We start from the raw sequence: 71,278 nt of genomic DNA, 5'->3' as shown, positions 1-71,278 counted from the left end.
TCTTATAATTATTCACGGCTGGGAAACTTATTTATTGCTAGCATAGGAGCGAGGAAGGAGGCGGGGATGGGGTCATGGCTCCCTGGTGATGGGACTCCTGTTTTTTGTTTGTTGTTGTTATTGTTGTTGTTGTTGTTGTTTTGCTTTTGATTTTGGAATAAATGTATTTAGCCATACTGCTCAGCCTGTTATGTTCCCATTTCCCTGACTGGGTCCTGTAGTTTGTCCCACTGAACGAGGAGCCCCAGAGTGTCTCAGCATGTCCAGCTGGGCTGTGGGGAATCTTCCAGGCCTGTTACCTGTATGCTGCCTGGTGACACCTGGTGGATTTCATGGGGACTGCCATGGTGCCTATGGAGTACAGTCCAGCCCTGACAGCCAACAGGTTGAGAAGCCTGATCTAGCTGTGGCCAGGAAGACAGATACCAGCACCCAAGGGCACTGACTTCCCTCCACCCCAGGTGTCTTCCGTTCTGTCCCCCTGCCTCCCGTTCCTGTCTGCACCAGGTGGCCTGTCTGTCCCTCCAGAGTGCTGGCTGCCCCGCAGGCTCCCTCCAGGCTGAGTTCAGGGCCCTGTGCCCTAGTGGCCAGAGCCGGCTTCACAGGATAAGAGCCAGCTAAGCTGCGGGGACTTTCCAGGAAAAGTGTCCCTTGAAAAGGGTGTGACCTTTTCACTGCTCCCAACAACACCCTAAAAATGGCTTGGCCTTTTCCATCCCCTGAGCTCCATAGAGAACACAGCCAGCAGAGGACACATTCTCTGTAATCCAGAAATGGGTTTCTCAGCCGAGGGACAGCAGGACTGGTAGACACTGTCAGGCCACACAGCTGCCTGCACAGTGCAGCCATGCTTGGCTAGAAGGGCGGGAGGGATGGCAGGGGCTGGCTGTCCACAGGCTGCGCATGTCCTGGAAGCTCACTGGAGGTGGTGTACTTTGGAGGGGCGATGTCAGGAGACAGCTTTCTCTTGCTGGTCTACAAGACTCCACAAGCACAGCACGGGGACTGATTCCCAGTTCTAGAGGCGAGGCAGTTGGCCACGTATATATATGTATATATGTGTGTGTGTGTGTGTGTGTGTGTGTGTGAGAGAGAGAGAGAATTTATAGCTATTTATAGAACTGGGCAGGGGCATACCACAGAGGGGGCACAAGTTTTCAGCAATGGTCACACCTGGATGTGTCAGCTCACCACTACAACAGACTAAGTCACAGATGAAGGGGGCTGGCTTTGGGGCTGGGGGAGCCACTGTCAAGTCACAGGACACCCACCCAGGCAGGCTTGGAAAGGGAGGTCTCTGAGAAGAGGAGGAATCTGTTTAGAGGTCGAAGTGGGGCCTGGAGCTCTCAGGATGGGATGGACTTGCCTGACCTGATCAGCTGGCAGTTGGAGAGAAAGCAGAGAGAAAACGGGTTAGAGAAAAGTCAGAGCTGGTGAGGCGAGTGCAGAGTATGGGTGCGCTGCAGAAGCTGTGGGAGGGCCGGGGAGGGGAGGGCGTAGCTGTGGGCATGGCAAGGTTCCTGGAAAAGAGGGGCTGGAAGGGAAAGGGGAGGAAGATGGAGGGAGAAGCCAAAGCTTCATAGGTAGTGCCTGGGGACTGCGGCGGCCCTCCGCACCCCACACACGCTAGCCTCTCTCATGGCACCCAGGCAATCCACCCTTCCACCCACAGTTCAGACCAATGCCAGCTCCCTCAGGCTTCCCTCTTCTCTGGTGACCATGTCTTCCAACCCACTGGCCCAGGGCCACCTCTTGCTTGGAGAGCCCTATCCAACAGCCACCAGACCTGATAGAGAAGGAACACTGCCTGAACCAAAATGGTGGAGCTATAAGGGATGGCTGGCTGGAGTGGTCGCCAGAGGCCCCTCTGGGCCATCAGAAAACCCAGGGTCCTCTGAGGGACCCTGGGGAAGGCATGGAGGGCAGGTAGCCAGATGGCACTGGCCATAGACATATAAGTCTAAAAGGGGAGCCTCAACTGGTTGACGGGGGGCTGCAGGTTGCATAGGTGAGGCTGGGCCTTTCCTGCTGGGAAAAGCAGAAGAGGGAGGCTAACTTTTGTGTTGTTTAGTAGAGAGTGGGTTTCACCAGGTTGGCCAAGCTGGTCTCAAACTCCTGACCTCAAATGACCCATCTCTGCCTCCCAAAGTTCTGGGATTACAGGCCTGAGCCACCGCGCCCGGATCCGAGGCCCTTAAGCTTAAACACCTCGTTCTTCAGTCAGGTTTTCCTTGTTCCCGCGTGTTCAGCCAATCCTGTTTAAGGAGAAACTAACAATGAAAATGGACTCGTTGGTGGAGGAGAAGTTGGAATGCAGCCTCTGGTGCTGTTTGAGCGATCCCTCTTCCCTGGTCGCTGCTGTGTTCTGGAAAGGCGCATTGTACCCTGGATGCGGCAGGTAAGAGTCCTGTCCAGGTGCTCTGCCCGCTTTCCTTTCAGGCTTCTGTATCAGCTTTTGTGGGCTCTGGGTTAGCTACGTGGTTGTTGTAAAATGATTAGCAGGGAAAACCGTGTGTGTGTGTGTGTGTGTGTGTGTGTGTGTGTGTGTGTGTATTTTAAGTTTCTTTTCTTGTCAGAGGACTTCGAATTTTATTTTATATGGTAATTCTTTCAATTTACTTTATTCTCCACCCCACATTTATTGAACAGCAAAGTATGAAAGTAATGTGTCCCATAAGCAGCCTTCAGAAGAATTACAACTGCTGTATATCTGAAATTCTTTTTTATTTTTTTATTTTGAGATGGAGTCTCACTATATCACCCAGGCCAGAGTACAGTGGTGTGATCTTGCCTCACTGGAACCTCTGCTGCCCAGGTTCAAGCAATTCTCCTGCCTCAGCCCCCTGAGTAGCTGGGATTACAGGCACCTGCCACTGCACCTGGCTAATTTTTGCAGTTTTAGTAGAGACAGGTTTCACCATGTTGGCCAGGCTGGTCTTGAATTCCTGACCTCGTGATCTGCCTGCATCGGCCTCCCAAAGTGCTGGGATTACAGGCATGAGCTACTGTGCCCGGCTGAACTTTCCAGAAGTTTGTGTGTCAGTTTTCAAAAAATTATGATATCAAAAGATAGCTGTGCCCTACATTTGGAAAGATACAAAAACTGAACATACTGGCAGGCAGTTTTGCTTGCTGGTGCTTGAGATAGAGGCACACATTGGTCTCAGTGGATTTATGGAGAAAAATAGATACAGAAAGTTATTTCTAAATAAGACCAAAAAATCCTTTTCTTAAGCAGTGACAGGTAAAGAGGTTGTCTTGGCTAACCTTGAATTGTGTTGCCCTTGATTGAGACAGTTTTATGGTGGGGATGGTAGTGGTGATAAACTTGTTGGAAACTTGTCTGCTAATGGTAACCTTTGTGGTAGCGGTCACAGACAACTTCATCCTCACAGGCCTTGAAATTAGTATAAAACTAACAGAATGGAGGAGAAACAAAGGACCTGAATAATCAGATGCTTAGATAATTGTTCTGTGTTTTCATAACTGATGAAAAAGAACAGTGTTAGGAACACTTAAACATTCCATGGAAGGAACACTGCCTGAATTTATATTGTGATTTTTGAGCATCATTCACTGTTTAAAAACAGGCATATTGTAGGTAATATTTTAAAGACAAATAGAAAAGTTATCTTTTCAAGATGGATCTAAAACTTAACCTTATCAAAATTACAAAATGTAAAGCATACAATTGAAAAATATTAATGCATAGGTTTAAATATTGGTCATCATTTTAGATGTCTTTCAAAATACATTGTCTCTTAAATATTAAACTGAAAACATTGAACATGTTGTAGAGTTTGTGCTCAAGGTTAAGTTTCCTGGGGTGATGGATATTTTATAATATGGATAACAAAAACTTCTTATTTTAAGAAATTTAGAAAATTTTTAGGCAAAACTAGAACATAATACCAGTAATTCTACCACTCAGAATGTACCACTGTCAGAATTTTGTATCTTTCCCATCATCTGCTCATCTCTTTTCTCCTTTGCTTGTATGTGTTCCCTCTCCCTTAAAAAATCAGATTTTTTTTTGTAATCTGCTTTTTCACTCAACAATATTGTAGACCCATGTCATAAGTTACTCCTCTACAGTGCCTTCAGTTATTGTGTGCTTTGTGTTGGATGACTATACCATCTAGTCATTCGCGTTTTCTGATACTGAATACATAGGGGTGAGTGAGTGAGTGTTTATGTTTCTGTGTGTGTGTGTGTGTGTGCACGTGTGTTTTCTACCTTAACTAATGCTTTAGACATCAATAGCTAGAGCTAAATACTTGAAACCTTCCATGTGGTGGCTTTCAGTTCTCATTGCTGAATTGGTTTCTAGAGATGGAACCAATTATATTGTATGGAAAAAAAATTTTTTTGAGACGAAGTCTCACTCTTGTCACCCAGGCTGGAGTGCAATGGCATGATCTTGGCTCACTAAAACCTCCGCCTCCCAGGTTCAAGTGATTCTCCTGCCTCAGCCTCCTGAGTAGTTGGGATTACAGGTGGCTGCCACCATGCCTGGCTAATTGTTCTATTTTTAGTAGAGATGGGGTTTCACCATGTTGGCCAGGCTGGTCTGGAACTCCTGACCTTGGGTGATCCACTCACCTTGGCCTCCCAAAGTGCTGGGATTACAGGCATAAGCCACCACACCCAGCCTTTTTTTCTTCTAGGTACTAGTTTTATTTATCAGATTGGTAAAAATGTCAGAAAGTGTGCAATGAAATGGGCATTCTCACAGTCGTGGCAGAAAGTATAATTATCTTTGACTTTCTAGAAAGCAGTCTGACATTCTAGAAACTTGCCTAACCTCTTCCCATTTAGGCAAGATGAATTCTGACTATCCCTAGGTGGCCAATCTTGTCCCTGTGATTCCATATCTCCCAGAAAGAGAGGTCTAGTCTCAGGGAAAACCCAGATTTTCTTGGCTTAGCCCACCTGAGAGCTAATCACTGGAAATGGGGTGGGCCGGTAGAGTCCTTTGGTCAGGTTTTGTGTCAAGAGCAGGATGTGGAAAGATAGGAGAGAGGTAGCAAAATTGGCCTCAATGGAACTATGTAAGTTAACATAGAATGGCAAAGGAATGTTTCTTCCAAGGAAGAAATTCTAGGGAAGGAAGAAAGTGGAGGGTAAGGCAGCAGTTCTCAAAGTTTTGGGGTCAGGATTCCTTTACACTCTTAAAAGTATATTGAGGGCCCAAGGAGCTTTTCTGTATATAGGTTATATCTATTGGTATTTATCATTAGAAATTAAATCAGAAATATTTAGAATATTCTTTAAAAGCTCACCAAATTTTGTTATAAATGCTTTTATGAAAAGAAAATTTCTAAACCCAAAATAGTACAATGTTACACCTTTTGCAAATTTCGTTGATGTTTGATACGTCATTTGCATTTCCATTCAATTTATTGTGTGATATTTGCTTGAAAAAATGTGAACAAAGGCCAATCTGATACAGACAGCCATTTTAGATCATTATGGATATTTCTTTTTTTTTTTTTTTGTGAGATTGGGTCTTTCTCTGTCTCCCAGGCTGGAATGCAGTAGTATGATCACGGCTCACTGGAGCCTCAGTGTCTGGGGATTCAGGTGATCCTTCCACCTCAGCCTCCAGAGTAGCTGGGACTACAGATGTATACTACCCCACCTAGCTAATTGTTTGTATTTTTTTGTAGAGACAGGGTTTTGCCATGTTGCCTTGGCTTCCTTTTTGATACTCCATCAAAAATTGATTTTTCTTGAACTTTGGATCTTTTACCCTTGCATGGTATTATAACATCATGCATTGTTCCGTTCAAAAATAATGGTTTACTGAGATCTTCTATATGTTGATACATTTGATTGTACAATATCAAAATACACTCATCAATATCACCATCAATCTCATCAGAATAGTTTTAGAAAGCGATGGTGGATATAAGTTTTCTAAAATTCTAATTTTTTGTTCAAAAGCTTGAGTTTTAGTATTAGCAATTTTATTGTTGAAATTTATTATGGCCTGTCTGTTATTTTCCTTGAAATAACAGAATCTCCTTTTTTGAGAAAATGTCCCCCAAAACCCAAGCTGAAATAGCATTTTTTGTCAGCCATCTTTTGGAATAAAAATGATATTCCATTAAAGTGGTTAATTCACTTCATGACGTAGTCTCATGAGGGTTTTTTCTCTGACAGTCTGTAGGTATGCTCATGTATACTTCCCATTTCATCACTTGAAATATTAAAAAGGTATATTCAAGGATTAAGATGTAAATTTTTCACTGCTTCATCATAGACATTCTTTTTATTTTTGAGACAGGGCCTTGTTCTGTCACCCAGGCTGGAGTGCAGTAGCATGATCACAGCTCACTGTAGCCTCAACCTTCTGGGCTCAATCAATCCTCCTGCCTCAACCTGCCAAGAAGCTGGGACTGCAGTCATACAACCACCATGTCCAGCTAATTTTTATATTTTTAGTAGAGATGGGCTTTCACCGTGTTGGCCAGGCTGCTCTCAAACTGTTGACCACAGGTGATCTGCCCGCCTTGGCCTACCAAAGTGTTGGGATTACAGGCATGAGACATTGTGCCTGGCCTGCCCTTCCTTTTTCAACCTTTAAACCTTTCCTGTGCATAGTAGTCATACCATGACTACTAGTAGTTTGGTGTTACTGCCTTTATTTGTGCTAAAGTACCAGCATTTTTACCCACCATTGCATCTGCACCCTTACAGCAAATGTCACCATGTTAGTATTCCTGTCAAAACAGTTTGGACCTGGGGGTCTGAGGGCTGCACTTTGGGAACCACTGAAATAGGTACTTAAACCTACTATATATCATATCTTTTCATCTACAAGATTTTTAAAAACTTGATTTCAGTTAATATTTTTGTAGTTTTTAAAATATGGTTTTGAGGGGTTTCAGTCCAGAGCAGCAACATGTATTTTACTTTGCTTATGCTGAAGTTTACTAGACAAATACTAACCTAATAGAATGAGGTCCTAAATCTAGTTGCATTTTCTTTAGCCAAAAAAAAAAAAACCCAAACTAAAAATTTAAAAATGGTCCATATGGTGTATTCCCAATGTATGCTGAAGAATTTGAAGAAGAAAATGCAATAGGCAGTAAGTGGTATTCTTTAAGAATAGCATTGGGCCAGGCACGGTGGCTCACACCTGTAATCCCAGCACTTTGGGAGGCTGAGGCAGGTGGATCAGGAGATCAGGAGATTGAGACCACCCTGGCTAACACAGTGAAACCCCGTCTCTACTAAAAAACAAAAAATTAGCCAGACGTGGTGGCAGGTGCCTATAGTCCCAGCTACTCTGGAGGCTAATGCAGGAGAATGGCATGAACCCAGGAGGTGGAGCTTGCCATGATCTGAGATCGTGCCACTGCATCCAGCCCGGGTGACAGAGCGAGACTCTGTCTCAAAAACAAAACAAAACAAAAAGAATAGGATTCATTCTGAAGAGTTTCTTTTAGCCTGTAAAAAGATTTGGGACACTGTAAGAGAGGAATGAGAAGAATGAGAATAGTGAAATAAATCATTATTGAAGAGATAGACTGTTAATGATGTCCTCCTTCAATATAACTTGTTTTTCTTTTCCTTTTTTTTTTTTTTTTTTTTGAGATGGAGTCTTGCTCTGTCACCAGGCTGGAGTGCAGTGGTGCATCTCAGCTCACTGAAACCTCTGCCTCCTGGGTTCAAGCGATTCCCCTGCCTCAGCCTCTTGAGTGGCTGGGACTACAGGCATGAGCCACCATGCCCGGCTAGTTGTTTTTATTTTGGTAGAGACAGGGTTTCACCACATTAGCCAGGATGTCTCGATCTCCTGCCTTGTGATCCACCCACCTTAGTCTCCCAAAGTGCCCAGATTGCAGGCATGAGCCACCACACCTGGCCAACTTGTTTTTCTGGTTTTCCGTGGTTTTCATGGTTTTCTGGTTTTCTTGGTTTTCCTTGACTTGAACCTAGTTCTTCTGAAGCTAATATATAATAACGATTGCTTTTCACCAGTTTCTAATAGAAGACAGTACAATGCAACAGAGTAAATGTCTATTAGTGGGTGAAAGTGCATAATGCTTAGTTCATTAGCTTTTTAAAAAATCACATGTAATTATCTCCCAAAAATATATGTATAATAATGGCATTTATTCATATTACTTGGTTTGTGTGATAGAATAAAATGTATGAATTTTATGGTGTTTGAATTAGTTATCTATTGCTCTGTAACAAATTTAGTAGCTTAAAACAACAAACATTATCTCACAGTTTCTGTGGGTCAGGATTCTGTGCAGTTTACCTTGGGTTCACTGGCCTGGCCTCTCACCAGGCAGTGAAGGTGTTGATGGCAGCTGTGATCATCCCAAGTCAGGATAGGGAGAGAATCCATCTCCAAGCTCACACTGGCGGGATTCACCTCAGAGGCTGCTGGACTGGGCCTCCGTTTCTAGATGGCTATTGGTCAGAGACCTTTTACAATACCTTGTCATGTGGGCCTCTCCATAGGGCACCTCATCACATGGCAACTGGCTTCCAACAGAGGGAGCAATGGAAAGAGCAGGAGAAGGGTGAACAAGGCATGCATCGTAGTCTCCTTGTAGCCTCATCTCAGAAGTGATGTTATTACTTTTGCTGTATTCTCTTTGTTAGAAGTGAGTCACTAGGTCCAAGGGTGGAATTTTACAAGGGTGTGAATGGCAGGAGGTGAGGGTGATCAGGGCCATTTAGAGGCTGCCTACCATTCTTGAAGAAAATTGTTGACTTCTATGAGCTGTGGCAGCAGACAGTGCTATGCAAGGAGAATGGCTGTCTCAGAAGTCCAGCTCCTCACATGGGTTTTAATGTGTTGCCTTTTCCTCCGATACATTTTGTTTAAATCCGTGGTCATCTTGCCCTTTAGTGATGTGGTTTAATTGCATATTTGGGTTAGGCTGTGTGTAAACATTTAACATAGGTGTCTCTGGGTTAAACAGGAATCCTATTCATCTTCTTCACCAATATGGTTTGTAGACTCTGATGAGCTAAATCTGACATCAGTTTTGGAATGTCTGGAAGATGATAAGAACAACAATTTGGTGAGGAAAGAAGCCAAGCTCTTTTCTCTTTTCCTCATAAACATTGTATTTAGAAATTAAATGTTAAGAGATAATATAATAAAAAAACATGATTAATAACTATAAACTTAGAGGAATTAAAGTCTGGGTATTTTAAGTCCTCCAAATCTTATTTACTACCTGGTTTCTCTTTGTTATTTCCCACATGTATAACCTTAGTTTAGATTAGCAATTCGGGATCTCTTTTGCCCTGAATTCTAACAATTAAGCCAAGCAAGCATTTTGGGTGGAGACCACTAGCCAAGGTGGGAAGTAGAAAAAAGACCAAGGTGGAAGTGAAGGGAAAGATGGGGAGAATGACACCAAAACTAGTGGGAGGGGATTGCCTTTTCTTTCAAGGGTCTGTAAGTCTGCAGTAAAAGTCAAAGGTATTCAAATAGGAAGTTTTGTTTTTGTTTTTAGTTTATAAAGAAATATAACTTTCCATGTTGGAAAAATTTTAAAAACTTTTTTTATTATAAAACTCACAAGCAACCATTGTTGAGAAAATTAGTAAAGTACAGAAAAGCAAAAAGAAAAAAAATTAGTCTCCCATAATTTCTCTACCTAATATAACCACTATTGACAGTTGACATGATGGCCATTTTCTACCAGTATATATTTTTTCTTTGCTAGTAAAATACATAACCTTATACATATGTTTAAATAGTTGAGGTTGTATTCTCTATAGTTTTATATTCTTCTCTGTCTTTTTTTTTTTTTTTTTTTTTGAGACAGAGTCTTGGTCTGTCACCCAGACTGGAGTGCAGTGGCATAATCTCGGCTCACTGCGGGCTCCCCTTCCCAGGTTCACACCATTCTACTGCCTCAGCCTCCCCAGTAGCTGGGAATACAGGTGCCCACCACCATGCCTGGCTAATTTTTTGTATTTTTTAGTAGAGATGGGGTTTCACCGTGTTAGCCACGATGGTCTCAATCTCCTGACCTCGTGATCCTCCCGCCTCAGCCTCACAAAGTGTTGGGATTACAGGCGTGAGCCACTGTGCCCAGCCCTTTTATATTCTTTTAAAAAGTATCTACTGTATTTTCCCATGGTGTCATAGTCTATATAGAAAAATAACAATCATTATTTTCAGTTTACATGATTGTTTACCTAAAAATATCCAAAGGAACCAACTGAAAAAAACAATTTTTAAGATTATGGGTTAAAAGCTCTTTTATATAAAAATCAATAGCCTTCCTAAATGTTATTTATAATCACATAGAAGACATAGTGATGAAGTATTTTTTCAGGTATTTCAGCAAAAATTAAATACCTAGGAATAAACTTAGATGTGCAGGACTTTTATCAAGGACATGACAAAATTTTGCTGAGTGGAATGAAAGATTTGCATTCTATGTTCCTGGATGAGCAGATTTCATGTTATAAATATGTTAGTTATCACCATGTCTTCATATTAATTTGTAAATGTAATTTCTGCTGGGCACCGTGGCTCACACCTGTAGTCCCAAAAGTTTGGAAAGCTGAGGCAGGTAGATGACAATTAGCTGGGTGTCTGTGGCACACACTTGTAGTTCCAAATACTTATGAGGCTGAGGTGGGAGGATCACTTGAGCCTGGGAGGCAGAGGTTGCAGTGAGCCAAGATCATGCCTCTGAACTCCAGCCTAGGTGACAGAGTGAGACCCTGTCTCAAAAAAAAAAAAAAAAGCAGAAAAAAATGTGTATGTGTGTATATAAGTGTGTATGTACATTTCATATTTTATATATATATTTATATATACATTGTATATATACATTTCATATTATATATACTTATATATAAATTGTATATATACATTTTACATTATATATAGTGTGTATATACATATACACAAATTTCAGTACAAATTCCAGCAGATTTATTTTTGACACTTGACAAAAACGACTCTAAAGTTAGTTTAGAAGAATAAATAATAAAAATTCATAAAGTATAGACTCTTTCAACCAGATATTAAATAAAATATTGTGGACTAGCCCTGGACCAGACAGATAAAGGCAATGGAAGTTTAGAGCCAGAGTCATGCAAATGAGAATTTAGTGTAAGGAAAAGGTGGTATTTTAACTTAATACTGAAAAGAGAGATTATTCTGTAAATGGTTTTAGGAGAACTATTTGAGGAAGTTTGAGTCTTAACTCCAATTTTTGTCAAAATAAGTTACAGTTTGTTTAAACACATCTATTCGTAAAAATTAGAACAAAAGGATATTGGTTTGAAGATATTTTAAGAGTTAAGGCTGAGGCTGGGCACAGTGGTTCATGCCTGTAATCCCAGCACTTTGCGAGGCCAAGGTGGGAGGATTGCTTGAGCCCAGGAGTTTGAGATCAGCCTGGGCAACATAGCAAGACTCTTTCTCTCTCTCTCTCTCTCAATATAGATATACATGTAAATATACATATACAAATAGAAAAAAAAGAGTTAAGTTTTATATGGAGAGCCATGAAGATAAGAGGTAAAAATTAAAGGCTTGATGGACACATGTTTACATCTCCAGCAAGGGGGTTGATGGAAAGAATGATAGACATAGCTCCATTACTGCTACCTCCTTTTAGGAAGTTGCATCTGAACATCTAAAGATATCAGTTTTATAATAGCAGAAATGAGTTATTTTTCAGTGTCTAAAACATCACATGACATACATACATACATGCATATATACATAAGTATGTTCATAAAGTTAAATGAAGTAGGATATAAAATTGGGCCTAGTGTTTAAAAAAGTAAATATATTTACATGAAGGAGAAAACAACTCACCTCCCACTCTTACAGCCTCTGCCAGTTTATCATAGCCTAGTTTCTTGAGAGAATAAGCTGCATGTCTTCACCTTTTTTCACTGAGCTCATTATAATCTGGATTCTGCCTTCATCGTCGCGCTAAAATTTATCTCCTAGTTGCCAAATCCAGTGACTCCCCTCTTAGTCCCCAAATGGACCCCTCTGCAGTATTTTGATACTGTTGATTGTTCCTTTGTTGAAACATTCCTCCATTCTTAATGTCCACTAATAAAGAGTTGGTTAAATAAAAATTGTAGTGTACAGTTTTATAATAGAATATTCTGTTGTTCTGTTGTGGACCAAAAAATGCAGCCAGTCTTTCCATAAGAGCATGTGCAAACTTCTAAGGTATATTAGGTAAAAAAAGTAAGGCATAAAATATTGTGTATAATCTGACTCCTTTAGCATACAGTGTAAAAACATCTATGTCTGTACTTGTTTATACTTACTTTTTTCTCCCCTGGTGGATACAGGAAACTGTGAATAGTACAACACAATTTAAAAAAGTAACTGTGTGTCTTCTGCACCAGGACCTATGATAATTGGGTGTAAAAGACAAAAAAGGCATGTCCCTGTCCTCTGGGAAGGGACATGATAATCGAATGAGACTTCTATCGGATTCTCTTCTCCTGTTTTGATCTTATCACCCTGCCTTGGTCTCCTCCGATCTCTTCTTCCTTGTCCTACTTCTTTCTTCTCTTCTCATTCTGTGCTTTCTCTGAGTAATCTTTGACTCCCATTACTTAAGTCATGACCTGTGTTGCAGGGACTCCTAAATTTGTATTCATCTCCGGAGTTTCAAACCCATATATCTGTCTGTATATCATATATGTTAGGGAATCTCACCTGGAGTGACATGGGTGTTCAAAATGATGATATTTAAATTTTCATGTATCCACCTCCTAGCACTCTATCTAGTCACATATGCCTAAACCTGGGAACTGTCTTAGCGTTCTTTTATATACAACTGTTCTCTGACACCCCCAAACTAGTAAATTTCTAAGACCTGCCCTTCTGAATGTCTCTTAATATTTTCCCTGTGATCTCAGTTTCTTCCTCCCATCCCTCAAATGCTTTGTGTCTGTGTGTGGTGGGGGAAGAGAGTAAAATTTGTGGAAAATGTACTACCTTGTCTTTCTTTCTTTCTTTCTTTTCTTTCTTTTGAGATGAAGTCTCCCTCTTGTCCCCCAGGCTGGAGTGCAGTGGCACAATCTTGGCTCACTGCAACCTCCACCTCCTGGGTTCAAGTGATTCTCCTACCTCAGCCTCCTGAGTAGCTGGGATTACAGGCACCGGCCACCATGCCCAACTAATTTTTGTATTTTTAGTAGAGATGGGGTTTCATCATGTTGGCCAGGCTGGTCTCAAACTCCTGACCTCAGGTGATCCACCCACCTCGGCCTCCCAAATAGCTGGGATTACAGGTGTGAGCACCATGCCTGGCCACTACCCTGTCTTGTTGCTTGGTATGACTCCACTACCCTGCTCCCTCTCTCCCCGTGCAGCAGCATAATTTAAGAATCAGACAGACTGAGGAGGATATATGTTATTATTTAGGTGCACCAGCCCAGTCAGATTAACATCTAAAGGACTGAGCCCTGAACAAAGAGTCAGGTTACCTTTTAAGCATTTTGTGGGGTGGGGAGAGATCTGTGCAGGGAGAAGCATATTACAGAAGCAAGAAACAAAGACAGTTATTCAGTTGAGACATGCATTACATTATTTCTTACTTTTCAAGGAAAAACATGTTTTATGACTTGAGTTTATCTGTCCAGTGACCTTGCAGCTGCACAGCTAGAGAAACAGGGTCTCCACAATGCCTGGGAGAGGAGGAGAGATGAGGTTCACTAGCCTCAGAAAAACAGACAGTTAATTCTTAAAGTACTCCACCTCTTTTTCTTTCTTAGGGGGAATTGGGTTTTTTTAACATACAACTGCATTTTTGCTTACACGTTCTTTAATTTCTTTTCATTCCTCTTTCATCCCAGCCCTCCTGTAGCCCCTTCAGTGCCAGAGGTCAGAGTGTTCAGGTCCATGTCCAGATCACCCTGCCTCATCTCCATTATGTACTTGGCACAAAACAGAACACACTGAGTGTGTAACAAATCCACACTGGGGCTTGGCTTCCTTTTAAGCATGAGGATTTTTGGTGGATCCTAATTTATGGTTCAACCTTCCTATTTCCACTTGCTTCATTGTTCACTTTGGAAAGGCTTATTCTTTGCTTCCTTAACCCATTCTATCCTTTGTCTTCTTTCTCTGTCCTTTGTAAGCCTGCTTCTTTCTCTTCATCTCTTTTCTTGGTCAGAGACACCCAGAAAATTGTTCCTGACCAAGTGAAGTGAGTTGCCTTATTAGATCCCATTTGAGTCACCTTATACATTGAAAAACATTTTAAACAATGAAAACCACACTTGTGCACATAGTTTACCTTGCTTACTTCCTTAAAGTAAATATGCTTACAACACAATTTGGACTTAAACATGGAAATTTACAGTTATTATTTGCAGTTTCCTAGTGAATTATTATTTTTTTAGACAGACACTTAAGAGCCTACTAAATATTAAGTCTTTTACAGGTTTCATTTAATCTTTACTATTCTGGGAAAGTTTTCATTTCTTTGTTTTGCAGATGAGTAGACTCAAACTCAGGGAATTAGATATAATATCCAAGGTCATCTAGATTTCCAGGCTCTGTCTGCTGGATCACATTTGCTTTTGTACTTTTAACTGACTATGACAGGAACATATAATTTTATAATCCATCTGTAAGAACAGTGCCTGTGCATGGTTTTCTTTTTCTTTTTTTTTTTTTTTTTTTTTTGGTGGCCTCATTAATGTTCTATTGTTTGAAGTTTTAAGTTTCTAAGAAAACAAGATAGCAATGAGAAATTGGACAATGTCTGGAACTTCCTTCCTCTGCCTTTATTGTTGACATTCTGCTAGGTATCAGTTATGTGATTATACCCCAAGCCATAGTAACTTTCTTAAGCTAGAAGCTCCTGAAAATATTTAGTTTTTTTTTTAATCTGTAAGCTGCACTTGAGCAGTGACAAAATTTTTATTTCCTACTGGATTGATTACAGCAGTCATAACATTATTGATGTCTTCTAAGGGCTCTTTAACATAATGCTTATTTACTGAAATGTGTTTTGTAGCTTCATCAGCAATTGAAGTGGTTGATATGTGGACTCTGCAGATTATATAACCTTCCTAAGCACCTGGATGTTGCCATGCCAGATCAACCACTACCCATGGGTCAGGTAGAGTAAAAATTCTCTAGTGTTCAAGAGCTAAAATAAATAGTCTCAAACAAAAGTCAAACTAGGATGATTTTTTTAAATTATTCAATTTATTTAGAAGTTAGCTTTTCTGTTCCTATTGAATTGTTTTGTTTGTCCTGTTTTAGATACTAAAAATAACCTTTTCATTCTTTGGAGCTGCTGGTATTTAGTATGACAGGCAAACAATTGCCCTTTTCCCTAACACCAGCTTTTTATTATGAATATTCCTGGTGTCCATAAATGTTCTTGCTTCTTTCATTGTTTGTCTTTGCTCATTGAATTACCTTCACCTAGAAATGTCATCTCCTTAAGTCTGTCTATGCTTCTTAAGGACTCACCCAAATGTTATCTCCTGCAATCAACAGAAATCTCCACTAGCTCACCACTACCCCTAACTTCTTCCTGGATTTACCTATTTAGGCATCAGCTATTGACTTTTTAGTATAATACATGAGAATTTAGCTCTTATACTACCCACTTTGCCTTCCTCAGATATTATCTTTAGTGATATAAGTAATCACTAATTATCATTAGGACTTCATGAAGCCAAGTTTTCTAGAATATTTAGGATAGGATATTTCTTTCCTTGGTGCTACTTTTTGTTTTGCAGTGTCTTCCTCATAATAGTAATTTTTAATTAAAAAATTTCTGTTGTAGCCCTTTCTGTGAGATCTCCTTCTCTTCCAAAGCCTTTGGCTCCTCTGTGCCCATTTTGGCAGGTTGTTCTTCAGCTTGGCTGTGCATATGTCATCTTGAGGTTTTTCTCATCTGCTCGCCTAGAGTACATCCATTGTTTCTTGGATCCCATGTCATCTTTCTTGGTTTTTCTCTTTGTCATTTTACCTGACTGTGTCCTCAAGTAAAACCCTGAGAAAGCATAGAGTGGTATATTTTCTGATCTCTAGCTTCTGAGAAAATATAATCCAGTGTTTGGGTTTTGGAGCCAGTCTGAGATAGATTTGAATCTTAGTTCTACTACTTATTAGCTCTATGCCCTTGGGCTGATTCCATAATTGCTCTATGCATCAATTTTCCATTTGCAAAATGGGGGAACCGGTAATAGTATTAGTACCTATGTTTCTAAGGATCTGTGAGGATTAAATGAGTTGGTACATGTAAATCATTTAGAACAGTGCCTGGTGCTTAACCCATCCCCATCACTATTCACTTTTGTCATAGTCTACCCTCACACTTGATTGATAGTTTGGTTGATTATGTATTTCTAGGTTGAGGATAATTTTACCTTAGAATTTCAAAGTCTGTGCTGTTGTGTTCTAACCAGTCATGGTGGTGAAGCCTCATGTCATCCTGAGTTTCACTCATTTATGCATGACTTTCTCTCTGGAAGCTTTTAGGAGTTTGTCTTTTCCTTGGTGGCTGAAATAGCACAACATTGTACTTAGTGTGTGTCTTTTTTCATTCACTGTGCTGGGTATACCGAATGGATAGGCCTATGGATCGGCTCTTTCAAAGTTGTAATCTTGAATCTTGTCATATTTTTGTTAACTTTCTCTTTTCCACTTTATTTGTTCATTCTGAAGTGTCTGTTAATTGGATTTTAGTCCTCTTGTCTTGAGACTTGCATCTCACATTATTTCTAATTTTTTAAAAAATGTTAAGTTCTGGAACATTTTCCTTATATTTTGACTTTTAGGAAATTTTATTTGGACAGTCAACGTTAAGTTTTGTTTTGGTTATTTATTGTTGCTTAACCAATTTTCCCAAAACTTAATGGAATAAAACTACACATTTGTCTACCTGTCACTACTGTATGGGTTAACTGAGGACAGCCAGACAGTTTTTCTGCTGGTCTCGTTTGGCATCTCTCACTGTGCGGTTAGATGGTGTCAGGGACTGGTCATCTGGATGCTCAGCTGCAGTGGAATGTCTGAGATGGCTTCTTCACCCACAGGTCACCTGCTTTGGTGTTTCTTCATGTGGCCTTCCTCTCTGGCCTCATCATATGGCTTCTCTTTCCCCGAGAGTTAGTCAGTACTTATTTTGGCTACTAGAAGCACAGATGTGGAGCTGCCAGGTGTTCTTAAGGCTTAGACCTGGAACAGGTCCAGCATCATTTCTACCAAATTCTGCAGGTTAAAGTGAATCTTGGGGCCAACCTAGATTCACTGTGGGATGGGACTGTCCAAGGACATGATGCCGGGAGGTGTGGCTCACTGGGGACCAACTCCCAAGATGAACCCTGAGTTCTAAGAACTTTTTCTTCTCTGATTATTCCTTATTCATATCCTATTTTTGTTTTATTCATGTAATATATTCACAAGTGTCTTTATGAAGTGATTTGGGTACTCTTTTGTCTTCTCCCTAGCATCTCTTTGTTCTTTAATAAATTTTTTTCTTAGTTTATTTTGGTCTTATTTTTCTTTTTAAAACCTTTCCTTAAATATCTACTCTATGTTGCTTATCATTTGTAGTCTTTTTTTTTTTTTTTTTTGAGACAGAGTTTTGCACTTGTTACCCAGGATGGAGTGCAATGGTGTGATCTCGGCTCACCACAACCTCTTGGGTTCAAGTGATCCTCCTCCCTCATTCTCCTGAGTAGCTGGGATTACAGGCCTGTGCCACCATGCCCGGCTAATTTTTGTATTTTTAGTAGAGACAGGGTTTCTCCATGTTAGTCAGGCTGGTTTTGAATTCCTGACCTCAGGTGATCCACCCACCTTGGCTTCCTAAACTGCTGGGATTAAAGGCATGAGCAACCGTGCCCAGCCTGTATGTTTTCTTTAATTCCCTTTTTTGTTCATTCATATTTGAGAGAGGTACTAAAAGACTGGGAGTCTGGACGTGGTGGCTCACACCTACAATCTCAGTGCTTTGGGAGACTGACGTGGGAGGATCACTTGAGCCCAGGAGCTTAAGACTAGTTTGGGCAACATAGTGAGATCCCACCTTCACAAAAAAATAAATTAAAAAAATAACCAGGTGTGGTGACACCAACCCATAGTCCCAGCTACTTGGGAGGCTGAGGTAAGAGGATCACTTGGGCCCAGGATGTTGAGGCTGAAGTGGGCTGTGATCATCCTGCTGCTTCCTGCATTCTAGCCTGGGTGAAAGAGCAAGACCCTGTCTCAAAAACATAAATAAATAAATATATAAAAAAATAAATAAAAATAAAAAATTGGGAGTTCTTCATGGCCAGGACTTGCCAACTGATAGCTTTTAGGGGGAATGTATGCTGATTCCTAATTGTCATCCTCTACCCCCCATCTTATCTCCCAGTGCAATCATAAATGATGGCTGGAACTACTCCATTTCTCTGGAGGTGAAATCTACATTCTCTTGTCTGAGGTAGATATGTTTGCTTGGGTTCTGCTTAAGGAGATAGGGGAGAGCAGTGTGTTTCAGGGCCTGGAAAATGTGTTCTCTATATAGGCTTTTGGTTGATCTCTGTTTTCAGTCTTGCCTATCAGTCCCACTCTCGGGGGTACCTGGTGTCGGAGTCTAGAACCTTTCCAGGTTGCTGTGGGACAAATTAGCTTCCTTGTTATCGGTGTCCCCCTGACCTCCACTTTGCTTTGCTTTGCTCCATTAATTAACCATTTTCCGTTTACTGTCATTTTCTAATGGAGGTGAATTCTCTTCTGTGGGTAACCCCATTTCTTTTTTTTGTAATTGTGTGTTTATATATCGTTTATTCTTCACTGTATTTCTAGTGGAGCCTCAGGACAAAGAGCAGATGGTGGAAATATGTGTTCAGTGTTCAGTTTTTTTCTGTAAGACATCTGCAACTTGTGTTTTTCACTGAATATCACGTGGACTTAATGCATATAGAGCTACCTTGTTTTTCATGATTGTGCCTACAATTCTATGGAGAAATATAATTTGTGAATTACCTGATGAAATTTTCCTAATTTTGAATCATCCTTGCATTCCTATAATAAATACTGTTAGAATGGCTATGGTAATATTTTATTTTTGCATTTTTATTTCTGTATTAAATAAGATTATAGTTTTGTTTGCTTCCTTTCAGGCTCTTATTTCAGTATCAAGGGTGTGCAGGGCTAACTTGGGAAGCTTTACATCTTTTCTCTAAAACCTAGGATGTAGATCTAGTTTACACAGTAGTTTTCAACTGCAGGAATATTTTGCCTCCCATGGGACATTTGGAAATATCTGGAGACATTTTTGTGGTCACAACTGGTCACGGTCGGGAGGTCTTACTGGCATTCCATGGGTAGAGGGGATGTTACTAAATGTCCCACAACACACCAGGAGAACCCTCACAAAGAATTGTCTGGCCCAAGATATCAATATTGCTGAGGCTGACAAACCCTGGTTTAAATAAATGTCCAATTTGGAGGATGAGTCTTTGTCTTTTTCCTTTTTCTGTGTGTATGGGTCTCCAGATTTTCCATTTCTTCAGTTAGTTTTCATAACTGTAGATTCTTAAAAGAAATGAACACTTCTCCCATACTTCTAAGGTGTTGTAAAGATGTGTAAAGTTTTCACTTTTTGCATCATATTCACATGTGGCTATATGCCCTTTTCTCTTCAAAGGTTTCTTTATCTCGATCAATTATCAGAGGTGTGACAGTTTTATTATCTTAGTCTTTTGAAATAATCCTCCTTGAGTTTTATTTTTTAAATTTAGTGAGTTTTTTTGTCACATTTTCCTTATGTCTTAATTATTTCCCCTTTTTGTTTATTTTGCTTTTTCTAGTTTAGTGGATCAATGTAATTTAAATTGCCTTTTAAACAAACCTGTAATGGTATACATTTTCTTTGGGTGCTGCTTGACTTTAGTGCACAAGTCTTTTTTATTTATTTTTTATTATACTTTAAGTTTAGGGTACATATGCACAACGTGCAGGTTTGTTACATATGTATATGTGTGTAATTTTGATGTGCTGCACCCATTAACTCTTCATTTAAAATTAGGTATATCTCCTAATGCTATCCCTCTCCACTCCCACCACCCCACAACAGGCCCCAGTGTATGATGTTCCCCTTCCTGTGTCCATGTGTTCTCATTGTTCAATTCCCACCTATGAGTGAGAACACGTGGTGTTTGGTTTTTTGTCCTTGTGATAGTTTGCTGAGAATGATGCTTTCTAACTTCATCCATGTCCCTACAAAGGACATTAACTCATCATTTTTTATGGCTGCATAGTATTCCATGGTGTATATGTGCCACATTTTCTTAATCCACTCTATCATTTTTGGACATTTGGGTTGGCTCCAAGTCTTTGCTATCATGAAGAGCGCCGCAATAAACATACATGTGCATGTGTCTTTATAGCGGCATGTTTTATAATCCTTTAGGTATATACCCAGTAATGGGATTGCTGGGTCAAATGGTATTTCTAGTTCTAGATCCCTGAGGAATCACCACACTGACTTCCACAATGGTTGAACTAGTTTACAGCCCCATCAACAATGTAAAAGCATTCCTATTTCTCCAAATCCTCTTCAGCACCTGTTGTTTCCTGACTTTTTAAGGATTGCCATTCTAACTGGTGTGAGATGGTATCTCATTGTGGTTTTCATTTGCATTTCTCTGATGGCCGGTGATGATGAGCATTTTTTCATGTGTCTTTTGGCTGCATAAATGTCTTGTTTTGAGAAGTGTCTGTTCAAATCCTTTGCCCACTTGTTGATGGGGTTGTTTGTTTGTTTCTTATAAATTTGTTTGAGTTCTTTGTAGATTCTGGATATGAGCCCTTTGTCAGATGAGTAGATTGCAAAAATTTTCACCCATTCTGTAGGTTGCCTGTTCACTCTGAGGGTATTTTGTTTTGCTGTGCAGAAGCTCTTTAGTTTAATTAGATCCCATTTGTCAATTTTGGCTTTTGTTACCATTGCTTTTGTTGTTTTAGACATGAAGCCCTTGCCCATGCCTATGCCCTGAATGGTATTGCCTAGGTTTTCTTCTAGGGTTTTTATGGTTTTAGGTCTAACATTTAAGTCTTTAATCCAACTTGAATTAATTTTTGTCTAAGGTATAAGGAAGGGATCCAGTTTCAGCTTACTACATATGGCTAGCCAGTTTTCCCAGCACCATTTCTTATATAGGGAATCTTTTCCCCATTTCTTGTTTTTGTCAAGTTTGTCAAAGATCAGATAGTTGTAGATGAGTGGCATTACTTCTGAGGGCTCCATTCTGTTCCATTGGTCTATATCTCTGTTTTGGTACCAGTACCATGCTGTTTTGGTTACTGTAGCCTTGTAGTATAGTTTGAAGTCACATAGCGTGATGCCTCCAGCTTTGTTCTTTTGGCTTAGGATTGACTTGGTGATGTGGGCTCTTTTTTGGTTCTATATGAACTTTAAAGTAGTTTTTTCCAATTCTGTGAAGAAAGTCATTGGTAGCTTGATGGGGATGGCATTGAATCTATAAATTACCTTGGGCAGTATGGCCATTTTCACGATATTGATTCTTCCTACCCATGAGCATGGAATATTCTTCCATTTGTTTGTATCCTCTTTTATTTCATTGAGCAGTGGTTTGTAGTTCTCCTTGAAGAGGTCCTTCACATCCCTTGTAAGTTGGATTCCTATGTATTTTATTCTCTTTGAAGCAATTGTGAATGGGAGTTCACTCATGATTTGGCTCTCTGTCTTTTATTGGTGTATAAGAATGCTTGTGTTTTTTGCACATTGGTTTTGTATCCTGAGACTTTGCTGAAGTTGCCTATCAGCTTAAGGAGATTTTGAGCTGAGATGATGGGATTTTCTAAATATACAATCATGTCATCTGCAAACAGGGACAATTTGACTTCCTCTTTTCCTAATTGAATACCCTTTATTTCCTTCTCCTGCCTGATTGCCCTGGCCAGAACTTCCAACACTATGTTGAATAAGAGTGGTGAGAGAGGGCATCCCTGTCTTGTGCCAGTTTTCACAGGGAATGCTTCCAGTTTTTGCCCATTCAGTATGATATTGGCTGTGGGTTTGTCATAGATAGCTCTTATTATTTTGAAATACGTCCCATCAATACCTAATTTATTGAGAGTTTTTAGCATGAAGGGTTGTTGAATTTTGTGAAAGACCTTTTCTGCATCTATTGAGATAATCATGTTGTTTTTGTCATTGGTTCTGTTTATATGCTGGATTACGTTTATTGATTTGCATATGTTGAACCAGCCTTGCATCCCAGGGATTAAGCCCACTTGATCATGGTGGATAAGCTTTTTGATGTGCTGGTGGACTCAGTTTGCCAGTACTTTATTGAGGATTTTTGCATCAATGTTCATCAAGGATATTGGTCTAAAATTCTCTTTTTTGGTTTTGTCTGTGCCCGGCTTTGGTATCAGGATGATGCTGGCCTCATAAAATGAGTTAGGGAGGATTCCCTCTTTTTCTATTGATTGGAATAGTTTCAGAAGAGATGGTACCAGCTCCTCCTTGTACCTCAGGTAGAACTCGGCTTTGAATCCATCTGGTCCTGGACTTTTTTTGGTTGGTAAGCTATTAATTATTGCCTCAATTTCAGAGCCTGTTATTGGTCTATTCAGAGATTCAACTTCATCCTGGTTTAGTCTTGGGAGGGTGTATGTGTCCAGGAATTTATACATTTCTTTTAGGTTTTCTAGTTTATTTGCATAGAGGTGTTTATAGTATTCTCTGATGGTAGTTTGTATTTCTGTGGGATCTGTGGTGATATCCCCTTTATCATTTTTTATTGTGTCTATTTGATTCTTCTCTCTTTTCTTCTTTATTAGTCTTGCTAGTGGTCTATGAATTTTGTTGATCTTTTCAAAAACCAGCTCCTGGATTCATTGATTTTTTGAAGGGTTTTTTGTGTCTCTATTTCCTTCAGTTCTCCTCTGATCTTACTTATTTCTTGACTTCTGCTAGCTTTTGAATGTGTTTGCTCTTGCTTCTCTAGTTCTTTTAATTGTGATGTTAGGGTGTCAATTTTGGATCTTTCCTGCTTTCTCTTGTGGGCATTTAGTGCTATAAATTTCCGTCTGCACACTGCTTTGAATGTGTCCCAGAGATTCTGGTATGTTGTGTCTTTGTTCTTGTTGGTTTCAAAGAACATCTTTATTTCTGCTTCCATTTCGTTATGTACCCAGTAGTCATTCAGGAGCAGGTTGTTCAGTTTCCATGTAGTTGAGTGGTTTTGAGTGAGTTTCTTAATCCTGAGTTCTAGTTTGATTGCACTGTGGTCTGAGAGACAGTTTGTTATAATTTCTGTTCTTTTACATTTGCTGAGGAGTGCTTTACTTCCAACTATGTGGTCAACTTTGGAGTATGTGTGGTGCTGAAAAGAATGTATATTCTGTTGATTTGGGGTGGAGAGTTCTGTAGATGTCTATTAGGTCCGCTTGGTGCAGAGCTGAGTTCAGTTCCTGGATATCCTTGTTAACTTTCTGTCTCATTGATCTGTCTAATGTTGACAGTGGGGTGTTAAAGTCTCCCATTATTATTACATGGGTGTCTAAGTCTCTTTGTAGGTCTCTAAGGACTTGCTTTATGAATCTGGGTGTTCCTGTATTGGGTGCATATATATTTAGGATAGTTAGCTCTTTTTGTTGAATTGATGCCTTTACCATTATGTAGTGGCCTTCTTTGACTCTTTTGATCTTTGTTCATTTACAGTCTGTTTTATCAGAGACTAGGATTGCAACCCCTGCCTTTTTTTGTTTTCCATTTGCTTGGTAGATCTTCCTCCATCCCTTTATTTTGAGCCTATGTGTGTCTCTGCATGTTAGATGGGTTTCCTGAATGCAGCACACTGATGAGTCTTGACTCTTTATCCAGTTTGCCAGTCTGTGTCTTTTAATTGGGGCATTCAGCCCATTTACATTTAAGATTAATATTGTCATGTGTGAATTTGATCCTGTCATTATGATGTTAGCTGGTTATTTTGCCCATTAGTTGATGCAGTTTCTTCCTAGCCTCGAAGGTCTTTACAATTTGACATGTTTTTGCAGTGGCTGGTACCGGTTGTTCCTTTCTATGTTTAGCGCTTCCTTCAGGAGCTCTTTTAGGGCAGGCCTGGTGGTGACAGAATCTCTCAGCCTTTGCTTGTCTGTAAAGTATTTTATTTCTCCTTCATGTATGAAGCTTAATTTGGCTGGATATGAAATTCTGGGTTGAAAATTCTTTTCTTTAAGAATGTTGAATATTGGCCCCCACTCTCTTCTGGCTTGTAGAGTTTCTGCCAAGAGATCCGCTGTTAGTCTGATGGGCTTCCCTTTGTGGGTAACCCGACCTTTCTCTCTGGCTGCCCTTAACATTTTTTCCTTCATTTTAACTTTGGTGAATCTGACAATTATGTGTCTTGGAGTTGCTCTTCTCGAGGAGTATCTTTGTGGCATCCTTTGTATTTCCTGCATTTGAATGTTAGCCTGACTTGCTAGATTGGGGAAGTTCTCCTGCATAATATCCTACAGAGTGTTTTCCAACTTGCTTCCATTCTCCCCGTCACTTTCAGGTACACCAATCAGATGTAGATTTGGTCTTTTCACATAGTCCCATATTTCTTGGAGGCTTTGTTCATTTCTTTTTATTCTTTTTTCTCTAAACTTCTCTTCTCACTTCATTTCATTCATTTGATCTTCAGTCACTGATACCCTTTCTTCCAGTTGATTGAATTGGCTACTGAGGCTTGTGCATTCATCACATAGTTCTTGTGCCATGGTTTTCAGCTCCATCAGGTCCTTTAAGGACTTCTCTACATTGGTTATTCTAGTTATCCGTTCGTCTAATTTTTTTTCAAAGTTTTTAACTTCTTTGCCATTGGTTCAAACTTCCTCCTTTAGCTCGGAGTAGTTTGATCTTCTGAAGCCTTCCTCTCTCACCTCGTCAAAGTCACTCTCCACCCAGCTTTGTTCCATTGCTGGTGAGGAGCTGCTTTCTTTTGGAGGAGAAGAGGTGCTCTGATTTTTGGAGTTTCCGGTTTTTCTGCTGTTTTTTCCCCATCTTTGTGGTTTTATCTACCTTTGGTCTTTGATGATGGTGACGTACAGATGGGTTTTTGGTGTGGATGTCCTTTCTGTTTGTTAGTTTTCCTTCTAACAGTCAGGACCCTCAGCTGCAGGTCTGTTGGAGTTTACTGGAGGTCCACTTCAGACCCTGTTTGCCTGGGTGTCAGCAGCGTTGGCTGCAGAAAAGCAGATATTGGTGAACTGCAAATGCTGCTGCCTGATTGTTCCTCTGGAAGTTTTGTCTCAGAGGAGTACCTGGCAGTATGAGGTGTCAGTCTGCCCCTACTGGGGGGGTGCCTCCTAGTTAGGCTAATCTGAGAACAATAAAACAATTTGAAACAAAAATGTCTCCAGATCTCTTAAAAGGAAGCTAGGGCAGCTTTCTGTAGTGCACTTCCCAAAAATGGGCTGATTTACCTCAAGAGGTAGGGATTCTAGCCTACAAGGGATACATACAGGAGAAAAAAATCAGAAAAAGAAAAGAGATTTAAATAATAAAATGAAAATAACAGTAATCCCTCATTATAAAGGAAATCATTCTTTTTGTAATAATTTGGATGACAAACATTAAGAAAAATCTTTAATTTGCCACTCAAAACATTCTGGTTTGTTGCTTTTTATATGTTTTTCTGCACATAAACCTTTTAAAAAGTAGAATTGCAGTATGTAGTCTTTTGTCACTTACTATATTTTGGGCATATTTCTGTGGCAGTAAATATATCCTGGAATCATCATTTTTAATAGCTGGATGTATATTAAGTTAATCACTGCCACCCCAGAGGTGAATTTTCTTATACATACTTTTTTTTAATTATACTTTAAGTTTTAGGGTACATGTGCACTTTATGCAGGTTAGTTACATATGTATACATGTGCCATGCTGGTGCACTGCACTCACTAACTCATCATCTAGCATTAGGTATATCTCCCGATGCTATCCCTCCCCCCTCCCCCCAGCCCACAACAGTCCCCAGAGTGTGATATTCCCCTTCCTGTGTCCATGTGACCTCATTGTTCAATTCCCATCTATGAGTGAGAATATGCGGTGTTTGGTTTTTTGTTCTTGCAATAGTTTACTGAGAATGATGATTTCCAATTTCATCCATGTCCCTACAAAGGACATGAACTCATCAATTTTTATGGCTGCATGGTATTCCATGGTGTATATGTGCCACATTTTCTTAATCCACTCTATCATTTTTGGACATTTGGGTTGGTTCCAAGTCTTTGCTATTGTGAATAGTGCCGCAATAAACATACGTGTGCATGTGTCTTTATAGCAGCATGATTTATAGGCCTTTGAGTATATACCCAGTAATGGGATGGCTGGATCAAATGGTATTTCTAGTCCTAGATCCCTGAGGAATCGCCACACTGACTTCCACAATGGTTGAAGTAGTTTACAGTCCCACCAACAGTGTAAAAGTGTTCCTATTTCTCCACATCCTCTCCAGCACCTGTTGTTTCCTGACTTTTTAATGATTGCCATTCTAACTGGTGTGAGATGGTATCTCATTGTGGTTTTGATTTGCATTTCTCTGATGGCCAGTGATGATGAGCATTTTTTCATGTGTTTTTTGGCTGCATAAATGTCTTCTTTTGAGAAGTGTCTGTTGATGTCCTTTGCCCAATTTTGATGGGGTTGTTTGTTTTCTTCTTGTAAATTTGTTTGAGTTCTTATACATACATTTTAATGGGCTCGAGCAAATATTATTGGACTGAATTCATAGAAGTAGAATTTCTGGAGGAAAATAATTTTTAGGGTTTTTAATAGAAATTTTCAAATCATTCTCCAGGAAAAGTGACTCCGGTTATACTCCCACCAACAAGGACAGAGCTCCAGGTTCCCCTTTCCATTTATCATCTTTCCTGCCTTTATACAGAAAATCTCATTGTTTTCATGACATTTCTTTGATTTCTTGTGCTTTTGAATCTTTGTATATGCCATTGGCCATTTTTATTCTTATGAGAAGTGCCAGTTTCTCCATTGCCCATTTCAGTTGAAAATCATTTGTTTTTTTTTCTCAGTAATTTTAAAGATTTATTTATAGGCTAAGGATACAAGCCTTTTATCTGTCATTGAGGTGACAAAACTTTCACCCGGTAAGTAATTTGTCATTTCATTTTTTCTTCCTTCTTTTATTTTTCCTTTCCTCTCCCTTTCTTTCTTTTTCTTTTTCTTTTCCTTGTTTCTTTCTTCTTCTTCCTTCCTTACTTTCCTTTTCTTTCTTGCTTTCCATTCTTCATTTTTTTCTTTTCTCTCCATCCCTCTCTCTTTCTCTTTCTTCTCTCTTTCCTCTTTCTTTCTTTTTCTTTCTTTCCCTCTCTTTCTTCCTTTCCTTTCTTTCTCTTTCTTTGTTCCCTCCCTCCTTCCTTCCTTTTTTTCTCTTTCTTTCACTAGCCAAGCTCCAATGTCACATTTCACTTAATTTTTATCCTGCCAAATTTGAAGCCTCTTAACTCAGTGATTTTAGTGTAAAACAGGAGCAGGAGAAAATGTAATTATCTAAGTCTCGCTCTGTCACCCAGGCTGGAGTGCAGTGCCATAATCATAGCTACTGCAGCCTCCAAATCTTGACCTCAAGCAATTTCCCACCTCAGCCTTCCAGGTAGCTAGGACTACAGCTGTGTGCCACCACACCTAGCTAATGTTTAAAAATTTTTGTGGAGATGTGAATTCGCTATGCTGCCCAGGCTAGTCTTGAACTCCTGACTTCAAGTAATCCTCCCACCTCAGCTTGCCAAAGTGCTGGGATTGCAGGCGTGAGCTCCTGCTCCTGGCCAAGAGTTTAGTTTTGTTTGCTAGTGGTGTTCTTGGTATCTTTTCATATTTGAGGCTTTGGGCTAGTGCTGAAGTATTACACTCACCATCCGCTGTCCAGGACTTTTGTTTTATATTGAACCGATGGAACTGTTTAGTTCTGCATCTTTGCAGGTATACAGAATGTGCCTACCAGGAATCTGCTTTATATCCATTGAAAGCAAGAAATAATACAGTAAAACTTTGCCTGGCTAGAGGCTTTGAAAGAATGGCATATTCTGGTTTTATTCTATTAACTTGGAAGTATGAAGGTTAAAAAAAATTCAAAACTTAAATTTCCTGTTGAATACAATTTGAAAATATGGCCAATGATTGCACTTTTCTTCTCTAGTAAGGTTGGACATTCTGATCTACTTGGTGTTTTATTATAGAACTGCTAGTGTGCCTGAGTGTTACATTGTGAAGATACTTTTTTAAAACTTGCGATGCAAGAGGATGAAAATGGTTTTGTAGGAGATCAGGCTGGATGAGAACGGACACTTGTAAACATACGTTTTAGACTAAATCTCTGATTGCCACTTGTTTTCTTATGGAACTCATAAAAGTAAAACACATTGGATGGAGGGTGGGAGCAGGAAGGAGATTCTCGTCTTTTAATTGCATGTCATTGTTTCATAACAAGGCAGAACATATGGCAACCCTGGCTTTGGACCTACAGAAGTAAACACATTTTACTAACTGCTGTATGCCAGAGGTTCTTGAACACCTGGAGGGATTGCTGAACCCTACTCCAGAGTTTCTGATTCACCAGGTCCAGGGTGGGGCCTGAGAATTTGCACTTATAAAAAGGTCTCAGGTGCTGCTGGTGCTGCTAGTCCATAGACTACATTTTGAGAACCACTCTTGTCTATTAAGTGTAAATTGTAGAACTCTAGAAAAAAGCTTAGTTTGGTCTGGGATAAGAAGCACACAGGTTATGGAGAAAATCATGAAAGATTCAACCCTTGATCCCAGCCTAGTGTGGATTTCAGGTAACAAGCAATACACAGTGACATAACACAATTCTTGGTTTTCATGATTGCAAGTCATAGCCAGATATCAAGTGAGAAATTCAGTTTCATTTGCAAGGCTTAGAGAGGCCAGGTGATTCTAGAAAAATGGGCCTTGTATTTGTTTTAAACCAGTAAAGAGCTTTAAGTGCTTATTAAATTGAAAGCTTTGTGCTCTTACTTATTTTGTATTTTATTTTATTTTATTTCTTTTGAGATGGAGTCTTGCTCTGTCACCCAGGCTGGAGTGCAGTGGCATGAGCTTGGCTCACTGCAACCTCCATTTCCTGGGTTCAAGTGATTCTCCTGCCTCAGCCTCCCAAATAGCTGGGATTACAGGCACCCACCACCACACCTGGCTAGCTTTTGTATTTTTAGTAGAGATAGGGTTTCTTCATGTTGGCCAGGCTGGTCTCGAACTCCTGATCTCAGGCAATCCACACACCTCGGCCTCCCAAAGTGATGGCATTACAGGCGTGAGCCACCCCACCTGGCCCAAAAGCTTTGTGTTTTTAAAGATATTAGACATGTTTCTTGTTCTAAAAAAAATCTTAACAATAATGTAGGAGGATAAGACAAACAATTTTCCAAAAAAGAGAAATCATTGTGATTATTTTATCCTCCTGGAATGTTGGATACTATAGTCTGCTTCATTAATCAAGCATGCTATGGATTTTCCATTTTTATATGATCTACATCTCAAAAGGTAAAATGTACCAGGTCATGGCCCCCAACCCAGCCACAGATCCCCTCTGATGACAAGACCGGTGCCAGAGTCCATACTAATCCTGTGGCATACCAGACTGGGCCCCCCAACCCCAGCACCTCTGGGCTCCCCCCACCAAAGTCTTCTCAGTCAGCCCCACCCCTTCAGCAAGCCACTCAGTCCTTGCCCTTGCCAATCACCACAGGGTGAATTTGGGAGGGTGACTCCTGGGGCTCCTTGCTCCATACTTGGCCATCACCTTCTGCTGCCCCAAGCCCAACCTCCCTGGGCTCTTTGGGCTTGTGTCTCCCAGGACCTGGGTCCCCCAGCCCCAGGCCCTGCCCTCACCAGTCATCCCTGGGTGACTTTGGGCTGGTGACTCCTGGGGCTCCCTACTGCAGACTCTGCCCTCCCCTCCTGCTGCCGCAAGCTCAACCTCCCTGGGCTTCTTGGGCTGGTGTCTCCGAGGACCTGGGTCAAAACCCTGTATTTCCCTCCCCCATCATGGAGTGGCGACTCCGGCATCGCACTGATGTCCCCTCCCCTGGGAGGAGTGGAATGCAGTGATGTCACAGTGCCCCTAGGAACTGTCATTACTGCTGCAAGACCGGCCTTTGATCTTACAACCCAGTCCCCTAAGTTTTCTCACCCCATTTCTGGTTCCTCTGGTTGCAGCCTAAATTTCCAGCTGGAAGAGGAGTGGAGACTATGGGACGTATGAGCAAGAAGTTTCAGGCTGCCTTACTCCCTTAACAATGTCTAATTGACAGTGGGAAAAGCTTACACTTCCCCTGTGAACTCAAAATGTTGACAGTATCTCTGGGTGGCAATGGGAGAATGGGTTTGGTTTGGTTTTCTCCCAGGCTTCTACTTTCCAGAGAGACTTTGACAATTTTTTCTGAGTTCTCCACAGTTCTGGGACCAGACTGCCCTTCAGTCAGTGGTCTCTGAGGTGAGATTTGCCCATCTTCTGTGGAATAGATCTTGGGAAACTGAACTTGACAGCTTGAATCTTCTCATATCATCTCAACCTGGGGTACTTTGAGTGCTACAGGATAAATGTGGGACATCTTTCTGAAGCATCATTTTCCCTTGATTCTCTTGAGAAAAAATATTAATGTTCTTTTTTTTAAAATTTTTATTATTATACTTTAAGTTTTAGGGTACATGTGCACAATGTGCAGGTTAGTTACATATGTATACATGTGCCATGCTGGTGTGCTGCACTCATTAACTCGTCATTTAGCATTAGGCATATCTCCTAGTGCTATCCCTCCACCCTCCCCCCACCTCACAACAGTCCCCAGTGTGTGATGTTCCCCTTCCTGTGTCCATGTGTTCTCGTTCAATTCCCACCTATGAGTGAGAATATACAGTGTTTGGTTTTTTGTTCTTGCAATAGTTTACTGAGAATGATGATTTCCAATTTCATCCATGTCCCTACAAAGGACATGAACTCATCATTTTTTATGGCTGCATAGTATTCCGTGGTGTATATGTGCCACATTTTCTCAATCCAGTCTATCATTGTTGGACGTTTGGGTTGGTTCCCAGTCTTTGCTATTGTGAATAGTGCCACAATAAACATACGTGTGCATGTGTCTTTATAGCAGCATGATTTATAATCCTTTGCATATATACCCAGTAATGGGATGGCTGGGTCAAATGGTATTTCTAGTCCTAGATCCCTGAGGAATTGCCACACTGACTTCCACAATGGTTGAACTAGTTTACAGTCCCACCAACAGTGTAAAAGTGTTCCTATTTCTCCACAACCTCTCCAGCACCTGTTGTTTCCTGACTTTTTAATGATTGCCATTCTAACTGGTGTGAGATGGTATCTCATTGTGGTTTTGATTTGCATTTCTCTGATGGCCAGTGACGGTAAGCATTTTTTCATGCGTTTTTTGGCTGCATAAATGTCTTCTTTTGAGAAGTGTCTATTCATGTCCTTCACCCATTTTTTGATGGGGTTGTTTTTTTCTTGTAAATTTGTTTGAGTTCATTGTAGATTCTGGATATTAGCCCTTTGTCAGATGAGTAGGTTGCAAAAATTTTCTCCCATTTTGTAGGTTGCCTGTTCACTCTGATGGTAGTTTCTTTTGCTGTGCTGAAGCTCTTTCGTTTAATTAGATCCCATTTGTCAATTTTGGCTTTTGTTGCCATTGCTTTTGCCTCATTTCAGAGAGAAGTCTGGTATACGCTTGGAAACCTATGTGTCTATCATCCCTAAGAACATTAATGTTTATTGAGAGTTTAATAAACATTAATGTTCTTAGGGATGATAGACACATAGGTTTCCAAGCGTATAGCAGACTTCTCTCTAAAATGAGGCTTGGGTTGTCCTCTTTCTGATAAATTCCCAGATTTAACAGAAAAGCTGCCTTCTGCCATGAGGACACATTGATATGAAAGTGTGAGAGGTACTCGTGCACTTCTTTACACTAACAGACATGTGAGGATGTATGACTCTAAACTACACGGCCTACAGTTCCTGCCTGCTTAATGTTTACTTTTCTACCACTGTCCCTGGTTTTGGTCCCTGGAAGCTGCTGATTCATGGCAAAACCCCAGAGCTTGGAGTCAGAAGACTGAGTTTAAGTTCCAGTATTGCCTTTTTCTTTCCTTCTTTTTTTTTTTCTATCCATGATATCAATCACTCTCAGTCACTAAATGATTGTGACAACATCTTGTACAGTTGTTGGTGGCATTAAACCAGATGGTGTATAAGAGTATTTTGTCAAAACTGTAAAGCAGGATGTGGCTATAGGGGCTGATTGTTCTCATGAGTGTTGCTGCTCTTCTTTCCCACAGTTAAAAGAATATTGGCAGAGGAAGAGCCCTGGCATTCCAGCAGGAGCTAACAGGAAAAAGAAAATCAATGGCAGTAGCCCTGACACAGCCACTTCTGGTGGTTACCACTCACCTGGGGATGTGAGTCTTGGCTGGCCAGGGTCCTGGGGACAGGGGGCCTAAGGGGCAGTAGGGGGTAATTTTTAAGATTGTAGATGGACTATTGGGTACTGGTTAAGAATTCTGGGTTTGAATCCTGCCTCTCCGTCTGCTAATGATTGATTAGGGATTGATTAGCATATGATTTAGGGCAAGTTGCTTGAGGTCTTTGGGTCTCTGTTTTCACATCTGCATAATAGAGGTGGTATTTTTGACTTCCATTTGTGAAGTTTAAATCAGATTTGTTATTGCTTATATGTGAATCCTTAGTACATGGCCTGCTGTAAACACCCAGGACACCCAGGAAATGGTTGTTGTTTGATTTTCCTCATCCCCAGTCTCAAGGGGAAGCCAGTTAATGAGAAGAGACACTTGCCATCAGGCTGTCCCTTTAGGAGTCACTGAAAGGGCCCCAGGGTGGGATGGTGGGGAGATAAGAACCATGAGAGAAGTTGGCACAAAGGAGTTATGGGACAAAGGGTCCAAGATAGGCAGAAAAGAAGCTTTTGCCAGTTGATGGGGAAGAAAGGAAATCAGAGGGCTTAGACAGTGAGGGGGGACAGAACATCTCCATGTGCACTCTCATCTCTTGCAGTCAGCAACAGGTATCTACGGGGAAGGCCATGCATCATCTGCTACCCTGGAGGATCTGGAGGTAAGAGGCCCTGGGCTGAGGTGCAGTGACCCTGCAGGCCAGCCCTCCAACCTCCTCCCACAGCAGGGGCTTGTTGCCCCTCTGCCAGCTGAGACAACCCACACCCTCCACCAGCCCTAATGATTGTTCTCTCTACCCCTCCCCACAATCTTCCTCCAACTCCTCCTCTCTGCATGCACCTCACAGCCAGTACCGAGAACTAGCAGTGGCCCTGCACTCAAGCTCCGCAATAATCAGTCAACTCAGTGAAAACATCAATTCACTGGTAAGAGTCCAGTGGGGTCCCCTGATTCCAGCTGGTCAATCCTGGACTCCAGTTTTCCCTTGGTGCCCTGAAGAAAGGGGCCAGGAGCCCCTGATGCCAAGGGCAAATGGGGAGCTGGGGCACCCAGGCCTCACCTGGAGGGACCCCAGAGCACAGAACATGCAGCATGGCTCTTCTGCACTGCCCTCTTTGCTGACTCTCTCTTCTCCAGACACCCTTGCTCTAGTTGTTGCCACACATGCCCTGGGGTTGTCATCTCTCAGGGAAGCACTAGCCTGACTGGTTGTCAGAGGCCCGTATTTCTGCCCTGCCTCAGCCCCTAATTTGCTTTTTGAGTCTGGACAAGCCATCTCTCCTCCTTAGGCTCATGTTTCTGGAGGAGGTAGAGAGTATCAAAGGTCACTGTTAGCTCTGAGATTTAAAGGCCCCTAGAATGGAAACCTCAGGGCCAAGGGCTCCTGTCTGTCCTTTGCTGTCTTATATCTCTGCTATGAAGAATTGTACGTGCTCAGTAAATGTTTGTTGAATGAATGCACCTTTCTCAATCACAAGGTGGCAGAAGGGGGGTGGGACTTTCTCAAACTCTGTCTCTAGAGGTTCAGCAGCCCCTCTCCAGGGCCCTTTCCCCTCTGTGCTTTGGGCAGGTCCACGCATTGAAAGAGGGGAAGCAGCATGAGATACATTGGGTACAGAAGCTTGGGAGGAACTTGTTCAAACTCAAAAACCAGATGGTTAAGATGGGACTGGCATGACCTAGGAGCAGGACTGGCATCAGAGGGCTGTGAGGGTGACTTAGAATGCCCCAGGGAGGAGGGTGGATGGAAGGGCTTTGAGGCAGAGGGAAAGAGGTCTGTGCCAGGAGATGGCAAGTCTTGTCATCTCCATGAACCTCAGTGTCCCTATCAGTAAAGAGGGAGGAGTGCCCATTGTCAGCCACCCACAGTGCTCTCTATCTGAAAGTGACTTTGAAGATTGGCTACCATCCGGGTGTGAGGAGTCATTAGCAGTGAGGCCAAGTTTGGGAAGCCTGAGAGGAGGAGCTGTCCAACAAAGGGAGGTTTTTTTTTTTTTTTTTTTTTTGAGAGTCCAGAGGCCCTTATTGTCTGCTTCCTTTCTCAGCTGAACCCCTGGCCCCAGAGCCCCCAGCAGGGCCCTCTGAGGTGGAGCAGCTACAAGATGAGACCAACCACCTAAGGAAGGAGCTGGAGAGTGTGGGAAGACAGCTCCAGGCTGAGGTGGAAAACAATCAGATGTTGAGTCTCCTGAACAGGAGACAGGAGGAGAGGCTGCAGGAACAGGAGAGGCTGCTGGACAAGGGGTAGGAGCTGCTGGAACAGGAGAGGCTTCAGGAGCAGGATGAGAGGCTGTGGCAGCAGGAGACTCTGTGGGAGCTGGAGAGGATGCTGGAGCTGGAGTGGGAAGCCCTCTACAAGCAGCAGGCCGAGCCCCACAGCAGCTTTGAGGAGCTGGTGTGTTGCCCCACCTGGGGAGGCTGCCCTCTTCCCTAGCCCTCAAGGTGGGGAGGCTGCCCTCTTCCCTAGCCCTCAAGGCCTTTGTTTCCCCACCTGTAAAATGGGGCATTGTGGCCTTCATATGAAATGGTACTTCTAAAGGCACCTGTGAGCCAGAGCCCTGCTCTGATGGCTGTGGGAGAGGGTATGATTTTTCTAACCTGCCTCCACCCTTCCTGGTGCCATGGGAGGCAGACACCAAGTTCTGGGGTCTCCAGTTTTAGTGGGTGGCCACTGATTGCTTCTCTCTGTCCAGAATAATGAGAACAAGAGTGCACTGCAGTTGGAGCGGCAAGTAAAGGAGCTGAAGCTTGGTGAGCTGAAAGAGACGGTAACCTCTGACCCATCTAATAATGGTTGGGAGGCAGTCACCAGCCTCTGGGAAGGGGAGGTGCCAAGACAGAGGCAGCTGCAGCCTGAGGACAGGTGACCCCAGCACCCTCCAGGGTAGTCCTATGACTGTTTCTTGCTTCCTGCCCTCTGACGTTTAGAGGTGGGTAGCCCTGGGCTCCTCCCAGGTCTGGACATCATCATCCCAGCTAGAGGCATGGAGCCCCCCAATCACAGAGGAAGAGACAGTGGTATAAGAGGCTCCTTGGTGAGGTGTGGTGGCTCACACCTGTAATCCCAGCACTTTGGGAGGCTGAGGTGGGACAATTACTTGAGGTCAGGAATTTGAGATCAGCATGGCCAACATGGCAAAACCTCATCTCTACTAAAATTAAAAAAATAATAATAATAATTAGTGGACCTGGTGGTGCATGCCTGTAATCCCAGCTACTCAGGAGACTGAGACACGAGAATCACTTGAGCCCGGGAGGTGAAGATTGCAGTGAGCTGAGATTTCAGCACTGCATTCTAGCCTGAGACACAGAGTGACACTGTCTCAAAACAAAACAAAACAGAAAAACCAGACTCCTTAGATTGAAAGTGGATTGCGGCCTCGGTTCCACTGGTCATAATTCAACTACTTTGCATCTCTAAGTCTCTGTTTAACTTCAAAAGGAAGTTAGCCTTTTCCTTGTGGAGGTGCTGAGGATTAAATGAGATGATACGTGGAAACATTAGGTATGTGGCACACTTAGCAGATGGTGGTTGGCTCCCCCTGCTTTTCCACCAGTCTGTCGCCTACAGTTTAAATGCTGGGAAAAAAGACATGAGATTTGAGGCTGTGGAAGGAGGCATGGGGTTCTAGGCAAAGGAGGCAGTCTCGTAGGCCTGGAGCAAGGGGCCAGGGGACTGAGCAGGCCACAGAGCCCCACAGTGTCCTTGCTACCCTATTAATGGGCCAGGAATCTGGAAGCCAGCCACCACATGCCCTCATGCCCAGCGTCTTCCTGCACGTGGAGCTGAAGAGCCAAGAGGCTCAGAGTCCACAGCAGCAGCAAGACCAGTACCTGTGTCACCTGCAGCAGTTCGTGGTCGCTTAGTAGCAGGTGGCTGCTTATCAGCAGCTGGCCTCTGAGAAGGAGGTGCTGCACAGGCAGTTACTGCTGCAGACCTGGCTCATGGACCAGCTGCAGCAGGAGGAAGCTCAGGGCAAAGCGGTGGCTAAGATGGCCCACCAAAAGTTGCAGGAGACCCAGGGGAGGGAGTTGTTGAGGACAGGGCTCCAAGAGGGACAACCTGGCAACCTCTGTACCTTCTCACCCTCTTTCCTGGCCCCTTAGGAGAACCTGGAAGCTACCAGCCAGCAGAAACAGCAGCTAAAGCCCAGTTGAGCCTCATGGCTCTCCCTGGGGAAGGTATGGGAGACCACTCAGAGGAAGAGGAGAGAGCCCCAGGAGGAAAGGGGGACTGTTAGCAGCGTAGGATTGAGGAGTTGGAAGAGACCTTTAAGACAGCTGGTCATTATGCCAACTGGGTGTCCGTACTAAGTTCGGTATCAGTATGGTGACCTCCTGGGAGCGGGGCCATCGGGTTGCCTAAGGATGGGAGAACTGGCCCAGGTCAGAAAGGGAGCAGGTCAGAATTCCTGCACCAGTCGGTAGTGGGACTGTGCCTGGGCAATATAGCAAGATTTTGGTTCTTAAAAATAAAGAACAGCGCATTCCCCTCTGGGGAGGGGCTGGCTCAAGGTTACACAGTGAGTGTAGGGGCAGAGGTGGGCCCACTGTACCTCCCTTGTTGGGTTGTCTGAGGACCCCTCTGGCCACCTCCCACAGGATATGGAGGAGGACATCTGGACAATGAGGAGGAGGCACCTCGGCCCATGCTGAACATTCCAGGGGACCTGGAGAGCCGGGAGGCCATGGTGAGCCTGACTTTCCCTGCCCCTACTTTGCCACCTTCCTCTGTAGTCCCTCTGAAACCCCCTTATGTTCTTGGTTTCCCTGCCTTCTGACTTCTGTGGACTTTCTCTCCTTCCGGGAGCCAGTGGTCAGACACCATTTCACCTGTGACCAACAGGTGCACTCTGTGAGGCCCAAAAGGAAGGGGCTGTGCTCCATCTCCCTGCCCTGGTTGTTATGTGTATACCCCTACAAGAGTACTCACCTCTTGCCTTCAGGTGGCATTTTTCAACTCCGCTGGAGCCAGTGCCCAGGAGGAGCAAAGCGTGTGCTGCCAGCCCCTGGCTCACCCAGTGGCCTCATCCCAGAAAAAGCCAGAGGCAGCGGCCCCAGCCCCAGAGACTGGGGGTGAATCTGTGTGTGGGGACACCCACTGGGCCCTGCAGGAGGCCATGGAGAAGCTGCAGGTGAGTAGTCCTGGCATGGGCCAACAAGGGTGGGGTCGGGACAAGGCAGGTGACTCCTGACATGTGACCCCATTATTTTGGCTCCACAGCAACTTTATGGAAGGAGAAGATGGACCTGAAGGAGCTGGTGGAGAAACTAGAGCTTCAGTTCATCCACCTCTCAGGACAGACAGACACCATGAGTAAACGAGAGGCCAGGGCATGGCAGGGGGAGCTGCAGGGCCATCTGAGGGGCCCCAGCATCTGAGCCGTGTCCTCCTGCAGGAAAGTACATCAGCCAGGGGGCAGTGCCAAAGACGCAGCACTGGGAGAGGAGGACATCGTCAGGCTGGCCCAGGACCAGGAGGAGATGAAGGTAGGGTGTGCAACATCTCTGTGGGGGTGGGAGTGAATGTCGGTGCTGGCACCGGCATGACAGCTAACACCCCTTCCTCCAGGTGAACCTGCTGGAGCTGCAGGGGCAGGTGTTGCAGCTTGTGGGCGACCACAATGAGCAGCATGGCAAATTCTGACCATTGCCCAGAACACTGCTGATAAGCCCACTCTAGGAGCCCCAATCGCCCAGGAGCTTGGGTGTGCTGACAAGCAGGGTGGTGAGTAGAGCCCTCAGGCGGGGTGGGCAGGCAGGAACAGGGGAGGCTCGCACTGTGCTCAGATTCCCACTCCCCTCCCTCTCTCTGAAGATCTTTGTGAGGTGAGCCTCACTGATAGCGTGGAGGCTGCACCAGGAGAGGACAGGGAGGGTGCTGTCACAGCACCCAGGCAGTCCACCCACAGTTCAGACCAATGCTCAACCCCCTCAGGGTTCCGTCTTCTCTGGTCACCATCTTCCAACCCACTGGCCCAGGGCCACCTCTTGCTTGGGGAGCCCCACCCAACAGCCACCAAGCCTGACAGAAGGAACACTGCTTGAACCAAAATGGTGAAGCTATAAGGGATGGCTGGCTGGAGTGAGTACCAGAGGCCCCTCTGGGCCGTCTGAAAGCCCAGGGTCTTCTGAGGGACCCAGGGGAAGGCAGGAAGCGCAGGTAGCTTGATGCCATTGGCCATAGACTTCTAAGTCTAACAGGGGAGCCTCAACTGGTTGGTGGAGGGCTGCAGGTTGCATAGGTGAGGCTGGGCCCTTCCTGCTGGGAAAAGCAGAAGAGGAAGACTCCATGGCAGGAAAGGGAAGTGAGCTCTCTAGGCGGAGCTCAGCTGGGCCAGCATGCACTGTGGTCCCCTTGGCTGAATAGCACAGGCGAACCCTAGAAGCAACAGGCCAAGGTGCATGAGCCTGCTGGCCAGCAGTAGTGCTTCAGCAGGGGCCAGGGTCCCTGCCTTCAGTCGCATGCTAGCAGCTATCATGGTACCTGGTAGGGAGGGAAGGGGGCTGTGTGTCCTTCCATGGCCTATGAAGTGTGTTGTGGGATGACCATGTGTATAGGACTCTCAGGCTTTTATCCTAGATCACCACTGAATTGCTGACAAATAGAGGATGTGGGACCCTGACTACCACCCCTAATCTGCAGTGGATTTGGCTCTCAGCACTCCCAGGCTGGGAGCTGGATCCCTGCCCTGGCAGCATGACTCAGACCACACGACAGGTACGGCATGCCCAGTATGATGTTCCCAGGTCTCTGGCCGCCTGAGTCCAGCCCCTCACACAACCCCCTCGAAGCTCCCAGCCCCTACACCATAAACCATGAGCTCTGTGCCCTCTCTGATGGTTCCATGTCTGCCAGGTTGGGCATGGAGCCCCCAGGCTCAGCCATGGAGACCTTGAGCAGTGGCACTGAGTCCCATGGCTCACAAGGAGGGAAGTGAGACAGCCAGCAGCACAAGGACAGAAAAAGGAAAGAGCAAGTCTGCAGCTCCAGAAGGAAGGGGCAGGCCTGGGGGTGGGGGACACACACGCACACGCCGGAGTGTGCACACACATGCTGTGAGGCCCCACGGCCCGCATGCACACGCTAACACACATGCCCACAAACAACACGCATACGTCGCCCTCCCCACCACCTCCCGGTGCCCAGCACCCTCACCGGCCGGCACGTGCTGCATGGATCTGGGGCGTGCAGCCACTCGGCACACTGAAGTACATGCGTGGGCAGAGTCACAACACAGATGCTCACCCGCACACAGAGGCATGTGCACCAGCTCCCTGCACACTCGTGCCTGGCGTGCTCAGAGGACCACCCATGCTGCTCAGGGAGACAGGGCTTGCTCACTAATGTCCGGCTGTCATTTCTCCACCTAAGAGCCTTCCATGGCTCCCTACTGCCTACAGCATTGAATCCCAAAAAGTCATACTCTTTGGACTTTGAAGGTTCTCCACCCGGTGCCCCACCCTCCCCACAGAGCTCTTCCTCATTCTGTCTCTGTTCCCTGCTTTGGCCAGTGGCTATCCTCAATGTGACCCACACTACACTTCTGCCCACACTGCAGCTCTTTACCCAGTTACCCTCCAGTTCCTCACAACGTATGCCTATCTCAGTCATGCCCCGGACTGCATTGAAGCCAGGCTGCCTTGAAGAAACTCTCCCAGACTGCCCTTTTCCCCAAGGCAGGGTCATGATTTGCCAAAGGTTTCGTGTGTGTTAGCAAGACTGGAGTCGGAGCAGGCATCAAACTTTGCATCCCATATGTCACACCTCACCATAGACCTGGGTGCCAAATAGCCTGAAGAGTCTGAACTCATGTTGGCAGTTAGCAAAGTGCTCCTACGGCCACATCTGCAGTTAACATAGTATCCCTATGGCCACTGTCTCCCTTGATCCCCACAGCCATCCTAGGAGAAAGGCAGAACGTCATTTGCTAGAAGGGATGCTGAGGCTCTGGGAGGGAAAGGGACTTGCCTAAAGCCCCAGGGTGAAGCAGCATCTCTGGACTCTCATAGACAGCCTAGAGCTGCTAGCATTCCCTTAGGATCTGTGCCCTTGGGCCTGGATTAATTTTTTCCTCTGCAAAGAGCCATCTGTAGGGCTAGAGGCTGGCAAAGCCTGACTTATTACTGGATGCCAGTTCCTTTGCCTGACTTTCAGCGATTTCTACCTTACGCTCGGGTTTTATGTTGCTTGTCTCAACACTATCACTTCTCATTCCTCCACAAGTTGAATTGCTCACTCCAGCCACTTGAAGCATGCTGTTCTTAACACAGTTAGCTCTAGGCACATGGTTGGTGCTAAAAAGGAAAAAAAAAGAAGATCGTTATGTCAATTTCATTGATTAACAAAAGCGATGGCTCCACTGCAAAGCAAAGTTGATACTCCTGGGTTCAAGAGCCTTTTAGACAAATGGATCTGAGCTAAAACATGATCATGCACTCATATGCATCTGTCTCGGTCTGATGAGATAATCTGGATACTTGGTTGTTATCCTTCAGCATTTTCCTGCCTCATTAATGCATGTGTAGCCAGCACAATAATCATCATAGCTAATAATGGCTACAGCTGAGGGCTTTCCTGAACCAGGCAGTGGTTTTAAAAACTTTAACCCCTAAAGCTGAGGACTTTCCTAAGCTAGATAGTGGCTTTGAAAACTTTAAAGTTTTCACATAGACTGTCATTGAATAATTTCTGTTTTTCAGATCAAGAAACTGAGACTTACTATCACATTTGGGATTAAGCTAAACAAAAAAAAAAGAAAAGAAAAGAAACAGAGGCTGAACGCTGTTAAGTATTTCACAGCCAGCAGGAAATCAGAACTTGAACCCAGGCAGTCTAGCCCTGGGATCCTTTGCCCTTACCCATTATCCAGTGTTGGCTACACAAAACTAATGGGTACATATTTTCAACTATAGTGTAAGTGGGTGACATATTTTTCACTATATTTTATGTAGGTGACTTTCAGTTTGGGGGTATTCTACTTACACAATCTATTGAGCTGGATATTAACTGAGAGCAAACAGAAACTAATGAACTCTGAAAAACATAAAACATGAGCAACATGACATCACTGCAAGAGACAAAACAGCACATAGCCTTCTTGTGACTGTATTTTGCTGACAGTCCATGAGCAGATAGCCTGAACTCAGCAGTGCTGTTCCCTTGGGAAACACACACACACACACACACACACACACACACACACACACACACACGAGTTGGTGGTTTTCTGCCTCCACCCCCACCCCAACACACACACGGGTTGGTGGTTGTGCTGCCCGGAGCCTCCAGTCCGCGAGTGTGAAGAACGGACCAGATGGGTCCAACAGTGCTGGGTCAAGGCGAGGAGGGGGCAGCCGGAAGCGGGCGCATGCTCTGGACTCCTGCAGCCGCCGAAACGGGTGCGCAGGGGGCGCGCGGTTTGAGGGGTGAGGGGTGACGGGTGTGAGGGGCGAGAGGGACGGGAGCAGGCTGGGGGCAGCCCTTTCCCAGGCGGTAGCGGGGGCTGTGGTGCTGTTGCCCTTTTAAGCTGCGGCTTGACAGGAGCAGCGCCTCCTGTCGGTGGAGTCTGTTAGAAGGGGAGCAGCCGCCCAGGCCTCCACACAGCTCCCCGCAGAGGCCTTGGTGCCCCTTGCCATTTTCCAGCCCTACTGTGACTAGAGTTGAGGCAGCAGGGAGAGGCGGAGCTGGGAGAGCACCGCCGAGAGGTCCCGCGGGTGGTTGCGGCCGTCACAGCGGCTCCCGACGGGCTCACCTTCGCGCCCCACCTGCCAGAGGTGAGAATAAAATGTCCGTGTGAGGGTTCAAGGCCAAGCTGAAGTTGTTGGACTCTATCTTCCACAAGAACCAGGAGCCGCTGCCGCAGCTCATGCTCCACTGCAACATCACGTTGAGGCGCCCAGTGGCGGCCTCACGGGGCAGGGCGAGGGCGGAGAGGAGGCGCCCAGAGTCCCGGGACAAAGGGGAGCCTGCCCGGGAGAGGCCCCGGTTCCCCAGGCGGGGCGAGCGCGCCCCTTTCTCCCGCGACTGGCCCGCCCCGCTGCGTGAGGCTTGCGTGGGAGGAGGGGGAGGGCGCGTCTCTCTGGCTCCTTGCCACGGGGCTGGCTTGGGGGCTGCTGGCACCTCTCGCCCCAGTCGCTGCGCCCTGAGGTGGGAGCCCGCGTCGCCCGCAGCCCTTTTGGGGCCCATGATCGCCCTCAGTCAGCTAGCCTGCTCCCCTGGACCGCGACGGGGCGTGGCAGGGTGGCTCCCGCTGTTGTTTGAGCCCAGTGAGGGAAGGGGAAAGGCCTTTAAGATTTTCGTTTTTTTGGCCGGGTGCAGTGCTCATTCCTGTAATCCCAGCACTATGGGAGACTGAGGTAGCTGGATCTCCTGAGGTCAGGAGTTCTAGACCAGCCTGGCCAACATGGTAAAACCCTGTCTCTACTAAAAATACAAAAATTAGCCGGGCATGGTGGCAGGAGCTTCTTGAGATGGAGCCTCACTCTGTCGCCCAGGCTGGAGTGCAGTGGGGCGATCTCGGCATACTGCAGCCTCCATCTCTTGACAGTCCGTGGGTTCAAGCGATTCTCCTGCCTCAGCTTCCCGAGTAGCTGGGATTACGGGCGCCCGCCACCACGCCTGGCTAACTTTTGTGTTGTTTAGTAGAGACGGGGTTTCATCATGTTGGCCAGGCTGGTCTCGAACTCCTGACCTCAAATGACCCATCTCTGCCGCCCAGAGTTCTGGGATTACAGGCCTGAGCCACCGCGCCCGGATCCAAGGCCCTTAAGCTTAAATGCCTCGTTCTTCAGTCAGGTTTTCCTTGTTCCCGCATGTTCAGCCAATCGTGTTTAAGGAGAAACTAACAATGAAAACGGACTCGTTGATGGAGGAAAAGTTGGAATGCAGCCTCTGGTGCTGTTTGAGCGATCCCTCTATCCCGGGTCGCTGCTGTGTTCTGGAAAGGCGCATTGTACCCTGGATGCAGCAGGTAAGAGTCCTGTCCAGGTGCTCTGCCCGCTTTTCCTTTCAGGCTTCTGTATCAGCTGTTTTTCCCCTGTAGAATGTGCCCCTGACAGCCACCCGCTAACCCTACCCAATTTGTCTTTACGTGTCTGACCATCAAGGCTCTTCTGGGTCATATTTAATTCATGCTGATATTTCCCCTTCCTCCCCTCTTTAGTCCTCACTATTTTTGCTTTGGTTATGTTATGCTGTATTCTGTAAGGCTTTAAAAAAATTTTTATGGTGGCAGGGGAGAATGTTTTATAATTATGCTTTGTGCTTTTTATCTTCCACTCAATAAATGCTTAGTAAATATTTGTTTTATTGGATGTATGAGCCTATTCTACCTATATTGTGCTTGAAAAAAAATCTTAACTGCCTTGTAAGTTAACTGCTAAGAATTTGTCAAAAGTGCAGACATAACATCAAGAACTTGTCATGGATAGTACAAAAAGGTCTCTAAGGGCTTGATGGAAGCCTGTAAATTGACTTCCTATGAAAGAGAGTGTAAGAAGTGAAAATGTAAAGCATGACTGGAGAGCCAGAGTGATGAAGCCAGGGTCCCTTTCTCCAGATCCTTTGTAACAGTGTTATGTGATCTCTTCTAGAAGATCATTCTGAAAGATAATGCCAACTCAGAACCTAGGAAACCATCCAGTGGGTTTCTGCAGCTTAGGTGTTTCCAATCCTCATCAGCACGGTAGTTTTCTCTGCCTCAGTTTGCTTACAATGATGTTCTCAGTAGCTACAATTGCTTTCTGTCTTTGAATACTTAAGCATTTTTTTTTTAGATGACAGGGATATATGTGCATTTTTATTTTACCGAGTGTTAGAATTTTTACTCTGCTTTTGTGGGCTCTGGGTTAGCTACTTGGTTGTTGTAAAATGATTAGCAGGGAAAGCTCTGTGTGTGTGTGTGTGTGTGTGTGTGTGTTTTAAGTTTCTTTTGTTGTCAGAGGACTTCGAATTTTATTTTATATGGTAATTCTTTCAATTTACTTTATTCTCCACCCCACATTTATTGAACAGCAAAGTATGAAAGTAATGTGTCCCATAAGCAGCCTTCAGAAGAATTACAACTGCTTTATATCTGAAATTCTTTTTTTTATTTTTTATTTTGAGATGGAGTCTCACTCTATTACCCAAGCTGGAGTACAGTGGTGCAATCTTGGCTTACTGGAACCTCTGCTTCCCAGGTTCAAGCAATTCTCCTGCCTCAGCCTCCTGAGTAGCTGGGATTACAGGCACCTGCCACCGCACCTGGCTAATTTTTGTAGCTTTAGTAGAGACAGGTTTCACCATGTTGGCCAGGCTGGTCTTGAATTCCTGACCTCGTGATCTGCCTGCCTCAGCCTCCCAAAGTGCTGAGATTACAGGTGTGAGCTACTGCACCTGGCTGAACTTTCAAGAAGAAGTTTGTGCATCAGTTTTCAAAAAATTATGATATCAAAAGATAGCTGTGCCCTACATTTGGAAAGATACAAAAACTGAACATACTGGCAGGCAGTTTTGCTTGCTGGTGCTTGAGATAGAGGCACACATTGGTCTCGGTGGAATTATGGAGAAAAATAGATAAAGTTATTTCTAAATAAGACCAAAAAATCCTTTTCTTAAGCAGTGACAGGTAAAGAGGTTGTCTTGACTAACCTTCAATTGTGTTGCCCTTGCTTGAGACCGTTTTATGGTGGGGATGGTAGTGGTGATAAACTTGCTGGAAATTTGTCTGCTTATAGTAACCTTTGTGGTAGCTGTCACAGACAACTTCATCCTCACAGGCCTTGAAATTAGTATAAAACCAGCAGAATGGAGGAGAAACAAAGGACCTGAATAATTAGATGCTTAGATAATTGTTCTGTGTTTTCATAACTGGTGAAAAAGAGCAGTATTAGAAGCACTTACACATTCTATATAAGGAACACTGCCTGAATTTATATTGTGATTTTTGAGCACCATTAACTGTTTAAAAACAGGCATATTGTAGGTAATATTTTAAAGACAAACAGAAAATTTATCTTTTCAAGATGGATCTAAAACTTATCAAAATTACAAAATTTAAAACGTGATTGAAAAATATTAATGCATAGGTTTAAATATTGGTCATTTTAAATGTCTTTCAAAATAGATTGTCTCTTAAATATTAAACTGAACAAACTTTGAACATGTTGTAGAGTTTGTGCCGAAGGTTAAATTTCCTGGGGTGATGGATATTTTGTAATATGAACAACAAAACCTTCTTATTTTAAGAAATTTAGAAAACTTTTAGGCAAAACTAGAAAATACTACCTATGTAATTCTACCACTCAGCAGGTGCCACTGTCAGAAATTTGTATCTTTCCAGTCATCTGCTCTTTTCTCCTGTGCTTGTATATGTTTCCTCTCCCTTAAAAATCAGATATTTGTTTGTAATCTGCTTTTTCACTCAACAGTATTGTAGATCCATGTTATAATTTACTCCTCTACATTGCCTTCAGTTATTGTGTGCTTTCTGTTGGATGACTGTACCATGTAGTCAGTCATGTTTTCTGGTACTGAATGCATACGGGTATGTGTGTGTGTGCGTGCACTTGTGTGTGCGTATTTTTTTGTAACTTAACTAATGCTTTAGACATGAGTAGGTAGACCTAAATCCTTGAAACCTTCCACGTGGTGACTTTCAGTTCTCATTGCTGAATTTGTTTCCAGAGATGGAAGAAATTATATTGTATGGGAACTTTTTTTTCTTTTTTTTTTTTTTTTTTGAGATGAAGTCTTGTTCTTGTCGCCCAGGCTGGAGTGCAATGGCGTGATCTCACTGCAACCTCCACCTCCTAGGTTCAAGCAATTCTCCTGCCTCAGCCTCCCGAGTAGCTGAGATTACAGGTGCATGCCACCATGCCTGGCTAATTTTTGTATTTTTAGTAGAGACGGAGTTTCACCATGTTGGCCAGGCTGGTCTTGAACTCCTGACCTCAGGTGATTTGCCCACTTCAGCCTCCCAAAGTGTTGGGAATACAGGTGTGAGCCATTGTGCCCAGCCTTTTTTTCATCTCAGTACCAGCTTTTATTTATCAGATTGGTAAAAATGTTAGAAAGTGTGCAATGAAATGGGCATTCTTACAGTCATGGCAAAAAATATAATTATCTTTGACTTTCTAGAAAGTAGTTTGGATTTCGAGAAACTTGTTTGAATTCTCCCTGTTTAGGCAGGATGAATTCTCACTACCCCAAGGTGGCCAACCTTGTCCCTGTGATTCCATCTCTCCCAGAAAGAGAGGTCTAGTCTCAGGGAAAACCCAGATTTGTTTGGCTTAGCCCACCTGACAGCTAATCACTGGAAATGGGGTGGGCTGGTAGAATCCTTTGGTCAGGCTTTGTGTTGAAAGAGAGGTGGAAAGATGGGAGGGAGGTAGCAAAACTTGCCTCAGTGGAACTATGTAAGTTAATATAGAATGGCAAAGGGATGTTTCTTCCAAGGAAGAGATTCTAGGGAAGGAAGAAAGTGGAGGGGAAGGCAGCAGTTCTCCAAGTTTTTGGGTCAGTATTCCTTTACACTCTTAAAAATACATTGAGGGCCCAAGGAGCTTTGGTTTATGTAGGGTATATCTATTTGTATTTATCACTAGAAATTAAATCAGAAATATTTAAAATATTCTTTAAAAGCTCACCACATATTGTTATAAATGCTTTTATGAAAAGAAAATTTCTAAACCCAAAGTAGTACAGTCTTACATCTTTTGCAAATTTTTTTGATGTTTGATATGTCATTTGCATGATGTTTGACATGTCATTAGCAAATTGATATGTCAGTTTGCTTCTGCATTCAATTTATTGTGTGATATTTTCTTGAAAAAAATGTGAACAAAGGCCAATCTCATACAGATAACCATTTTAGATCATTGTGGATATATATATATTTTTTGAGATGAGGTCTTGTCCTGTTGCCCAGGCTGGAAGGTAGTCGTGTGATCACAGCTCACTGCAGCCTCAGTCTCCGGGGACTCAGGTGATCCTCCCACCTCAGCCTCCAGAGTAGCTGGGACTACAGGTGTGTACCACCACACTTGGCTAACTTTTTGTATTTTTTGTAGAGACAGGGTTTTGCCATGTTGCCTAGGCTTCTTTTTTGATACTCCATCAAATCTTCGTTTTTCTTGAACTTTGGATCTTCCACCCTTGCATGATATTACAACATCGTGCATTGGTTACTTATAAAATAGTGGTTCAATAAGATCTTCTACATATTGATACATTTGATTGTACAGTATCGAAATACATTCATCAATACCACCATCAATCTCATCAGAATACTTTCGGAAAGCAATGGTGGACATAGGTTTTCTAAAATTCTGATTTTTTCTTCAAAAGCTTGAATTTTATTAGTAATTTTGTTATTGAATTTTATTATAGCCTGTCTGTTGTTTTCCTTGAAATGACAGCATCTCATTTTTTGAGAAAATATCTTCCAGAAATGCAAGTTAAAACAACATTTTTTGTCAGTCAGCCTTTCAAGTAAAAATGGTATTCCATTAAAGTGGTTAATTAACTTCATGACTTAGTCACTCAAGTGTTTTTTTTCTCAGGCAGCCTGTAGGAATGCTCATGTATACTTCCCATTTCATCACTTGAAATATTAAAAAGATATACTCAAGGATTTAGATTTAGTAGAATATTCACTGCTTCATCATAGACATTCTTTTTTTTTTAAATTTTTGAGATAGGGCCTTGTTCTGTCACCGAGGCTGGAGTGCAGTAGCATGATCACAGCTCACTGCAGCCTCAACTTTCTGGGTTCCGTCAATCCTCCTGCCTCAGCCTTCCAAGACGCTGGGACTACAGGCATGCAGCCACTGTGTTCAGCTAATTTTTGTATTTTTTGTAGAGATGAGGTTTCACCAGGTTGCCCATGCAGGTCTTGAACTCCCAGGCTCAAGTGATCCCCCTGCCTGGGCCTTCCAAAGTGCTGGAATTATAGACATGAGCCAAAATTCCCAACCTTATCATAGACATTCTTAAATGAAACTGACCTTTTGTTGCCCTTCCTTTTTATTTTTATTTCTGGAGACGGAGTTTTGCTCTGTTGCCCAGTCTGGAGTTACATAGGTGCAATTTCAGCTCAAGGCAACCTCTGCCTCCCAGGTTCAAGTGATTCTCCTGCCTCAGCCTCCTAAGTATTTGGGAATACAGGCATGCACCACCACACCGAGCTAATTTTTGTATTTTTAGTAGACATGCGGTTTCACCATGTTGGCCAAGCTGGTCTCAAACTCCTGACCTTAGGTGATCCGTCTACCTCAGCCTCCCAAAGCACTGGGATTACAGACGTAGGCCACCATGCCCCACCCGCCCTTCCTTTTTAAACCTTTCCTGTGCATAGTGAAGAATACCATGACTACTAGTAGTTTGGTGTTACTGCCTTTGTTTGTGCTAAAGTACCAACATTTTTACCCACCATTGTATTTGCACACTTACAGCAAATGTCACCATGTTAGTATTCCTGTCAAAATAGTTTGGACTTGGGGGTCTGAGGGCCGCACTTTGGGAACCATTGAAAAAGGTACTTAGACGTACTAGATATCATATCTTTTCATCTACAAGGTTTTTAAAAACTTGATTTCAGTTAATTTTTTTTTGTAATTTTTAAAATATGGTTTTGAGGGGTTTCAGTCCAGAGCAACAACACATATTTTATTTTGCTTATGCTGAAGTTTACTAGACAAATACTAACCTAACAGAATGAAGTCCTAAATCTAATTGCAATTTCCTTAGCCAAAAGAAAAAAAAAAAAACAAAATTAAAAGCGTAAAAATAGTCCATATGGTGTATTCTCAGTGTATGCTGAAGAATTTATAGAAGAAAATGCAATACTCAGTAAGTGGTGTTCTTTAAGAATAGGATTGGCTGGGTGTGGTGGCTCATGCCTGTAATCCCAACACTTTGGGAGGCTGAGGTGGGCGGATCATCTGAGATTAGGGGTTCGAGACCAGCCTGACCAACATGGAGAAACCCCATCTCTACTAAAAATACAAAATTAGTGGGGCATGATGGCACATGCCTGTAATCCCAGCTACTCTGGAAGGCTGAGTCAGGAGAATTGCTTGAACCCGGGAGGTGGAGGTTGTGATGAGCTGAGATCGTGCCACTGCACTCCAGCCTGGGCAACAAGAGCGAAACTCGGTCTCAAAAAAAAAAAAAAAAAAAAAAAAAAAAGAAAAAAAAGAATAGAAGTAATTCTGAAGAGTTTCTTTTAGCCTGTAAAGAGATTTGGAACACAGTAAGAGGGGAATGAGAAGAATGAGAATAGTAAAATAAACCATTATTGAAGAGATATACTGTTAATGATGTCCTCCACCAATACAACTTGTTTTTCTTTTTTTTTTTTTTGTTTTTTGAGATGGAGTCTTGCTCTATCGCCAGCCTGGAGTGCAGTGGACATCTCAGCCCACTGAAACCTCTGCCTCCCAGGTTCAAGTGATTCCTCTGCCTCAGCCTCCTGAGTAGCTGGGACTACAGGCACCCGCCAGTGCGCCCAGCTAATTTTTTTTGTATTTTTTTAGTAGAGATGGGGTTTCTCCGTGTTAGCCAGGACGGTCTCAATCTCCTGACCTCGTGATCCGCCCACCTCGGCCTCCCAAAGTGCTGAGATTAGAGGCGCGAGCCACCGTGCCCGGCCCATCTTGTTTTTCTTAAAAAGGAACCTTCAGTAAATATTTGGTTTCTGTGGCTTCAGCTTTAATTCAGATTACAGTTTTCAAAGCAGTGTTGCCTAAAGTTGTTTGTGCAAAATTGTTTTCTGTGACTTGAACCTAGTTATTCTGAAGCTAATATATAATAATAATGGTTTTTCCCCAATTTATAATAGAGAACAGTACAGAGTAACAGCGGGAATGTCTGTTAGTGGGTGAAAGCACATAATGCATAGTTCATTAGCTTTTTAAAAAAATCACATGTAATTGTGTTACAAAAATATATGTATAGTAATGGCATTTAGTTGGTATTACTTGGTTTGTGTGATAGAATAAAATATTAGAATTTTATGGTGTTTGAGTTAGTTATCTATTGCTCTGTAACAAATTTAGCAGCTTAAAATAACAAACATTATCTCAGTTTCTGTGGGTCAGGATTCTGTCTAGTTTACCTTGGGTTCACTGGCTTGGTCTCTCACCAGGCAGTGAAGATGCTGGTGGTGGCTGTGATCATCCCAAGGCAGGATAGGGAGAGAATCTGTCTCCAAGCTCAGGTTGGCAGGATTCATCTCAGAGGCTGCTGGACTGGGCCTCTGTTTCTAGATGGCTATTGGTCAGAGGCCTTTCACAATACCTTGTCATGTGGGCCTCTCCATAGGGCACCTCATCACATGGCAACTGGCTTCCATCAGAGGGAGCAATGGAAAGAGCAGGAGAAGGGTGACCAAGGCAGGCATCGTAGTCTCTTTGTAGCCTCACCTCAGAAGTGATGTTACTTTTGCTGTATTCTCTTTGTTAGAAGCGAGTCACTAGGTCCAGGGGTGGAATTTTACAAGGGTGTGAATGGCAGGAGGTGATGGTGATCAGGGCCATTTAGAGGCTGCCTACCATTCTTAAAGAAAATTGTTGACTTCTATGAGCTGTGGCAGCAGACAGTGCTATGCAAGGAGAATGGCTGTCTCAGAAGTCCAGCTCCTCACATGGGTTTTAATGTGTTGCCTTTTCCCCCATACATTTTGTTTCAATCCATGGTCATCTTGCCATTTAGTGGTGTGGTTTAATCGCATATTTGGGTTAGTCTGTATGTAAACATTTAACATAGGTGTCTCTGGTTTAAACAGGAATCCTATTCATCTTCTTCACCGATAAGGTCTGTGGACTCTGATGAGCCAAATCTGACATCAGTTCTGGAACGTCTAGAAGATACTAAGGACAACAGCAGTTCGGTGAGGAAAGAAACCAAGCTATTTTCTCTTTTTCTCATAAACATTATATTTAGAAATTAAATGTTAAGTGATAATATTATATAAAAACATGATTAAAAACTATAAACTTAGAGGAATTAAAGTCTGGGTATTTTAAGTCCTCCAAATCTTATTTACTACCTGGTTTCTCTTTATTATTTCCCACTTGTATAATCTTAGTTTAGATTAGCAATTAGGGATCTCTTTTTCCCTGAATTCTAACCATTAAGCCAAGCAAGCATTTTGGGTGGAGACCACTAGCCAAGGTGGGAAGTAGAAAAAAGACCAAGGTGGAAGTGAAGGGAGAGATGGGGAGAATGACACCAGAACTAGTGGGAGGGAATTGCCTTTTCTTTCAAGGGTCTGTAAGTCTGCAGTAAAAGTCAAAGGTATTCAAATAGGAAGTTTTGTTTTTGTGTTTAGTATATAAAGAGGCATAACTTTCCATTTTGCAAAAACTTTAGAAACCTTTTTTCTTGATTATAAAACTTATAAGCAACCGTTATTGAGAAGATTAGTAAAATATAAAAAAAATAATCTCACATAATTTCTCTACCTAATATAACCACTGTTGACATGATAGCTAGTTTCTATCAGTATGTATTGCTTCTTTGTTATCAAAGTACTTATACCCTTACAGATATGTTTAAATAGTTGAGGTCATATTCTATAAATATCTGTAAATAGCTGGGTGCTGTGGCTCACACCTGTAATCCCAGCACTTTGGGAGGCTGAGGCAGGCAGATCACAAGGTCAGGCGTTTGAGACCAGCCTGGCCAATATGGTGAAACCTCATCTCTACTAAAAATACAAAAATTAGACCGATGTGGTGGCAGGTGACTGTAGTCCCAGCTACTCGGCAGGCTGAGGCAGGAGAATTGCTTGAACCCAGGAGGCAGAGGTTTCAGTGAGTCGAGATTGTGCCACTGCACTCCAGCCTGGGCAACAGAGCAAGACTCCATCTAAATAAATAATTTATATATACACACACATACACACACCCTCATATATATATACACATATATGTGTGTGTATATAGACACACACACACACACACATACACCTACACATGGCCGATTGCCTCGCCTCTAGCACTGGGAATCAGTCACCGTGCTGTCCTTGTGGAGTCTTGTGGCCCAACAAGAGGAAGCTCTCCCCTGACATTGCCCCTCCAAAGTGCACCACTTCCAGTGAGCCTCCCTGTCATGCCCGGCCTGTGGACAGCCAGCCCCCGCCATCCCTCCCACCCCCCACCAAGCATGGGGGTGCTGTGTAGGCAGCTGTGTGGCCTGACAGTCTCTACCAGTCCTGCTGTCCCTTGGCTGAGAATCAAACCCATTTCTGGATGACAGGGAATGTGTCCTATGCTGGCTGTGTTCTCTGTGGAGCTCACGGGAGGGAGAAGACCAAGCCATTTCTAGGGTGCTGTCAGGACCAATGAAAAGGTCACACTCTTTCCAAGAGACACTTTTCCTGGAAAGCCTCTGGAGCTTAGCTGGCTCTTATCCTGTGATAAGCCAGAGGCTCTGCGGGGTGAGGGAGCATGAACCCTCTTCACCCCACCCAACGGGGACCTGTATAACTCTGCCAGTCTCTCACTTGGCCTTGCTGCTGTCCTCTGAGACTGCCTATTCCTCCCTCTCTGTGACTCTACACCACCATCACCTCCTCCAGGAAGTCCTCTGGATTGACTCCTAGCTTATTACATCTTTATTGTGCAGACCCTCTCCATTCAAAGCCCCTCTTCAACTGCCCCCCACCGCCCCACCACCTCCAAGACAGAGATTCTGGGTTCCTGCAACTGCAGCCCCTCAGAGAGTGTAAGAGGGTCAGAAAAAGGAGATTAGGAAATGAGGGAAGCAGCGCTGTCAGAGTTTCCAAAGCCCTGGCCAGCAAGGCATCAGAGGCCTCTGTTGGGGTGGGGGCCTCCCTGGCTATGCGCTCCAGCAGCACAAGGCAGCCTCTGTGAGCTTCTCCCGCTTAGCCCTACAGGAAGCAGGAGGGCCCAGCCTCAATGGACTGATTCAGACCCCAGCACTCCAGAAAATACCTCTGCTTCCTGCCACCATTCCACTCTGGCCAAACAGCCTCTACTCTCTTCTGCTGGGAGGGGGCCACAGGCAGGTGGTTCAGTGGTTAGGGCCAACCATCTGCTTCAGTTCCTGTCTGGCCCAGATCCCTGATGTTGACCATGCCTTAGTGGGTGTATGTATACCTTTAGTGCAAGGGTGGTGTGACGGTTAATACTGAGTGTCAACTTGATTCGGTTGAAGGCTGCAAAGTATTGATCTCCTGGGTGTGTCTGTGAGGGCGTTGTAAAAGGAGATTAACATTTGAGCCAGTGGGCTGGGGAAGGCAGACCCACCCTTAATACTGGTGGGCACCATCTTTCTAATCAGTTGCTAGTGAATATAAAGCAGGCAGAAAAACATGAAAAGGCAAGACTGGCCTAGCCTCCCAGCCTTCATCTTTCTCCCACGCTGGACGCTTGCTACCCTCTAGCATCGGACTCCACGTTCTTCAGTTTTGAGACTCAGATTGTCTCTCCTTGCACCTCAAACTTGCAGACAGCCTATTGTGGGACCTTGGGATTGTGTAAGTTAATACTTGATAAACTCCCCTTTATATATCTATATATCTATATTTATATCTATATCTGTCTATATCTCCTATTAGTTCTATCCCTCTAGGGAACCCTGACTAACACAGGTGGGTAGGCACAGGGAGATGTGCCCCCTTCCCTGTGGGTGCTGGGTAGGTAAATGTTTAGCAATGGGCTTTCTTGGGGAGAGGGAACCCTGATTTTCAGTATTTGCCTCTTTTCCTGGTATAAATATTCCCACTGTGGGCAGTATCACATGGCTCTCAAAATTCCTGAAAATTCAACAGTTGGCTCCTGGCCACTGCTGTGAGCCGTTCCAGCTGGTGACTGTGGTGGCTCCATCCTGCAGGGCCATGTGTCCCCACCCCTTGTGCTATGGCCTCCCTCACTTTAGTGTGCTGTGTTTTGCTCTTAGGAATCAATGTCTTTGCAGATAAGGCACCCCAGTAGGTCACCACCTGCAGTTCCCTGGTCTGTCTCTTGCTGGCACCAAGCTGTGCTGTGCCTGCTGAGACTGCTGGGCCACCCCCACACAGATGGTCTGTGGGGCTTGCTTGATTCCCTTAGCTTCCCAGCCAAGGTGCTGGTGTTGCCAGCAGTGCTGGCAGGAGGAGGGGATAACTAGAGGGGATTTAACTCAACCCGAGGGGCTCTTACGGGATCTTTCCTTGATATCCCTCCAGGTGGGGCTGGCTGCCCTTAGGGCATAGAGACCTCCAACTCCTCCAATGGCTGAAGCTACTTCCTCGAGCAGATGGCAGCTGGCTCAGGCTGGCTAGGGACCAGTGCATGTGAGGCCGGTGCTGGATCACCCCATCAAGGCCATCAGCCTGTGCTTGTTCTTGGGGTTTGAGGGAAACCCAACAGGGATGAATCACGGTTTTTAACCTGTGTTTGTCTGCCCCCCAGCCCTGGACAACTGCAGGCAAAGTCAAAGTTATATCTGGCTCTTGTCACCACAAAAGGCATAGACCAGAAATTATGGCAGTGGGTTGGAAGTCAGGGAGGCTAATTTGGGGAAACTGCCTGGAGGAAGCAGCAACTCAAAAGAGGAGGAGTCCCAGTGTGGGACAGAACGGGCCTTGCACAAGAACCACTAACCCCAGGCAAGCCCAGACATGGCCTTCTGCCTGGAGAGGCCATCTTTGGCCTGCCCAGCAGACCCTCAGCCCCTCCTAGGCCCTGTATTCAGCCTCAGACTGAGTGGTGGCCTGGGGAAGTTGGGAGCTCAGCTGTTCTCATCCCTGGTTCCTTGGCCAAGGTGGAAACAATGGGGCCGGATCTGACTGCTCAGTGGGGACTGTGAATAGCTCTCCAGCAGGAAGCAACAGCAGGGGTAATGGAGGAAGTGTGGGCCCACTTTGGTTTGACACTGCATATGGTCCCCATCTGGCCTCAGAGCCTTTACTCCTTGGCAAACTCAGGCCAATAAGCTCCAGCCCCCACCCTCAATGGCAGCTGGAAGAATGGCCTGAGGGAGAAGTGGGGATAGGTGGGCCACACTGACATCACCCCCAGATACCAGCCATGGCCCCAGCCAATGCATGGAGGCGAGGCATGGCACAGCAGTTGCTGCACAGGAGCCCAAGCACAAGGGCACTTAGGAGAAGGAATCTGAGCAGGGATCAATCTGGCCTGGGGGTGATTCTCCAGAAACTCCATTCCTCAGGGCTGTGACCACCAAGCCAGGTGATCAGGCCAGTGATGTTTCCCTTTCAGCCAGGTCGGGGAGCCAGACCTGGGAGGGAGACTCCTCTGGGGCCCAGGGGATGCAAGTCAGAACTGGCAGAGGCCTCTGGCTCCAGGAACCTCCAAGAAGGAGACCTGAGTTGCTGGGAATTTCTGGGTCTGACCTCCTGCAAAGTCAAGGTCTGGGCTGGACACAAGGTGAGGCTGTGCCTTCTGGTGCCAGGACCAAGGAAATGTGGGGATCTGGGCAGTGCTCAGAGACAGCAACATATAGCAGAACCATGAGGGTGCACCAGCACGGACCCCTTTCTGCAACCCACCCATCCCTCCCTGCAGCACCTCGCCTCCTCCAGGCAAGAATCTGAGCCTTGACCACAGCTCCCTCTCTCACACAGCTTCCTTCTTTGGTGAGAACCACCTGGAGGTGACTGTGGCCATGGCTCTGACTGACATAGACCTGCAACTGCAGTTCTCCACGTCCCAACCCGAAGCCCTCCTTCTCCTGGCAGCAGGCCCAGCTGACCACCTCCTGCTGCAGCTCTACTCTGGACACCTGCAGGTGAGTGAGGGTGAGATTCCTTGTCCAGCTTTGAGTGAACCCCAGCTGGCTGTGTGACCTTGTGTAAGTCACCTTTCTTGGGGTTTCAAGTTCTCTACTGTGGGATGGGCAGCAGCAGCTCAGAAATGGTAAATCCTTCATGAACTGGCTCTGCTCACCAGCTCCCTCCAACCATGTTTCCCACCACAAGCCCTCACTGGCCTTTGTGCTCTGACTGCACTGAACTGCTTTCAGTTCCTGGCCATCTTATGGTCACTTGCTGCCAGTCCTTTGGTCATCACACTCCTCCTGCCAGGTGTGTGCCCCACCCATTCCCTGCACCTGCCTAACTCTAGCCTCTCCTTGAAGTTTCAGTGTGGGCATCCCCTCCTCCTGGGCAAGGCCCCCTCCTGGGCCCCCATGACCCCTGTGCTTCCCGGTGGCACTGCACCAATTTCTCTGCAGCACCACTGTCTGTCCATGACAGTAACAGCACCAGTACTGCCTCAGCTTCATTTTTCCATTTCATCCTTCAAGACACCACAAGCTTTATTATCAAGGAGTCTTGTGGCTCCTTCTTGAGTCTTCCCCCATACCATAAAGAGTTTAAGAACCCAGGGTCTTAGTGCAAATTTGGGGCAAGCTGGGTGCAGTGGCTCATGCCTATAATCCCACCACTTTGGGAGACCAAGGTGGGAAGATCACTTGAGCCTAGGAGTTCAAGACTGGCCTGAGCCACACAATGAGACTCCATATCTATTTTAGAAAGAAAAAAAAAATTAACAAATTTGGGGCAGCCATCTCCTTCCGCACCCCAGTGGGAAGAGGACTAGGGCTTGGTCAGTCTGCTGCTGTCATTGCTGCTCACTGCCACAAGTGTCACTGTTGAACACCTATGTGGTGCAGTCTGGCACTGATGGCTGTTGAGCTCTGTGGGTACAGTGGTGCCACATCCCTACAGAGATGCACCATACCAGGATTCCAAGATCATGGTTCTTAGTGTTCTGGTTCTGCAGTTCCCGTACTCTGCCATCACCTATTCTAGCACCTGGGAGCACCACACCAGAGCCATTTCTTGTGTCAATGTCATGGTGACAGAACTATGTCCTTCATCTCTCCTTGAGATCTTCCTCCCCCACAGGACAGGGAGCTTTTTTTTCAGAACACAGAGCATCTGCCTGGGTTCCCTATCCCTGAACAGTTAGCCTGGCTTCCTTCAGTGACCTCAAGAAACTTTGCCAAACTTAGGGGGACTGATCAAGGGATTCTCAGTTACCCATTATTCCAGGGGTGAAATCTAGATTCCAAGACAATATTTCTGGTGCTTCTCTCTCAAGGAAAGAGGAGGAGAATTTAAAAATACAGGTTGGGTTTCTAGAAGAGCATCTTGCTATATGTCAGTTCATTGTGGGCAAGGACCACATCTGATTCACATCAGGGTCCCCAGAGCCCATCCAGGCCTGGCCCAGAGTTTCCTTTGGTGAGTGTTTGGAGGATGAATAAAGAGATGGCAGGAAGGCAAGAGGAGTGGCACCAGAGGCCCTTGTCCTAGGTTTTCTGCTCTGGGGACCCAACTGTGGGGAACCCACTGTGCTTTTATAAGGGAAATGATGGATTCAAAGTGCTGCCCCCCATCTCCCATTCCCTGTCTCTCCTCAGGTCAGGGTTGTCCTGGGCCAGGAGGAGCTGAGGCTGCAGATCCCAGCAGAAATGCTGCTGAGTGACTCCATCCCCTACACTACAGTTCTGACTGTCTCAGAGGGCTGGCCCACATTGTCAGTCAATGGGTTTCTGAATGCCTCCTCTGTAGTCCTGGGAGCCCCCCTAGAGGTCCCCTATGGGCTCTTTGTTGGGAACACTGGGAGCCTTGGCCTGCCCTACCTGAGGGGAACCAGCCATCCCCTGAGGGGTTGCCTCCATGCAGCCACTCTCAATGGCCACAGCCTCCTCCGGCCTCTGACCCCCGATATGCATGAGGGCTGTGCTGAAGAGTTTTCCACCAGTGACGATGTGGCCCTGGGCTTCTCTGGGCCCCACTCTCTGGCTGCCTTCCCTGCCTGGGGCACTCAGAACAAAGGAACCCTGGAGTTGGCACTCACCACACAGATCTGGCAGGCACCCTTGACCTTCCAGGCAGCGGGCTGGCATGGGGACTTCATCCATGTGGACATATTTGAGGGCCACCTGTGGTTCATGGTCGAGAAGGGCCAGGGTACTGTATTGCTCCTCAACAGTGTGCTTGTGGCTGACGTGCAGACCCTCAAGGTCAGCATCCACATCAACACTCACCAGCTAGAAATCTCCATGGACCAGTACCCCACACGTACTTTGAACCGAGGAGTCCTCAGCTGCCTGGAGCCATGTGACAGTCTCCTTCTTGGGGAGCTGGTTGCAGAGGCCTCTCATCCCCTCCAGGAACACCACTGAGGCCTGACACCAGGGGCCGCCAATGCCTCCCTGCTGGGCTGGCTGTATGGAAGACCTCAGTGTCAATGGCCAGAGGTGGGGGCTTCGGGAAGCCTTGCTGACACACAACATGGCGGCAGGCTGCAGACTGGAGGAGGTGGAGGAGTATGAGGACAATACCTATGGCCATTATGAAGCTTTCTCCACCCTGGCCCCCAGGGCTTGGCTGTCCATGGATCTAGCTGAGCCATGCATGCTTGAGCCAGGGCTGCCTCCTGTCTTTACCAATTTCACCCAGCTGCTGACTATCAGCCCAGTGGTGGTGACCGAGGGTGGCACAGCCGAGTGGTGGCATGTGCAGCCCATGCTGGCCCTGATGGAGGCTGAACTGCATAAATCCCAGGTGCTGTTCAGCGTGACCTGAGGGGCACACTACAGTGAACTCGAGCTGGACATCCTGGGTGCCCAGGCATGAGAAATGTTCACCCTCCTGGACATGGTGAACTGCAAGGTCTGCTTCATCCATGATGGCCCTGGTGCTGGAGGTGTTGGTGATGGCTTGGGTGCCCATGCCTTCATGCCTGCGGAGGGGCCAAACTGACCTCCTGCCCATCCAGGTCAACCCTGTCAATGACCCACCCCGTATCATCTTCCCATGTGGCAGCCTTATGGTGATCCTGGAACACACACAGAAGCCTCTGGGGCCTGAGGTTTTCCAGGCCTATGACCTGGACTCTGCCTGTGAGGGCCTCACCTTCCAGCTCCTTGGCACCTCCTCTGGCCTCCCTGTGGAGCACTGAGACCAGGCTGGGGAGCCGGTGACCCAGTTCTCCTGCTGGGAGTTGGAGGCCGACAGCCTAGTCTATGTCCACTGCAGTGGCCCTGCATAGGACTTGACGTTCCGGGTCAGCAATGGACTGCAGGCCAGCCCCCCGTCCATGCTGAAGGTGGTGGCCATCCAGCCGGCCATACAGATCCACTGCAGCACAGGGCTGCATCTGGCCCAGGACTCTGCCATGCCCATCTTGCCTACCAACCTGTCGGTGGAGACCAGCACCGTGGGGCAGGATGTGACTGTGTTGTTCTGTGTCACCAGAGGCCTGCAGTTCAGGGAGGTGCAGAAGCAGGGGGCTGGTGGGGTGGAGGGTGCTGAGTGGTGGGCCACACAGTCATTCCACCAGCAGGATGTGGAGCAGGGCCACATGAGGTACCTGAGCACTAACCCACAGCACTATGCCGAGGACACCGTGAAGAACCTGGATCTGCAGGTGCAGGTGAGCTGGGAAATCCTGAGCAATCTGTCCTTCCTAGTGACCATCCAGAGAGCCACTGTGTGGATGCTGCAGCTGCGGCCACTGCACACTCAACACCCAGCAGAGGCCCTCACCACAGCCCACCTGGAGGCCACCCTGGAAGAGGCAGGCCCAAGCCCCCCAACCTTCCACTCTGAGGTGGTTCAGGCTCCCAGGAAAGGCAACCTTCAACTACAGGGCACGACACTGTCAGATGGTCAGGGCTTCACCCAGGATGATGTACAGGCTGGAGAGGTGACCTATAGGGCCATGGCACATGCCTCAGTGGCAGTGGAGGACACCTTCTGTTTCCATGTCACAGCTCCACTATATTTCTCCCCACTCTGTACTTTCTCCATCCATACTGGCGGTGACCCAGACATGCCTGTCCTCACCAATGTCCTCTTGGTGCCCGAGGGTGGTGGGTGTGTCCTCTCTGCTGACCAGCTCTTCGTCAAGAGCCTCAACAGTGCCAGGTACCTCTATGAGGCCATGTAGTGGCCCCGCCATGGGAGGTTGACTTGGTGTGGGGCACAGGACAAGACCACTATGGTGACTTCCTTCACCAATGGAGATCTGTTGCATGGCCAGCCGGTCTAGCAGCATGATGACTCCAAGATCACGGAAGATGATATGCCATTTGCTGCTGCCACCAGGACCAGAGCAGTGGTGATGTGGCCTGGGAGGAGGTACGGGGTGTCTTCTGAGTGGCCATCCAGACTGTGAATGACCACGCCCCTGTGCAGAGCATCAGCTGCGTCTTCCATGTGGCCTGGGGTAGGTGGCAGCTGCTGACTCCACACAACATGGCCTTCAGCAATGCTGATTCAGGCTTTGTGGATGCCCAGCTGGTGCTGACCCACAAGGACCTCCTGTCTGGCAGTATCATGGCCACGGATGAGCCCATGCAGCCCATCTTCTGCTTCATCCAGGAGGGGCCTCAGGAAGAGGCGAGTCCTGTTCACGCACTCAGGCTGACCATGGCTGGATCCTGCTGCATGTGTCCGACAGGCAGCACCAGGCCATCTTGGTGCTGGAGGTGCAGGCCTTGGAGCCTTACCTCTATGTGGCCAATGGCTCCGGCCTCAAGGTCCCTCAAGGAGACCAGGGTACCATCAATATGGCCGAGCTCCACCTGGGCACCAACCTCGACATCCGCAGTGGGGATGAGGTCCACTACCACATCACAGACAGCCCTTGCTGGGGACAGTTGCTCCAGGCCACTCAGCCAGCACAGCCTTCGCCCAGAAGGACCTGCTGGTTGGGGCCGTTCTCTTTGGCCACAATGGCAGCCTCAGCTCCCGCAACACCCTGGCCTTCTCAATGGATGTGGGGCCTTCTCAATGGATGTGGGGCCTTCTCAATGGATGTGGGGCCAGTGCACACAGACAGTGCACACGGTGCACTCTACAAGTGACCATTGCCCTAGAGGGCCCACTAGCCCCACTGAAGCTGGCCTGGCACAAGAAGATCTACATCTTCCTGGGAGAGGCAGCTGAGATCAGAAGGGACCAGCTGGAGGTGAGGAGCTGGGGGTGGTGAGTGGGGGTGTGGACCAGGTAGAGGGCCTTCCTCCCAGCCTCCCTGCCGGGAACACATGTGACTTGGGCTGTGCCTGTGGTGGTCCCAGGTTGCGTGTGTGCACGTGCCTCAGATGTGCTCCCATATATGTTGTGTTCCCAAGAGTTTCTGGGGAGCTTGCTGTACACCCATCCTCCGGGGAGTTGTGTGTGCCTCTAGAGGTGGTGCCCACTCATGTCCATGGCATGGCTGAGCATGCAGATTCCTGGACCCCACCCAGCCCTACAGAATCTCTGAAGTGGAGCCCGAGAATCTGCATTGCAGTCAGTTCCCTGGGAAGGCATCACGGGTCCTGAACTTTTGGGATTGCTGGCCGTGGAGACAGGCCACTGCCCCTCAGACCCCTGTGTACCCTGCTTTTTTCTCAGAGCCCAGACCAGGACTAGGAGGGTCTGTCAAGGGCTTCTGCTCATCCAGGAACCCCACAGAACCCCACAGACCAGCCACAGGCCTTCCAGAGATCTCACTGACATGCCCTGTGACCTCAGGCCAGTCCTTGCCCACTCTCAGCCTTACTCTCCCACACTGCTCATTTCGGAGACCCTTCTGGTCTGCATCTGAGCGTGGGGCCCACGGTGAGCCAGCAGATCTGGCATCAGGAAGGTCTCATGGGAGGAGGCAGTGTTTGGGCTGGGCTCTGAAGAGCACAGGCCATCTGGAGCAGGGAATGGGGAGTGGTATTCCAGGCAAAAGGAACATTCCTGGCAAAGGCACAGAACAGGAATGTGAGTTTGGGGGCAGTTCACAGGGGAGGACCTGGTGAACTTCACTCAGGGAGAGGTAAGGGCCCCACTCTGCAGTCACCACTCAGATGCGCCCAGCCTCAGGTGGCCACTGTGCTATGGACATCATGTGGACATGGGCACCAGCTCCAGCATCACTGTCAGCAGACACTCCCGGGCCTGCCATGGTCCAGGGCCCTGGTGTCCTGCCCTCCAGGAGTCATCAGGCTGGTGGGGCAAGTTCATGTTCCCAGAAGGAGGGAGAAGGATGCAGGAAGTTGGGGATACAGGTCCCTAGAGCAGGGCTGGGGTCTTGGGGTGTGGCTTCCAGAAGGAAGCTACAGCTGGACCCAAGGGTCTAGAGAGGGAGCACCATGTAGGGGCACTAGTGGCACCCCAGTAGCTGGTGAGGGGCAGTGCTTGGTGGGGGATGGAGTCAGAGGTGAAGCAGCTGCTGGGGCCTGTGGGCAGAGGTGTGAGCCTGGGGCTCAGATCAGGTGCCAGCCAGAGGCAGAGTGGATCCTAGGAGCAGATGAGCTGATGAAAGGCAGCTGAGTCAGCCAAAAGGGGGAAGCCACTGTTCATCTGTCCTGGTGGCTTCAGGGAAGAACTAGAGCTCTCAGCCATGGGTAGTGGCAGACTCTGTGTGGTAATTGTGCCATGGGGACCAGCCCAGTCATTGTTTAAATGAACACCTCTCCCCAAAGGCAGAACGGGAGTTGTTCCATAGCAGGGCAGAGCAGGGCAGACTCTTTGTGGGCCGTCCTGGGCAGGCAGCACACCTGATGCTCCCACCAGGAGACTGCGTGAGCATCTGGACCCAGCACATGATCACAGTGAGTTCTGGGTAGGGAGTGGTCTTGTGGGGCGCAGAGCTGACTCTGTCATTCAGGAGCCACGGCACGCAGCACTGCCTCAAGTACCTCCAGAGGGGTCCCACTGCCAGCCCTTGAAAATGGCAGAGCCCACACCTAGCCCCCTTTTCAAGCTCCCTTGCTTGGGCAAGGACCTCCTGAGCCTGGCAGTCTCCCTCCTGAGAGGTGCAGATGGTACTCAGCAAGTGCAAAGCCAAGGTTTCTTGGGCCTCTCACATCAGTACCTCCCAGACCTGGGTTCTTTATTTCCCCAGAGCTCCACTCCTGCTATGGCACCCTCCCCACAATGAGATATTCATCAGGCTGGTGTCTACAGCTGCTGCATACCCTCAGTTGCTGGGATCCTTTGTCAAGAATGCCCAGGAATGAGGAGGGCATGGGACCAGACCATCAGCAACCCTCTTGCACTCTATAGTCCCACGTTACTCAGAGCTTCCCCATGCCCCAGCAAGATGGACTAGATTGAATGGTCACCAGGGGTCCAGGCTGGCAGTGCCACCCAGGAAAGCCGGGAAGAGGCTACATGGGCTACCTGGCCCACTCAGGGAGGAGGAGGGCAGGACTGGGTATTGTCTTGACAGCAGCCCTGTCCCACAACACTGAACTGGGCTGGGAAGGGGTCAGGTGTCCTTTTTCAGGTAAGAAAACTGAAGCTCCTGGAGGGCAGGTAACTGTATTCAGAGCACATGGCGAGTAAGAGGCAAAACTTCTGCTGGCAAGTCCAGGATTTCTGTCACCAGAGGACACTGCTTGCTCCCCAGAGCTCAGGACCCTGTGTTTTGTCTCACTCCCACTCCTGGAGGCCGAGACGGGAGGATCACTTGAGCCCAGGAGTTCGAGACCAGCCTGGGCAACATAGTGAGACCTTGTCTCCACACAAAAATTTTACAAATAGCTGGGCTTGGTGGTGGCACGTGCCTGTAGTCCTAGCTACGTGAGAGGCTGATGTTGGAGGATTGCTTTGAGCCCAGGAGGTGGAGGCTGCAGTGAGCAGTGATCACTGTACTCCATCCTGGTGACAGAGCGAGACCCTATCACTGCCCCCTGCCCTGCCAAAAAGAAAACTGAGTAGACAGGTGTCTTCTTGGCATGATAGGTCCTAAGTCCCCTCCCAGATCTGTGACATTGGACAGGTGTCTTTTCCTCTCGACCTCAGTGTCCCCATCTGAGTGAGAAAAGGCGGTGGGGAGGGGGATCTTCCAGTTGAAGCGGTATAGAAGCCCGTGTAAAAAGCCATACTCCAAGGGGCTCCAAGTCCAGCACACAGTCCCAGCAGGGCCCAGCAAGGCAGCCAGGGTGGCACAGGCAGCAGGTCCCAACCTTCTTCCCTGTTTGTCCACTCTCAGACCACGGAGTTCATCATCTCGGAGCCGCTGGCCAATCTGTACTCATGTGGGGACCAGAACACACTGATGGAGGAGTTGGCAAAGCAGGCACAGCAGCGCGACAAGATGCTGTGCATGCACCACGCGCTGAAGGAGGCAAATGACATCAACAGGTGACATCAACAGGACCACCGTCAGCATGCCCATGCCCCCGCCTGTGGATGACACCTGGCTGCAGGTGCAGAGTGTCCCTGAGGAACACAGGTACCAGGGACTGGCCCCCATAGCCCCAAAGTCCCCCATCCGGGCCACACAGAGGAGTGCCCAGGGCTTAGTGGCACGCTCCCTCATGGGGTGGTTCCCACCTGGAGTAAGGGGTGGAGCTGGGATGTTCTCACCACTGGGGGCGGGGCTTAAGCTCCGGCGACTGTCTCTGGGGGTGGCCGGGGCTGGGGCGGGGCCTCAGGGGGGCAGAGCCGCCCATCTCTCCCCTCCCTGTGCCTTGCAGGTCACCCAAGTCCAGCCCCAGGATGCCCAGACCCTGCCATGTCCCTAGCCCGGCCTGGGTGGCGGGCCCAGCTCTTGGGCTTCCTCTTGCCAGGTCCACCCTTGGGGAAGCGTGCCCTGTACCCTCCAGGCTAGAGGCTTCCCCTGATCCCTTCGGCCCCTACCCCACCAGGTGCACTCATGCCCCACCCGGGGTCTCCAGGTGAGTAGGGGCTGAATGCGACCAAAGAGGCTGCCGGATGGGCGTGGCCGGGATGGAAATGGGACTGGATTCCAGAGCATCAGACCTGGCCGCCTCCATCCAAGGCACTGGGACCATGGGTGCCAGAGCCACGTGTGGCCAAGGGCTGGCGGAGCCTGCCCCCCAGGGAGCACTGACTCCTGGAAGTGGTCGTTTTTGAGGGGGCTGTGGGGCTTGTCCCACCTGCCCCCTTCTGTCCAGTATGTGCATGGCACTTCCATCTTGGTGGGTTTTCACTCTTGGCGGCTGCCACACTTTGCATTTCTCTTCCTTTCTTCTTCTCACTGTCCTCCATCCTCCATTCTGTCCAACTCCTATCCCAGCCCCTGGGGAGCCTACCTCAGGTCTGAGAGTCTGGGTGTGTGGATTTCCTTCAGCTACCCGGATGTCCCCACTTCCAAGTCCTGACTCCTTTGAGCCATCTCAGGGGGTGTCCAGCCACTGGACCACAGGAGTAGAGGCCAGGCTGTGACTGTGTGACCAGCAAGGTGTGTGATGTGTGCAGGTGCAAGCACACGACTGTGAGAGTGTAAGAATGGCACCCAGGCCTCAGCTAGGACAGAAGCAGCTGGGGAAGGAGCCTGGGGGCCACAGGCAATCTGATTTTTTCTCCACACCTGGACCACTCACCCTCTATCCCTAACCCTGTCTAAACTAATGGGGTAGTGGTAGCTGCAAGGGCAGGGATGAGAGTGGCTGAAGACTACTTCACTCCCAAAGATTTCTAAGGAAAATGGTTCTACCGCATCCTTTGGCTTGGCCTGGTTGACCCATGACCCTCTTTCAAGAACATTCACTCTGATTTCCAGTGTGCCCTGTTTCTACTGGCCACGTTCTCTAAGGAAGAACAATAGCATCTGTTTTTGTTTCCAAATGGCTGGACAGTGGGGCTGTAGGTCCAGCGCCCATATACAAAAATGAAGCAGGGATTGGGGCTTGCCCTATGACGTGCTGATGACCAAATTAGATGGGTAGAGGGAAGCAGCATAGTATTGGGCAAGATCACTGGACTGGGAGTCCAGAGATGCTGCTTCACCCTGGGGCTTTAAGCAAGTCCCTTTCCCTCCCAGAGCCTCAGCATCCCTTCTATGAAATGATGACGTTCTGCTTTTCTCCTAGGATGGCTGTGGGGATCAAGGGAGACAGTGGCCATAGGGATACTATGTTAACTGCAGATGTGGCCATAGGAGCACTTTGCTAACTGCCAACATGAGTTCAGACTCTTCAGGCTATTTGGCACCCAGGTCTATGGTGAGGTGTGACATATGGGATGCAAAGTTTGATGCCTGCTCCGACTCCAGTCTTGCTAACACACACGAAACCTTTGGCAAATCATGACCCTGCCTTGGGGAAAAGGGCAGTCTGGGAGAGTTTCTTCAAGGCAGCCTGGCTTCAATGCAGTCCGGGGCATGACTGAGATAGGCATACGTTGTGAGGAACTGGAGGGTAACTGGGTAAAGAGCTGCAGTGTGGGCAGAAGTGTAGTGTGGGTCACATTGAGGATAGCCACTGGCCAAAGCAGGGAACAGAGACAGAATGAGGAAGAGCTCTGTGGGGAGGGTGGGGCACCGGGTGGAGAACCTTCAAAGTCCAAAGAGTATGACTTTTTGGGATTCAATGCTGTAGGCAGTAGGGAGCCATGGAAGGCTCTTAGGTGGAGAAATGACAGCCGGACATTAGTGAGCAAGCCCTGTCTCCCTGAGCAGCATGGGTGGTCCTCTGAGCACGCCAGGCACGAGTGTGCAGGGAGCTGGTGCACATGCCTCTGTGTGCGGGTGAGCATCTGTGTTGTGACTCTGCCCACGCATGTACTTCAGTGTGCCGAGTGGCTGCACGCCCCAGATCCATGCAGCACGTGCCGGCCGGTGAGGGTGCTGGGCACCGGGAGGTGGTGGGGAGGGCGACGTATGCGTGTTGTTTGTGGGCATGTGTGTTAGCGTGTGCATGCGGGCCGTGGGGCCTCACAGCATGTGTGTGCACACTCCGGTGTGTGCGTGTGTGTCCCCCACCCCCAGGCCTGCCCCTTCCTTCTGGAGCTGCAGACTTGCTCCTTCCTTTTTCTGTCCTTGTGCTGCTGGCTGTCTCACTTCCCTCCTTGTGAGCCATGGGACTCAGTGCCACTTCTCAAGGTCTCCATGGCTGAGCCTGGGGGCTCCATGCCCAACCTGGCAGACATGGAACCATCAGAGAGGGCACAGAGCTCATGGTTTATGGTGTAGGGGCTGGGAGCTTCGAGGGGGTTGTGTGAGGGGCTGGACTCAGGCGGCCAGAGACCTGGGAACATCATACTGGGCACGCCGTACCTTTCGTGTGGTCTGAGTCATGCTGCCAGGGCAGGGATCCAGCTCCCAGCCTGGGAGTGCTGAGAGCCAAATCCACTGCAGATTAGGGGTGGTAGTCAGGGTCCCACATCCTCTATCTGTCAGCAATCCAGTGGTGATCTAGGATAAAAGCCTGAGAGTCCTATACACATGGTCATCCCACAACACACTTCATAGGCCATGGAAGGACACACAGCCCCCTTCCCTCCCTCCCAGGTACCATGATAGCTGCTAGCATGTGACTGAAGGCAGGGTCCCTGGCCCCTGCTGAAGCACTACTGCTGGCCAGCAGGCTCATGCACCTTGGCCTGTTGCTTCTAGGGTTCGCCAGTGCTATTCAGCCAAGGGGACCCCAGTGCATGCTGGCCCAGCTGAGCTCCACCTAGAGAGCTCACTTCCCTTTCCTGCAACGGAGTCTCCCTCCTCTGCTTTTCCCAGCAGGAAGGGCCCAGCCACACCTATGTAACCTGCAGCCCCCCGCTGACCAGTTGAGGCTCCCATTAGACTTAGAAGTCTATGGCCAATGGCATCCAACTACCTGCCCTCCCTGCCTTCCCCAGGTTCCCTCAGAGGACCCTGGGCTTTCTGATGGCTCAGAGGGGCCTCTGGCATTCACTCCAGCCAGCCGTCCCTTATAGATCCACCATTTTGGTTCAGTGTTCCTTCTCTATCAGGCTTGGTGGCTGTTGGATGGGGCTCTCCAAGCAAGAGGTGGCCCTGGGCCAGTGGGTTGGAAGACATGGGGACCACAGAAGAGGGAAGCCCGAGGGGGCTGGCATTGGTCTGAACTGTGGGTGGATGGGTGGATTGCCTGGGTGCCATGAGAGACGCCAGCGTGTGTGGGGTGGGGAGGGCCGCCGCAGTCCCCAGGCACTACCTATGAAGCTCTGGCTTCTCCCTCCATCTTCCTCCCCTTTCCTTTCTAGCCCCTCTTTTCCAGGAACCTTGCCATGCCCACAGCTACGCCCTCCCCTCCCCGGCCCTCCCACAGCTTCTGCAGCGCACCCATACTCTGCACTCGCCTCACCAGCTCTGACTTTTCTCTAACCCGTTTTCTCTCTGCTTTCTCTCCAACTACCAGCTGATCGGGTCAGGCAAGTCCATCCCATCCTGAGAGCCCCAGGCCCCACTTCGACCTCTAAACAGATTCCTCCTCTTCTCAGAGACCTCCCTTTCCAAGCCTGCCTGGGTGGGTGTCCTGTGACTTGACAGTGGCTCCCCCAGCCCCAAAGCCAGCCCCCTTCATCTGTGACTTAGTCTGTTGTAGTGGTGAGCTGACACATCCAGGTGTGACCATTGCTGAAAACTTGTGCCCCCTCTGTGGTATGCCCCTGCCCAGTTCTATAAATAGCTATAAATTCTCTCTCTCTCACACACACACACACACACACACACACATATATACATATATATACGTGGCCAACTGCCTCAGCTCTAGCACTGGGAATCAGTCCCCGTGCTGTGCTTGCGGAGTCTTGTGGACCAGCAAGAGGAAGCTGTCTCCTGACATCGCCCCTCCAACGTGCACCACCTCCATTGAGCTTCCGGGACATGCGTGGCCTGCGGACAGCTAGCCCCCGCCATCCCTCCCACCCTTCTGGCCAAGCATGGCGGTGCTGTGCAGGCAGCTGTGTGGCCTGACAGCCTCTACCAGTCCTGCTGTCCCTTGGCTGAGAAACCCATTTCTGGATGACAGAGAATGTGTCCTCTGCTGGCTGTGTTCTCTATGGACCTCAGGGGACGGAAAAAGCCAAGCCATTTTTAAGGTGTTGTTGGGAGCAGTGAAAAGGTCACACCCTTTTCAAGGGACACTTTTCCTGGAAAGTCCCTGGAGCTTAGCTGGATCTCACCCTGTGAAGCCAGCTCTGGCCACTAGGGGACAGGGCCCTGAACTCAGCCTGGAGGGAACCTGCGGGGCAGCCGGCACTCTGGAGGGACAGACAGGCCACCTGGTGCAGACAGGAGAGGGAGGCAGGGGGACAGAACGGAAGACACTTAGGGTGGATGGAAGTCAGTGCCCTTGGGCGCAGGTATCTGCCTTCCCTGCCACAGCTACATCAGGCTTCTCAACCAGTTGGCTGTCAGGGCCAGACTGTACTCCGTAGGTGACATGGCAGTCCCCATGAAATCCACCAGGTGTCACCAGGCAGCATACAGGTAACAGGCCTGGAAGGTCCCCAACAGCCCAGCTGGACATTCTGAGACACTCTGGGGCTCCTCATTCAGTGGGACAAACTGCAGGACCCAGTGAGGGAAACAGGAACATACCAGGCCGAGCAGTATGGCTAAATCCATTTATTCCAAAATCAAAAGCAAAAAAAAAAAAAAAAAAAACCGAGTACCATCACCAGGGAGCCATGACCCCATCCCCGCCTCCTTCCTTGCTCCTATGCTAGCAATAAATAAGTTTCCCAGCCGTGAACAATTATAAGAACCTCTTCCTCATATGCCAGCTGCAACCTCCGGTAGGTACGATACAGAATGTTACACAGATACAGTATGTACACGGGGGAAGGGGGGCCACCCCCAGCAGCCTGTGCCCTCACCTCATCTACAGTTATCTCCACTGTCCCGCCTCAGCTGCCTCTCTGAGTAAGAAGATGGGAGCCCCCCTGAGGGAAAAGTTGCTTTGGTGAGAGTAAGGAGGCCATCAGACCTCCTCCAAACAAACCAACTCCACCAACCTCTGGCTCTTACATAACAAACATCATCATCCAGAAATGTAAGGACTCAGGCTTGGTCAAGGTGGTAAAGGGTCTCTTTGTCTCCCTCCATTAGACAGGGGTCTTGTCTTGCTACCCTAATGGTAAAGGAGTGACAGGGAAGGGGTTGTAGGGACATGGTAGGGGTGAAGAATCCAGACCCACTTCTCCAGGCGTATGCTGACAGGGGCCTTCTTTTATTTATTTTTATTTTTATCCCATGATGTTTTTTTAAGTCCTGTAACTTCTTTTTCAGGATGTTTTGAAAAAAAATTTCATAAAACTTTTTTTACTTTTTTTCCACAATTTTTTTGCCACAACTTGTCCACAGTATTTTTTATCCCGTAACTTTTTCATCCCACAACTTTTTTAAATTCCTGTCACTTTTTTAGTTTGTGTTCTTTTAATAAACACACTTACATAGTTACAATTTTGTAAGAATAAAAACCGATTATCTCATGCCAAGCATACCCAGAATTTGCAGAGTCTCAATACCCAATACTATAGTTTTCAAGACACACAAAATTTTTAGGCAAAACAGCACCTTGAAACAATTTAATAATGTATTACATTATAGTAGCATCACAAAAGCAGTCAATAATGCCACTTTAGACAAAAATCAGTATTTCCATTATGCATTCTGTGTATAAGAATTCATAAATCAGTAAAAGTCATTCTAAGAAAACTTGGCAAATACAGCTTTGGACTGGAATTGGCATTTCTTTGTCTACTTTCCTTCCCCTACATTCTTTGTTTTAAACAACAGTATTCATATTTTAAAATGTTTTAAATTATTTTAAGACATTAATATAGCAGTTACATTTTTGAATAGTTATTTGAAAGTGACTGTAAGATAAAGTTTTAGAGAATCTATTATGGATAGGGTTGGCTTACATTTTCACATTTTCTAAAAATCAGCTTTGGTTTTAGAACTGATTGTTTTTCATTTCCGGAAAACCTACCAGGTTTAATCAATTACTTTAAAAATAATTATCATATTTTGCAGTCTTTAAATAGGTGTTTTGATTCTTTACTCCCTGAAGAAATTCAAATTTATTCAGTTGAAGTCACATTTTTAAATTCTATGTTCCTGCTGAACTC

General features: G+C 46.3%; 8 pseudogenes across 1 annotated transcript; 7 read left to right on the top strand and 1 right to left on the bottom strand.

The window, feature by feature from the left end:
* On the bottom strand, positions 55-1,651 carry DNM1P25 (dynamin 1 pseudogene 25; annotated as a pseudogene).
* UBE2Q2P4Y (UBE2Q2 pseudogene 4, Y-linked) lies at positions 8,940-15,107 on the top strand (annotated as a pseudogene).
* GOLGA2P2Y (GOLGA2 pseudogene 2 Y-linked) lies at positions 33,102-37,966 on the top strand (annotated as a pseudogene). The gene is made up of 9 exons (NR_001555.2): positions 33,102-33,144; positions 33,331-33,409; positions 34,529-34,880; positions 35,177-35,234; positions 36,591-36,665; positions 37,086-37,174; positions 37,430-37,618; positions 37,708-37,800; positions 37,883-37,966. The product of NR_001555.2 is annotated as a GOLGA2 pseudogene 2 Y-linked (transcript).
* RN7SL818P (RNA, 7SL, cytoplasmic 818, pseudogene) lies at positions 36,717-36,975 on the top strand (annotated as a pseudogene).
* Positions 41,864-42,469, top strand: CHRFAM7AP2 (CHRFAM7A pseudogene 2; annotated as a pseudogene).
* Positions 56,058-61,425, top strand: CSPG4P3Y (CSPG4 pseudogene 3 Y-linked; annotated as a pseudogene).
* Positions 60,703-64,500, top strand: CSPG4P2Y (CSPG4 pseudogene 2 Y-linked; annotated as a pseudogene).
* Positions 65,301-70,390, top strand: DNM1P24 (dynamin 1 pseudogene 24; annotated as a pseudogene).

This window comes from Homo sapiens, chromosome Y (genome assembly GCF_000001405.40).
Source record: "Homo sapiens chromosome Y, GRCh38.p14 Primary Assembly".
Taxonomy (NCBI): domain Eukaryota; kingdom Metazoa; phylum Chordata; class Mammalia; order Primates; family Hominidae; genus Homo; species Homo sapiens.
This window is presented reverse-complemented; position numbering and strand designations above follow the sequence as displayed.